This window comes from Lissotriton helveticus, chromosome 4_1 (assembly GCF_964261635.1).
Source record: "Lissotriton helveticus chromosome 4_1, aLisHel1.1, whole genome shotgun sequence".
NCBI lineage: Eukaryota > Metazoa > Chordata > Amphibia > Caudata > Salamandridae > Lissotriton > Lissotriton helveticus.
This window is the reverse complement of record NC_136063.1, coordinates 1,920,749,467-1,920,819,875: the sequence shown is the minus strand read 5'-3', so window position 1 is coordinate 1,920,819,875 and position 70,409 is coordinate 1,920,749,467.

Genomic DNA, 70,409 nt, shown 5'->3' with positions numbered 1-70,409 from the left:
TGCAGTAGAAGACAAAAGGACTTTGGCCAGAACATTGATCCTAGTTTCTGTGGTGTGCAATTGGAGATCTAAGACCTCAGGGGCTTTTAGTATCAATTTATGTAGAGCTACTACTTTAAGGGTTGGTGGATCAGTGGGGAAGTCCATAGCTATCTCTGGGAAATTTGTGGAAAAGTAAATTTTGCCATGTTCTGTGTCCCTACGTGTTCCCCATCTTATGTTATATGTGCATGATTAATATGCATATGTATTCCCTTATGATCGATTAAAGACGCAATTTTAGTTGTGTCCATCTCTAGTATGCCAGTTTTCAGTTCTCGTTAAAGCTACGAGTATTAGGCCTATGTAAAGTTATGTTGCCACGTTTTACAGTGTGCACGTTAATTCATTGAAAAGTCTCTGTTTCTAGGCCTCAAAAGGGCCCGGACACCAGATTCAGCTCCTGTCTCCTGAACCCTCGCTGAGGAGCGATACAGCCCCCACCTGTATCCCTGACCCTTCACTTACTTCCTGCCTCACAGTGCCCGGCTCGGCCTGGCTCTGCCTGCCAGTCTGCCAAGAGTATGTTATGATTCTAGTTATCAGTCCAGCCCTCCTTCTCTGCATTCCTAAAGCTACTGAATCGCATCAATAGTTTCAGTCATCGTCTAGCCTTTACGTCTCCATGTAAGAGAAATACTGTATTAATGGTCATTTAATATTCCTCAACACGCACTACATATAGAATGATGCATGCACCAGTCTTAGAGTCTGTTAGCCTTTACCCTGATAACTTTTGGATTCTATCAAGATGTTCTCTAAACATCAGATACTAGATAGTGTTTAGGTACATGTCGCTCTGACACTCCAGACTTTCGTCTCCTCTTCTAGCGCAGAAGTCATAGCCCCCAGTTCCTCCTAGTAACACGTCATTGCCAGCTTGCGCGCACCACTAGGTCAGAGGTCCCGGCTCCTTAGGTAGCCCCCTCCATGTTTCCGCCCCGTTTATGACATATTCTGTTACGTTTACATCACATGTCTATGTATACGCCTCTTGTTCCACCCACTTTATGCCTTATCTTTCGCGACTGCTATGAACTCCACCCACTGCTACGCCTACTATACTGAATGTAATGCAATTGTTTAACTATAAATATTGTGCACTGTTATTAAAAGTTACCCTTATGCTCCCAGATCCTGCCCCCCGGCAGCTGCCATCCCATTCCCATGCAGGTTGTCCTGTTCCTGTCCTTTATGCCTGATTAAAACCTGCAAACTCCAGCTACCTCGAATCTTGACTCTTATTTATTGAGCTATCTGTTATTGTATATCTAGTCAAAAATAGAACAGGTATTTAATTATTTATTTACCACATAATGGCGCCCGAATAGGGACTTGCCCTTTCCCCACGCGCCGGAGAAGCCACGCCAGCCCCCTGACCCTCTGCAGCCGTGACGGAACCATACCGTGCACGTGCAGATATTTCTGCTTCAAGTATCCCTCAGGCCCACGGAGGAGACGGAGGTTGCGGTCCAGCATCCAGACGAGGCGGTGGAGGAACGCGGCGAGTCCCGACCAGAGCCCAAGCCGAGAGTCCAAGGTCCGAGGTATCCGGAGGCCCACCCGTAACTGAAGTCCGAAGTTCGTAGTCCGTCGTCGTAGCAGTCCAGTCCAGTCCGAGGCCTTCCGTTCTTGCTGCCCGGTGAGTACCGTTGCTGGGGTAGTATCTAGACAGGGTCAATTAATTTGTCTCTGGTCCGTGGGTTTGGGTACGCAAATCCAACACGAAGTATCCACCTAGGTGGATGCGGGTCCTGACGTGTCTCTTTATGAGACCGGTATGTTTCGTACTGTTTCAGCAGTGCATCTAGTAACTCTAGTAAGTTCTAGTCTCGAGAAATTCATGTGTTTCTGTTCTCAAGTATTCCAGGTAATGTTTCTGTTCGAACTGTTATTTTAAATGTCATTTCAATGTGTTTTTAATGTCGTGGTATGAGTGATCAGTCTCAAGTCATTATTGTGTTCATTGTGTATTGTATTGTGTCCAGATCCCAGTTCACGTCATGCCTCTGTTCTCAAAATTACGTCAGTTAAGAACTAGAAAAGGTCTGCTCGAGGAAGCAGTTCCTGTCCCACCTAGGGACAGTCCAGGTCATTTTATGTATCATAAGCATGGCATAAGTGCCATATTATATCTAGACTTATGGGTCGAGTACACTAAGGAATTAGAAGAGAAATATAGATGGCCTGTATCAGGCACATGGGATGCCGAGTGCATCATGCGAGTAGAAGAAGTATTATGGAAAAAGAAAGCCAGACAGTCACAGAAAGATGCCATCGAGTTATGGCGCAAAGAATCTCATAAAAGAACCGAAAAAGAAATCAGAAAGTCAGAATTAAGTAGAGAATCCTCAGAAAGAGCCCAAGAAAGGGAATTAATCGAAATAGGTGAACGAGTTAAAACCGAACAGTCAGACAGACAGAGGAATGCCCTTATTAAGGGTATGTACCCTCTTCTTGCCGAGGGCTTACCAAAAGCAACCCCGGAGGCATCCAGTAATTTTCCGCCACCCTTAGTTCCGACCAAGCTACGTCACAAACCGACCGCAGCTGATATTTTTCTCTCGTCCGATTTGGACGACACAGTCCCAAAATATGCAAATCCTGTTCCGCCAGCTCCTGTAAATAATGTAAATCCTGCTCCTCCAGTCACCGGGGCACCTGTTACAGCACCTGTTACGGTACCCCCGGTCCAGCCTACATTACAAGTACCCGCTACACTGGTCACTCTGCCAGCACGAAGAGTATCAGTCGACGATTCCAGTTTAGGGGCCGCGGGAGGAGGTCCTCCGGGAACCCCGCCGCCACACAAACGTGTAACGTCAGTCGAGTTACATGAACGTGCGTTACAGCGCACGCCCAAACATCAGTCTGTTGCAGATATCAGACGAGCTCTTACCGAATGCCGTTATGATCCGGTCCCAGGTGATGATAGTATGGTTATATATTCATTACGTGTAAGACGGGTGACCGAGTATTTGGACACCCTACCAAATATGAAAGAAGATCTAGACAGAATATATCGTTTAATTCGTACAGGAACAGACCCAGAAAGTATTGGCGAAGTCATGTTTCTAAGAAAAGCTGAGATTCAGCTCATGCTATTAAAGTTTCTAATTAATTGTTTAATAAGGGAACAAGATTATCCGACTAAAGATCCGACCGAAATGAAAGTCCTGACAAGGTGGAGTGATAATATAGCCGAGGGAAGACACAGGACGCTCAGTTGTATAGAGAGTATGTACAAGAAAATTCGTAAGGAAATAATAAGGTTACACGAGAAACGCAAAGCAGCACAAGTAAGCGAGAAGGAAAACGACTCTTCTACTGAAGAGGTAGACGACGAGAATACCGCCAGAATAGCGTATGTAGGTAAAGCTAGACTTCCCGACCGACATTCACGTCTAGAACACAAGAAAACTGTTCCTCTTCCAGCACCAGAACAAGGTTCTCTAGAGCAAGTATTTCAAGCTACCGATCACATTCTGAAATCACGAATCGGTTATAGTGAACTTAGTACCATGCATGAACAAGAACTAGCCCGATCAGCAGTCCGATGGGCTACTGATTCTACCACTTTTTCAGACGAAATAGTGGCACAAATGTTTCTGAAACTGCCCCCAGCCGAGCAGCAACTGGTGGGTATGTATATGATCCAGCACCTCATTACATTGTATGAGGGTCAGCATTCCGATCCAGGTCCGTTACATGATGTTCTGAACGAGTTACTCCAGTATAAATGGAGAGGTCTAGGTACCGACTTAATTAGTATCATTCTAGAACAGCGCCACAAATATAGAACGTTTCTGAACCCGCATTTTGTTCACGTCTCACCCCCAGAAAGTAAACCCTTTTACATAGACAGACAGCATCCGTTACGAGAAGTACACCCAGTTAGGACAGCGGGTGGTGAAATGCAACGAGTATTTGTTTACACCCCAATTACAAAGATGGAACTCTTAGAGATGAAAAAGTTAATTCCCTGTCACGATAAAGATCCAGCAGGGTTCCACCGTGAATTAAAAGACATGCTCCGTATGGGAGAATACACGTATCCAGATATAATTAAAATGTTAAAGGTCCTGTTGCCCGCGGGCATATATGAAAAACTCAAGGAGAAAGAATGGGAGGTGGGAGAGAAAAAGATAGATTGGGCAGCTCTAGAAGCTGAAGAAAATACACGTGTACCAGGTACCGGTCAAGGAGATAAATGTAAAGAATTACCTGAACTGTTAATACAAGTTTTGCCAAGATTACTAGCCACGAAAAAGGAAGACTGGGATGCAATCTCAGCCTGTAAACAGAAACCAGACGAAGATACTAGTGATTTTTATTCTAGATTTGAGAAATGTTTTAGCATCAACAGTGGTTTGAAGACGAGTAGTGAGTCATACCCTCATCTTTTTGTTACTAAACTAGTCGAGAATTCAAGTCCACAAGTTAAAAATAGAGTTTTGAAAGTCGAGAGTACCTGGCAAGCTAATACTCCGTCCCAAATGCTCCAGATGCTCCAGTATCACCAGAATAGAATCAGGGAAGAGCAAGAACACGAAAATGAAAGTATTAGTTGCACAATCTGTTCCACAGGACAGTCAGAAGATGGGTCCAAATCAAGCCAGTCATCCTGCAGTTCCTGTTAAAGGGACCTGCAATTATTGTAAACAGCCAGGTCATTTTATAAACGAGTGTGCAGTTCTGAAACACAACATAGCCACTGGTAAGACTAAAGAAAGACCACGTCCGCCTAGACAAGAACAAGTTTCACAGACTTCCCAGTTACCACAGAATACACCACAGACAGTTACAGCACCGCAGCCTATAGCTGCAACACAGCATGTTACACAGCAGATGTACCAGTATGCACAGTCCGAGTATCCAGAGTACCAGCCGTATTCATGAAACAGCCTAGAGAGGGAGGTAGGCTTGCCTCTCATCGAGATTCCTGTAGATCAAGAGGGTCCCTATGTTCACAGTCAAGTATTAGGGAAAGACAGAAAGTTTCTGATTGATACAGGGGCAAGTAGGACTACTATCAGTCATGACGAGGTTCCAGGGGCTCCGCTCTCAGGCTCTAGAAATGTTTCCCTTGGATTTTCAGGAAAGCCAATTGTTAACGAGATTTCCAAACCAGTTACTCTAGAAGTAGGTCCATTGTCCCGAACTACTGACCTGCTACTCACGAAATCATGTCCAGAAAATTTGTTAGGCATTAAGACATTAAAAGAATTAGGTGCAGTTATTTGCTGCTCCCCAGAAGGAATACGTTTGTTTTTACGTGACTTTAAGGGTCACTATGTATTACGTGATTTTGATCCAAGATTATTGAATGTTCCGCAGCATCTATGGGCACAAGGTCCAACTGATGTTGGTTTTATGCAAATCACACCCCATCGTGTGACTCTCAAACCAGGTGTAGTGTTACCACGAATCAGACAGTACAGATTGCCACCTGAGGCTGTAGCAGCCTTATCCAAAATTATTGACGAGCTCATTGCTCAAGGAGTAGTTGTAGAAACTGACTCCAATGTATGTAATTCTCCTATCATTCCAGTCATGAAACGTACTGATCCAAATGCACCTCCAGTATATCGATTAGTGATTGACCTTCGAGAACTTAATAAATGTATCATTCCCCAGTACCCAGTTGTCCCAGATATTTCTTCCCTATTGACAGCCATTGATTCTGAGGCTACATTTTTCACAGTCATAGACCTCAAAAACGCATTTTTCAGTGTCCCCATTCATCCAGACAGTCAGTTTCTTTTCGGATTCTGTTTAAATGGAAGGAGCTATAAATTCACACGAGCTCCTCAAGGTTTCACAGAAAGTCCTAGTATTTACAGTCAAGCACTTAAGAGACAACTAGACAATATTCACATGCCAACTGACACTGCCCTGCTCCAGTATGTCGATGATCTACTGATCACAGCCCGTTCTGAACGTGCCTGCGAGCGTGCGTCACTTACAGTCCTGTATTTCCTAGCCGAGATGGGGCACAAGGTGTCCCCTTCGAAGCTTCAATTCTGTGTCCAGCAAGTGATCTACTTAGGCCACTTACTGTCCAAGAGGGGTAGGCAGTTGACACCTGACCGTATCCAGTTAATAGCGAGTCTTCCTCAGCCCAAGACCCAGAGGAGGTACGAGCTTTTATCGGCCTCACTTCTTATTGCCGACAATGGATTCCTCAGTATGCATTTCTAGCCAAGCCACTGATACAGTTAACGACACAGGAGGCAGCCGTATCGACTGTCCTCCCTTGGACCCAGGAACATACACTTGCTTTTAATGAGTTAAAGAAAGCTTTATGTCAAGCTCCTGTTCTAGCTACTCCGAACTACAGTAAGCCTTTTACACTTTTTGTCACAGAACGTAATGGTACAGCATTATCTGTTCTCACACAAGATCAAGCAGGACAATACAAGCCCTGTGCTTATTTTTCGAGCACATTAGATCCAGTAGCCCAGGCTCTGCCTGCGTGCCTCAAGTCAGTTGCAGCCACAGCACTAGCTATCAGACAAAGTGATTCCATAGTGTTAGGACATTCCCTGACAGTACAGGTTCCACACTCCGTGGAAGTTCTTTTAAACCGAACCCAGACTCAGCACTTGACCATTGCACGTTTAACAGGTTATGAATTGACACTGTTCCAGCCACACATAGAAATCAGACGCTGCAACGTTCTAAATCCTGCTACACTGTTACCGTCAGTTACTTCAAATCCTGCCACACATGACTGTGTGGAAGTAGTTAACACCATGACAAAGCCAAGACAAGACCTGACAGATATTCCATTACCAGATCCCGACCTGACACTTTATGTGGATGGTTCATGTATGAGAACAAGTACAGGAGAACTAGTAGCCGCGTATGCAGTGACTACTGAGACTGAAGTTATAGAGACACACCGTATTGACACTCTGTCCGCTCAAGCAGCAGAACTAGTTGCTCTGACCCAAGCCTGCATACGTGCCAAAAACCTGAAAGTTAACATTTACACAGATTCACGTTATGCATTCGGAGTCGTACACGACTTTGGAGTGCTCTGGCAAGAAAGAGGTTTTATGACTTCTCATGGAACCAAGATTCAGCATGGTCTCCTTATCCAAGCTCTGTTAGATGCAATACATTTACCAACAGCTATCGCTATCATGAAGTGCAAAGCACATACGAAAGTCACTGACATTATTTCCCAAGGTAACGATCTAGCAGATCGAACAGCCAAGTTTACAGCCCAGACTCCAGACATTCCAGTTAACGCAACACTGACACACACTCCAGATCCGACTACATGTATGACAGTTAAGGACCCCACTCAAGATGTCATAGATATCCAGTCACATGCTACTCCCGAGGAAATCAAGAAATGGTCCGAACAAGGAGGGGTCCAGACAGATCAGGGATGGTTGACGAAGGGAAAAGCCACATGGTTTCTCCCCGACTCAATGGTTCAAGTCATTATTAATACCGCACATAGTCCTGCACATTTAGGAGAAAAAGCCATGTTAGACAGTATCCAGAACATTTGGTTCAACAAGCATTTACGAGCTGCAGCCAAGCAGAAAGTCCGTACCTGTATGATATGTTGTCAGTTCAATCCAGGTAAAAGTGTCCCGGTGGAACAAGGGGGATTCCAGCCTCCTGACCACCCTTTTGAGGTCCTCCAAATGGATTACATTCAGATGGAGCGATGTCGAGGTTTTAAGTATGTCCTTGTAGTTGTATGCGCTTTGTCCAGGTGGACAGAGGCATATCCAGTCCCAGATTACACAGCCGCGACCACTGCCAAGCAGCTGGTTCGTGAATTCTTCCCCCGTTATGGACTCCCTAGGGTCGTGTACTCAGATAACGGCCAGCCATTCTCATCAGAGTTGATGAAGTATGTTTCCCTTCTGTTAGGGTACCAGTGGAAGTTTCATTGTGTACGCCATCCTGAAGCAGCAGGTCTCGTAGAGAGACATAACCAGACATTAAAAATCCGTCTTGCCATAGTCTGTAAAGAGAAAGGTGTAGACTGGCTAGTAGCTCTGCCAGTCGCCCTATTTTATATGCGCATGGTCGCACATTCCAGATCAGGTCTGTCCCCTTATGAGGTCGTATTCGGCCGCCCCCCGAACATGTGGGGTACACCTAGACCCCGAAGTATTACAGATGTTTCCAGTAATATGCTGACAGATTACCTAGCTTCCTTGATGTCTGCCCTACACTCTTGTCGTTCACAGGTTGCCGCCGCATTTCCAGACAATACCGAGGTGAAACCACATGAGGTCATTCCAGGCGACCTAGTCCTTGTGAGGAATTTTGATCGTTCAAGTCCGCTGGAGCCCCGCTGGAAACTGCCTCAACTTGTCCTTCTGACCACCCGCACGGCCGTGAAGCTGGAAGGCCGCAAGGGGTGGGTCCACCTGTCTCACGTCAAGAAGTTTCATGGACTCCGAGAAAAAACTTTTTCCAAGAACATTTTTAAGGACTGCCAGAATTCTAAAAACTGCCCTATTCTCAAGGACTGTCCCGCTACAAACTTTGATTCCAAGCCTCCCCTGTTAGAGGAAACTCCGCAGCAGGAGTATAAACAGAAGCTCCGGTCTAGTAAAATAAGTCAGCCAGTTTAATTGTCTAAGTCCCCCTCGGGTGAAACGGTTAGACAGGTTTCTGACATTTATGAGATAGACCCCCATAGTGAGAGAGTTAGTCAAAACTCCATCAGATGTATTGTTATTTTATGTTTTCTTCTATTTTTGAGTTTGATGGTTACCTGCACAAGTTATGCATTGCATTTATGTTTTTTAATTTCTCATGTAAATAAGTTTTCTAATGCTACAGTAGAGCACACATTTAGTGATCTGCCTCCTCACGAGCTATCCTATCGTCTTGCTATGCGCAATAACACATTTATCCGTATGTTACACTATTCACACCAGACCAGCAATGCCACTAATTGTTGGGTGTGTGGTCGACTCCCCCCTTTCCAGACACCGAAGGGAGTTCTGCCACTCTTTCCTTATCCGTTTTCACATAATGGTTCGTGTGGAGCGTGGTCCACGTTAACGTCATCCTCAACTGATATGTCCCTTCTGAATAGTACATGTTTTCCAGACAAGCAAGGTCTCACCCATAGAACCGGGTTAGACCTAGAAAATGAAGTTTATAATTTAGGTAATTATTCTTCGAATTTTATGGTCCTGAATGTTCAGTCTGATACTACTCCAGATTTACCTGCTATTTCAGTACTACCAGTCAAAGGCGAATTATGTGTCCGAAAAAATGGTTCCGCACATGTAGGACATAGTGATTGTACTACTATTGTCAAGTATAGTGACAGTGGGAAATCTATTTTCAAAGCCTCACGTCATTCTTATTTTGTTTGTGGTCAGACCGCATATGTTCGTCTGTCCCTCGATTGGGATGGAACATGTTACATTGCCTTCCTACTGCCACCAGTTTTCCTAGCCCCATCCGATTATCATAGAAACACACATCTAGTACACATTAGACATAGAAGGGAGATTGAGTCCCCGATTGTCGATCAAACTGAAACTGCTCTAGAACAGTATACAGACTTCAATAGAGGTTTCTTCTTCTTTATAGGACCTATCCAGAATAGTAAGTTAATCCGTAGGTTAACCAGAACCCTTGAAGCAGTAGTGAATGAGACTACTTCTGCTCTAGGTAACTTAACCGAAGAGCAATCTGCTATGAGATTTGTCGTGCTCCAAAATCGTCTCGTTCTTGACGTCATACTGGCCGATAGAGGAGGAGCATGTAGAGTCATCGGATCTAGTTGCTGCATTTTCATTCCTAATAACGCGCCGTCTGTTTATTCAGCTATAACCAGACTTCATAAAATTGCCCATCAGTTACACCAGAATCCAGGCACCTGGACATGGTCCGGTTGGCTCTGGAGTATAATCTCTGCCTGGGGATGGAAAGTATTGTCATTCCTAGGTATAGCAGTAATGATCATTTTCAGTTGCTGCCTCTGTTTACAATGTGGCCCTGCGATTTGCGGCATTTGTGCTACATCCTGTATTCCAAGTCCTAGTCCTAAGTCCCGTTCCAAGACAATTCGAGACGAGCAAATGATACTGTATGAAATGATAGATGGTATCATGAATATTGATGTTTCCTGATGGAAACGTAGTGACAAGGAGGGAATGTGGAAAAGTAAATTTTGCCATGTTCTGTGTCCCTACGTGTTCCCCATCTTATGTTATATGTGCATGATTAATATGCATATGTATTCCCTTATGATCGATTAAAGACGCAATTTTAGTTGTGTCCATCTCTAGTATGCCAGTTTTCAGTTCTCGTTAAAGCTACGAGTATTAGGCCTATGTAAAGTTATGTTGCCACGTTTTACAGTGTGCACGTTAATTCATTGAAAAGTCTCCGTTTCTAGGCCTCAAAAGGGCCCGGACACCAGATTCAGCTCCTGTCTCCTGAACCCTCGCTGAGGAGCGATACAGCCCCCACCTGTATCCCTGACCCTTCACTTACTTCCTGCCTCACAGTGCCCGGCTCGGCCTGGCTCTGCCTGCCAGTCTGCCAAGAGTATGTTATGATTCTAGTTATCAGTCCAGCCCTCCTTCTCTGCATTCCTAAAGCTACTGAATCGCATCAATAGTTTCAGTCATCGTCTAGCCTTTACGTCTCCATGTAAGAGAAATACTGTATTAATGGTCATTTAATATTCCTCAACACGCACTACATATAGAATGATGCATGCACCAGTCTTAGAGTCTGTTAGCCTTTACCCTGATAACTTTTGGATTCTATCAAGATGTTCTCTAAACATCAGATACTAGATAGTGTTTAGGTACATGTCGCTCTGACACTCCAGACTTTCGTCTCCTCTTCTAGCGCAGAAGTCATAGCCCCCAGTTCCTCCTAGTAACACGTCATTGCCAGCTTGCGCGCACCACTAGGTCAGAGGTCCCGGCTCCTTAGGTAGCCCCCTCCATGTTTCCGCCCCGTTTATGACATATTCTGTTACGTTTACATCACATGTCTATGTATACGCCTCTTGTTCCACCCACTTAATGCCTTATCTTTCGCGACTGCTATGAACTCCACCCACTGCTACGCCTACTATACTGAATGTAATGCAATTGTTTAACTATAAATATTGTGCACTGTTATTAAAAGTTACCCTTATGCTCCCAGATCCTGCCCCCCGGCAGCTGCCATCCCATTCCCATGCAGGTTGTCCTGTTCCTGTCCTTTATGCCTGATTAAAACCTGCAAACTCCAGCTACCTCGAATCTTGACTCTTATTTATTGAGCTATCTGTTATTGTATATCTAGTCAAAAATAGAACAGGTATTTAATTATTTATTTACCACAAAGTGAAGGGGGAGTAAGAGCACACTGCTTTCACGTCTTACCGCCATTACTCCTTTGCATCCTGGTCAGTGTAGCACATTATTTCAAGCTCAGTTCAAAGTTCATCCAAAATATTAATCAGACATTGCTGTATCTTAAGGGGCACGTGTTTCTGGATTATTTAATCATCAGGAGAGAATTATTCTGGGGTTGTTGAACATGTTGCCAAACATTTTCCTCAGGTGCCAATGCCACTTTGGGCTGCAGGGGCTCCAAAGCTCATAAGCTTGTAGGCTCACACAAGCCTTTTTTAAACAGTGAAGGGGGGGCAGGAGGACACTGCTTTTATGTCTCAACACTATGTTTCCCTTTGCACCCTGGTCAGTGTAGTATAATATTTCACACTCAGTTCAAAGTCCGTCAAAAATATTAATCAGCCATTGCTGTATCTCTAGACACGTGTGTTTCTGGAATATTCTATCATCAGTACAGATTTATTCTGGGGTTGATGGACATGTTGCCACAAAATTTGCTCAGGTGCTAATACCAATCTGGGAACACAGGGGCTCCAAAGCTCATCATCTTGAAGGCTCACTGGAGCATTTTTTTAAACAGTGAGGTGGAGGGGGTAGGGGCACACTGCTTTCACGTGTCAGCATCCTTACCCCTTTGCATCCTGGTCAGTGTAGTACATAATTTCATGCTCAGTTCAGAGATTGTTAGAAATATTAATCAGCCATTGCTGTATCTCTAGACACATGTGTTTCTGGATTATTCCTGTGCCCTCTATCGGCGACTTGAGAGGTTTGAAGTTTCCGGATCCAGTATGAAGCCTGGGATGTTTTACAGGTGAAGAATTTGCAGCTAGACATACCCATCAGAAATATGTGCATATAGATATGTGCAGACTCCTGCCATGCACAGTGTTGTCATCAATGATGTCATTTCAGATGCCATCAGTGATGTTATTAATGTTACGAGTGATTAAACATGTGAGATCGTAGGCAGTGCATGGCAAGGGCACGAGCTAGTTACTTCAGTTAACTGTAACAGGTGTATTCCAGTGTGTTTTTAGTTTAAAATGTTAAGTTTCAACTGCCATTTTCATCTTACTATACCATAATTGTAACCTTTGACTTTTACAGTTTATTTTTAAGCTTTTTTTAATAATGTTAAGTAAAATATTATTATCATGCCTAACTATAATGGCACTTTAGGGTTATTAATGTAAAATAATATTTTATTGACAATTGCTAGTCCCTCGCTGCGCATGGCCTTTGACCGGACACAGCATGCTGTTAGCTGCGGTGGCCACCTCCGCCGCACCTGGTGTGGGCTAACCAAAGATTCAACCATTTGTAGTCAACCAACCCACCACAGACACTCACCCCCCTTTTCTTCTCTTCCTTAAAATGGCTTTCCGATCCTGCAGGACCCAGAGTGGGCCTTTGTTAGAGTCTTGCAGGAGTAAGTGTGTGATGCCGGCTCCTGCTGGACATCCTTGGGCTCGGGGCAACCCAAAAAAAACCTCCCAACAAGATCCAGTAGGTCAGAGTACCCAAATCTGGACCCTTATAACATATTTGTTTCATTTTCAGTATATGGGTTCCGAGTCCCGAGGTCTCTGCATGTTGCAGCCAGCCATTCACAGTGCAAGCTTCTATGGATCTTGCGAGATGTCAGATGGGGGGAAAAAGTATGCCATGTAATTTTACGCTATACATAACATGATAGTGAAAAACTCTTAAAGTCATTTTCCACTATTGCAAGGGATACCTCTCCCATGGGATATTGGAGTTATCTAATTACATTTAAAAAGCCTTAAGCTCCAAATAGGAACAGGTAATTAGTTCATGTTTGGTGGCTGTGCAATTGTAATTAGAAATCCTCTTTCATGGTAAAGTCAGATTTCAAATTTCAATTTTGACAATGCCACTTTTAGAAAATTGGCATTTTCCTGCCTTAGACATTTATTGCCTGCAGCCTGTCTCTGGGTCACATGACTAGGTGTAGTTGGAAGTTGGTCTTTGTGTAATCCTCCCAGATGCTCACACAAAAGAGAGCTGAGGTGTACGTGGAAGGGCTATCACTGGGGTGAAGCTGGGCACATCCTCAAGTATAGTTGAATAGGCTGTGTCCTGCTTTCACACAAAGAACTGGCTATCCCCTGTACTTAGTCTGGCGCCAAAGTACTGGGGAAGCAGCAAACCGGTGTACCTCAAAAGGAATCCTCTAGAAGCTTCTCAGACTTCAAAGAAGGCACCAGGTATAAGGGCCTCAGACACGAACTCTTTAGTACACTTCTGGACCGGTGGAAGACTGCCAGCAAGAAGGGTGGCTGTGCTGTTGAAAGGTATACCACTCTGTTGGACTGCTCACCTGAAGGACAGCTGGCCAGCGTTGCTAACCAGCTTCCCTCTTGCCTGGGCAGAAGGACTGGGCCTGCAACCTGTACACAGGACCACCAGAGTGACTCCAAGGTCTAGTCTCTTGTAACCAACACCTGATCTCTGAAATTGTCAGTCCTTTGGTGAGTGGATGGATGTCTCAGTGGTATATGTGTAAGTAACTACATATGTGAAAGGCAGTATATGTGAGTGAGGGAGTCTATAAGGGACAATATGTGAGAGTGAGTGATTGTGAGAGTGGCTGTATGCATGAGTGTGTGTTTGTGTCAGTGACTGTATAAGAGCGTAAGTATGTGTTTGTATCTGTATGAAAAGGTGAGGTGGTATGTGTATAACTGTAAAGGTGAGTAAATGGCAGTGTGATTCATTCTTTGGGTGACTGACTAGGTGTGTGAGTAACTCTATAGGTGAATTGTGGTATGTGAGTGTCTGCATTGGTATATGAGTGCATATACCAGTGGCTGCATTGAAGAGTGACTGCATGTATGAGTGACTGTATGGGTGAGTGAGTGAATGTGGGTAGACCAATGAATCAGTGAATGGGTATGTTCTAACTGGTAGTGGTGTGTCTATGGTTTTGAGAATGGTAGTCTGTATTTTAGAGTGGGTGTATAAAAGGTTATATTAGGGTGTGAGGAGGTGCATCAGATATTAAGTGGATGATGTCATCAGTGATGTCAATTGAGATGTCATCAGTGATGTCACTGACCATGTCATGAGTGATGTAATATGTGACATCATCAGCAGTCCATTGCAGGGTTGCGAATTATAGTTACCTCAGCTGAATTTCTCTGGTTTTATACAAGTAAAATGTCAGCCTAACTATAACGTCCCGGAAACCTGTGGTTTTTTCAGTCAATATCTAAGTGTTTTTAAATGCTATTTTCTAACTATGCCTACATAGGTAGGACATGTGCATAAAGAGGTAGAAATGGGTAGAAATAAGCAAGAGAAGTACAGTAAGAGGCAAGAGAGGTTCAGAAAGAAGCAGAACTGAGAAGATTTGACCACCTATAGGAGAAGCTACCAGTGTTTTAAGCTACCATCTTCAGATGTATAATGCATGTGAGAATACATGTGCAAGTTGACATATACCTCAGTCACGAGAGCACGCAGACCTTTCAACTTGACAGCTTACACTTCCCATTTGAGTGCAGAAAGAAGCAACAGAAGTGCAGAACAAGGCAACAGAAGTGCAGAAAGAGGCAAGAGACGTGCAGAAAGAAATAACAGAGGCACAGAAAGAGGCAAGGGACGTGCAGTAAGAGACAAAAGAAGTGCACAAAGAGGCAAGAAAAGTACAAAAAGAAGCACGAAAGGTACAGAAAGGAGCGACAGAGGTACAGAAAGAGGGAAAATGAGTGCAGAAAGAGGGAAAAGTAACAAAGGAAGAGGCAAGAGGGGTACACAAAGAAGCAAGAGAAGTGCAGAAAGAAGCAAGAGAAGTGCAGAAAGAAGCAACAGAGGTGATGAAAGGGCCAAGAGAGGTGCAGAAAGAGGCAAGAGAAGTACAGAAAGAAGCAACAGAAATGCCTAAAGAGGCAAGAGAAGTGCAGAAAGAGGCAAGAGAAGTACAGGAACAGGCAACAGAGGTGCAGAAAGAGGCAAGAGAAATACAGAAAGAGGCAAGAAGGGTAAAGAAAGAAGCCAGAGAGGTGCTGAAAAAAGCAAGAGAAGTGCAGAAAAAAGCAACAGAGTAGTAGAAAAATTCAAGAGAAGTACATAAAGAAGGAAGAGAGGTGCAGAAAGAGGTGAGGACCTATCCAGGGCGTCCAAGATGGCAGAGTGAGGGCGCTGTAGAGTGGTAGCCAAGTTGGAGGCTCCCTATTTTCCTTACTGACGGCAAGATTGAGTGTAAAGAAAACGAACGCTTGAGCAGAAGAAAAGAAAATAAGAAAAGAAACCCACTTGTGGCTGCGAGTGGCTGTTTTTCATCAAGGTTCTGTTGTGTTGGCTCAGCAGATGCTGTGGCTGCTCCGGGAACTCTCTACGGATCGCTCGGTACGCGATCCCACGGCTGGTCAGCGGGTCGGTGCTCGGCTGGTCTGGGCTTCGGCGGTGTTTGACTGCACAGGTGCTTCAGAGCTGGAGCTCCGAGGGATGGCACCGAAAAACGTACCAAGGTCCACCCACGCTAATAAGAATGCAGCGGGGGCTGCGGCGGCTTCTCCTCCCACGCTTGCAGCGGCTTCAGAGATTTCTGAGGTTACTTTGGCTGGGACCGCGATTGATTTTGCCGCTGCCGCTGACTTCCCGGCGGTTTCACCTGGAGGGACCCACTCACTGCCTACGGGTAAGCTGGTGCTCCGACCTCCAATGCTATTAATCCCAGGCGGTTCCATCAATAAGGGCACTACAAAGAGCGGGCTCCCAGGTGGTTACATTAATAAGGGCACTACAAAGAGCGGGCTCTCAGGTTCCTCCAAAGGAGACGTGGGGAGCAACATAACTGATACAGTGGCAGCTTTAGGAAGTAACAAAGTTGCTGTTCCCGCTGAACCACCGGAGCCCCTGGTATCTGACATTGTTGATACTGCTGATACTTTATCTCTTGAGAGAAAGGAGAGGTTGGATAAAAGCAATGGTATAGTTTTTGGAGAGGGGGGGTCAGGGTCAGTGGTGGCCTTGGAACCAACTCTTTTGCAGCCCATAAACTCTATTAATTTGGAGTCAGCCAGCCCCTCAATGTCGGAAAAAATAATATCACCTATTTCGGGTGGTAATGATGTACCTGCTGCCAGCTTGTTTGTTGAGGGGGACGAGGAGGAGATAGGGGATGACGGTACTAATGAGGACTATGAGGAAGACGTTGATGAAGTGCTCGTCAATTCCACTGCAGGCACTGTTAAATTTCTGACGGACAGAAGGAATAAGGCTAAATCTAAGTCCAAATCTAAAAATAAGAGGGGGAAAGCACTTATCACTGCTAACAAGCCGTCAATAATCAACGTCTCTGCCCCCAGGAAAGTTTTTATCGAAAAGATCCCTCTCAGGAAATGGATACAGGTAAAGGGACTTGTGAAAAACATGACTGTACGATTGGCAGGCACCAGACCTACGGATCTTGATCCTATGAGAGATTGCCCTGTTCCATTGGCGGGTTCTTCTTTTAACGATCAAGTTAACACTTTCCCGATGCCTACCATCAACACTATTTCGCAAGTACCACTACCCGAGCTACTTTTAACATCCATTGGCTCAGATCTGATCCCCCCTACCGTGTTGGTATCTTCAAGCGAAGCAATATCCAGCAACACCAACATCACTTCTACTTCTACTTCCCCTACTCTAATTTCATCTGTACCTGCGATATCTGACACACCAAACGTAGCTCCAGCTAGGATGGGTGAACAAGAGGTTATTATTTCTCCTTTTGATATCATCTTGCAAACTTTAACCAGTCATCGCCTAGAGGCGCAAGAACATTTTTTGCAGCTGCGGGAAGACAACAGTAAGCTGCAGAACTCCCTGCAAGAGATGACTCTTAAACTTGGGGGGTATCACAAGAAATAGAGGATTTACAACACAGGGTGGTAAATATAGAGGAAGGGTCAGCTCGCACTGAATCTGCTGTGAACCAACATGATACTCAGATCATATCCCTACAATTGAAGGTTGAGGACTTAGAAAATCGGCAAAGAAGATCAAACCTGAAACATTTTGGAATACCGGAAGGTTCAGAAGGATCAGATCCCAGGGCTTTATCTTGTAAAGCTATTTCAAAAGGCATTCCCAGATTTGTCTGACTGGGATTGGGATTCCCAACTCCAGAGAGCCCACCATTTACCATTAGTTCAGAGGAATAAGGAGAGTAAATTTCCCCGTCCCTTTCTTATTTGTTTTGGCAATTTCTTACTAAGGCAAGCAGTCGCGTTGAAAGCAAGCCCCAACTCTCCTGTTATAATAGAGAATCTCTCTCTTTTTGTTCGCTCTGATCTCAGCAAAGCTACTATGGATAGGCGGTGGAAGCTACGTAAACTTATTGACCCATTTAAATCTATGGGAGGGCAAGTGTTCCTGCAAGAACCTGTCCGCCTTAAGGTTATTAAAGGCGGTCATACATATTTCTTCACTGATGAAAAAGAAGCTGAAATGGCGCTTTCCAAATTTGCTTAATTTGTTCAATCACAGGGGGAGAGTAGTTTAGATATGTAGCTCAAGTGGTTAGATCCGCTATTTTCCTCTTTTTCTGCTGTGATCTGTCTCTATTTTTCAAATATTTTCTTTTTTATTTTTTTAAAATGTATTTATTCAATTATTATTGTTTTTTCCGTCAGTAGGGTCGTAGGGCTAGCCCTGGCTGCCTCTCTTTGTAGCTGGCCATTCAGTGGCACCAGAGGTCAGAGGGGTGTCTCCTCCCATGGTGGGAGAGGGAGTGGGGGGAAGAGGGCGAGTGTTTTAGGCTCTCCGGAGGGTGGTTTCGTCTGGGGGGTAAAAAAATGTAGGAAAAAAGCAACCTGAGAAGTAGATTTGTTGGAAATGATAAAAGGGAGACATATCCATTTTTTTTAGCAGAAGGATAATAACCGTCTAAATTGTTTTTTTCGAATGTATAAGTTAAGATGTTTAGCATGGAATGTTGCAGGTCTAAATAGCAAGAATAAAAGACGACTTGTATCAGAAGAGCGAAGATTGTATGATTCACACCTGTTTTTTTTATCAGACACTCATATTGCCAACAAAGATAAGAAGCTATTGGGCCAACTCGGCTATGATATTATAATTTGTTCTGCTTTGCACGCTTCAATTAGGGGGGGTGCTATTCTTAAAGACAGACGACTTAGAGCAGAAACTCTCAAAACTGCTGATGATAAAGATGGGAGATGGGCTATTGTGCAATTATCCATTGAAAAATGTAAATATGTATTTTGTGTGGACCAAATTCGGATGAGTCTGTGATTTTTGACCGCTTAAATATGAAATTTTTGGATTGGGAAGGGGAACTCATTATAATGGGAGATTTTAACTGCATTATGGATTACCGACGAGACACCACAAGACAAGGGGCTTTTCAACGCATGCGTAAATCACGGGCTTCAATACTAGAAATTGGCCGTATTCATAACATTAGGGACATTTGGCGCAATATTCATCCCAGTATTGCAGGTTATACTTATTATTCTGCGCCCCATAAATTATGTTCTCGTATTGATATGGCCTGGGCTACAGATAATGTATTGAATACCAGCTCCATGGAGGTATGCCCTCGAGTCACCTCAGACCATAACCCCATCCTGCTCACGTTTTCCATTCAACATATTCATTTTCTTTCACTAGATATCTATTATTAGATAGCAGGTATATTATGCAGCCCAAAACCCATCTTATAGAATTTATCAGATTTAATCTTAATTCTACTGCATGTACTATAGTTTGGGATGCTTGTAAGGCCAGCATTAGGGGGTTTACTCAAGGATTTGTTTTCAGACAGAATTCCGAGTGCCGCACAACGAATAAATTGTTGACCTCTAATATCATGTTACAAGAACTACTTTTCGCTGACGCTCTGCGTTTAGACTCTTCTAATGCGGTTGAACTAGGGTTAAAATTAGGACATTTAAAATCAACCTTAAAAACAATACTTTTTGAAAAAACCAGTGCTAAATTACATAAATTCAAAATAGCTCAATATGAAAGTGGAGATAAGATAGGGAAAATTTTGGCGTATAAAGTTGCGGACGATAGGGCTAATACTCTTATTAAAAAACTCAGAGGCTCCGATAACATCTTATATCACCAACTGGCAGAGATATTAGAACAATTTGCGGATTTTTATAGTACTTTATATGCTCCTGATATCTATTCCAGCACAGCGATAATACAGGATTATCTAGATAGGAATATAGATAACTGAGGGATTCCGGAGCTAGATCAACTGTCTACTAATATTACTTTGCTTGAGATCAGGCAAGCTGTCTTCTCCCTACCCTCGGGAAAAGCAGCAGGGTAAGATACCCTTCCAGTAGAGGTATACAAAATCTGTATTGAGAAACTGTCACCTTTATTTCTTCAGGTCATCCAATCTATTGGTGTATATGGGAAAGCCCCTAACTCCTGGAATATGACTAAAATAATTTTCTTTCTGAAAAAGGGTAAACCTACTGAAGGTCATATAGACCCATTTCACTCATAAATACCGACGCTAAAATATTTGCAACAATTTTAGCCATACGATTGGCTCTGCTTATGCCTAAAATAGTCAACCCACAACAACATGGGTTTGTAATGGGGAGGGACACTACATCCCATGTTAGTTAACATGGCCATAACTGCATTTGATATAGCCGAGACAGAATCCACCCCACTCGGTATGATTTTATTGGATGCTGAGAAGGCTTTTGACCGAGTGGGGTGGGAATGTCTCTTGTCCGTAATGACAACTATTGGGTTTAAGGGCCAATTTGTTAGATGGATACGAGCTCTATATGATAATCCAATAGCCAGTATTAGCTATGCTGGGTTGACCTCTTCTACTTTTGCTATTTCTCGGGGCACCCAGCAGGGGTGCCCTTTATCACCCCTACTGTTTGCTCTCTCAATGGAGCCTTCTCTTCACGCTTTACAGTTACAATCCCGAATCATTCCTTTTAGATCTGGCCCTCATTCCCTGAAAATCACTGCTTATGCAGATGACATCGCTATTTATTCTTCCGATGTCATAGAGGCATTACAGGGGGTAATGGCTGAGGCTAGTAGATTCGGAGTCGTATCTGGATACAAATTAAATATAAACAAAACACAAATCGTTGTCAACTATGAACCGTTGGTTGCTGTTTTTGGGATTTGTAAAATTGCTACTTATTATGGGGGGTAAAAATTTCATCCAAAATCCACTAATTTATTTCAATTAATTACGATGCTTTATTAAAATCAACTGCTCTGTCTTTAAAAAAATGGCATAAACTTCCCCTAAATATTATTGGTAGAATCAATCTGATTAAAATGAAAGTGCTCCCCAAATTTCTTTATTTATTCCGGTCTATCCCTTTAGCACTTGGTAATCTTTTTTTTAAGAAACTTGATGGGATATTTAGTAGCTTTATTTGGGGATACAGGAAAGCCCGTAGGTCAATGGTGATACTTAAAAACTCTCTAGATAATGGGGGGCTTAACTTTCCCGATTTTAAACTATATTTTTGGGCCATTTTTCTCAGTCGTCTACGTTCTTTGCTTAATTCGGACTATCCACTTTATTTTCATACCATTATGTTAAATTTGGATTCTAAAAAGATTTTGTTAAGAATTAATGACCCTAATTACTTTAAAAGGGTGAAATTTAAGACCGCTAGAGATACTGCTAAGATCTGGTTTGATATCCTGGCATTTTGTAAAACTTCTTTTTTTCATCCCAAATTGCGGTTATGGGGAAATCCGGGTCTTCCAGGGATTTTTAATGATGGTATGGCAAACATATGGTCTGCTGAAGGCATTAAAACATTAGGGGATCTATATGGCATCCATGGTTTGTTGGACTTTGAGGCACTTAAAATCTTATATAACTTGACAGAATCAATGAGATTTAAGTACATTCAAATACATGATTTTTTATACGCAAGATGAAAATATGCGAAATTTTGGATTCAGATATTTGGAACTGTTTATATTCATTTAAGAATAAATCTTTAATCAGTGAAGGTTATGGGTGCCTCAGTGCCTATAAAACCAATGAGTGCTCTAAATTAGCGGAGAAATGGAGTACTAAGATGAGGCTTAATATAACCCCTAATCAGATTGCTTCCTCTCTTTCTAACATTTATAACCTTGTTCAATCTTCAAGCCTAAGATTACAACAATTTAAAACCACATGCATGCTATACCATACACCTCAAAAGATCTCCAAGTGGTCTATAAATATTTCTTTTAGTGACCGTACTAAATGCCCCAAATGTGATTTAGCAGCGGCAGACTTAGTGCATATGCTGTTTTCTTGTCCGGCTTTGAGTGAGTTTTGGTCAGCTTTGGACAAGGTTTTGAAACTCAAACCGATAAATCTGCCCTCTCTCACGGCTTCAACAGTACTGTTGGACATACATTCTGTTATTTACCCCAGCAAGCTTTGGTCACTATATTACTGTTGTGTGCTAAATTAACTGTTGCCAGAGCTTGGATCTCCCCAAAACCCCCCTACATTATGGAATGGTGGTCATTGGTCAATGGTTATGGAACTAGCTCTTGCAAAACTTAGAGGTGTTCGCTCATTAATGAAATGTGAAAGAATATGGGGCAGTTTCATTTAAATATTCCTTGGTTTTTATTTTATTTTTGAGAAGTATTGGGTTAAATATCCTGCAACATTTCGTATTTATTGTGTCTATTTCTGTTTTGTTATTTGCTATTATTTACTTTAATCTAAATTGTATAGTAATTGTTTGTATTCCTATTCTGCTATATTGCTCAAATTTAATTGCATTTCTTTGTTCTTTCTTCTCGAGTTGTCAATAAAAAAATAAAAAAACTAGAGAGGTGCAGAAAGAGGCAAGAGAGGTGCTGGAAGAGGGAAGAGAGGTTCAGAAAGAGGCAAGAGGGGTACAGAAAGAAGCAAAAGGGGTACAGAAAGAAGCAAGAGAGGTGCAGAAAGAGGCAAGAGAGGTACAGAAAAAGGCAAGAAAGGTACAGAAAGAGGGATAAGGAGTGCAGAAAGAGGTAAAACGGAACACATGAAGAGGCAAGAAGCGTGCAGAAAGAAGCCAGAGAAGTGCAGAAAGAAGGAACAGAGTTGCCGAAATAGGGCTAGAGAAGTGCGGAAAGAGGCAAGTGAGGTGTAGAAAGAGGCAAGAGAAGTGCAGAAAGAGGCAAGAGAGGTGCGGGAAGAGGCAAGAGGGGTACAGAAATAGGCAAGAGGTATGCAGAAATAAGCAAGAGAGGTGCAGAAAGAAGCAACAGAATTGCAGAAAGAGGCATGAGAAAGCAGAAAGAGGCAAGAGAGGTGCAGAAAGAAGCATGAGACGTACAGAAAGAAGAAATAGAAGTGCAGAAAGAAGCAATAGAGGTGACAAAAGAGGCAAGGGAAATGCAGAAAGAGGCAAGAGAGGTGCAGAAAGAAGAAAGAGGGGTGCAGAAAGAGGCAAGGGGGGGTAGAAAGAAGCAAGAGAGATGCAGAAAGAAGCAACAAAGTTTTAGAAAGTGGCAGGAGATGTGCAGAAAGAGGCAAGAGAGATGCAGAAAGAGGCAAGAGAGGTGCTGATAGAGGGAAGAGTGGTGCAGAGAGGCAAAAGGGATGCAGAAATAAGCAAGAGAAGTGCAGAAAGAAGCAACAGAGGTGATGAAAGGGCCTAGAGAGGTGCAGAAAGAGGCAAGAGAAGTGCAGAAAGAAGCAACAGAAATGCCTAAAGAGGCAAGAGAAATGCAGAAAGAGGCAAGAGAAGTACAGAAACAGGCAACAGAGGTGCAGAAAGAGGCAAGAGAAATACAGAAAGAGGCAAGAAGGGTGAAGAAAGAAGCCAGAGAGGTACAGAAAAAAGCAAGAGCTGTTCAGAAAAAAGCAACAGAGTAGTAGAAAGAGGCAGGAGAAGTACAGAAAGAAGGAAGAGAAGTGCAGAAAGAGGCAAGAGAGGTGCTGGAAGAGGGAAGAGGGGTGCAGAAAGAGGCAAGAGGGGTTCAGAAAGAAGCAAGAGGGATGCAGAAAGATGCCAGAGAGGTGCAGAAAGAAGCAAAAGAGGTACAGAAAGGGGAAAGAAAGGTACAGAAAGAGGGATAAGGAGAGCAGAAAGAGGTGAAAGGAACACATGAAGAGGCAAGAAGCGTGCACAAAGAAGCCAGAGAAGTGCAGAAAAAAGGAACAGAGTTGCAGAAAGAGGCAAGAGAAGTGCAGAAAGAGGCAAGAGAGGTGCGGATGGAGGCAAGAGGGGTGCAGAAATAGGCAAGAGGGGTGCAGAAATAAGCAAGAGAGGTGCAGAAAGAAGTGAGAAGTGCAGAAATAAGCAACAGAGGTGCAGAGAGAGGCAAGAGGGGTGCAGAAAGAGGCAAGAGAAGTGCAGAAAGAGGCAAGAGGGATACAGAAAGAGGCAAGAGAGATACAGAAAGAGGCAAGAGAGGTACAGAAACAGGCAACAAAGGTGCAGAAAGAGGCAAGAAGGGTGCATAAAAAACATGAGAAGTGCAGAAAGAAGCAACAAAGTTTTAGAAAGTGGAAGGAGAAGTGCAGAAAGAGACAAGAGAGATGCAGAAAGAGGCAAGAGAAGTGCTGATAGAGGGAAGAGTGGTGCAGAGAGAGGCAAGAGGGATGCAGAAATAAGCAAGAGAGGTGCAGAAAGAAGCAAGAGAAGTGCAGAAATAAGCAACGGATGTGCAGAAAGAGTCAATAGGTGTGCAGAAAAAGGCAAGAGATGTACAAAAAAAGCAAGAGAAGTGCAGAAAAAAGCAAGGGACGTGCCAAAAGATGCAAGCGAGGTGCAGAAGGAAGCAAGCAAGGTGCAGAAAGAGACAAGAGAAGTGCAGAAAGAGGCTAGAGATGTGCAGAAACAGGCAACAAAGGTGCCAAAAGAGGGAATAGGGATACAGAAAGAGGCAAGAGAAGTGAAGAAAGAAGCAACAGAAATGCAGAAAGAAGCACCAGAAATGCAGAAAGAGGCAAGAGTAGTGTAGAAAGAGGCAAGAGAGGTGCAGAAACAGGCAACAAAGGTGCCAAAAGAAGGAATAGGGGTGTAGAAAGAGGCAAAAGCGGTACAGAAAGAAGCAAGAGAAGTGCAGAAAGAAGCAACAGAGGTGCAGAAAGAGGCAGGAGAAGTGCAGAAAAAGGCAAGAGAGGTGCGGAAAGAAGGAAGAGGGGTGCAGAAAGAGGCAAGAGGGGTGTAGAAAGAAGCAAGAGAGAAGCAGAAAGAAGCAAGAGAAGTACAGAAAAAAGCAACAGGTGTAGAAAGAGATAAGAGGCGGACAGAAAGAGACATGAGAAGTGCAACAAGAAGCACCAGAAATGCAGAAAGAGGTAAGAGATGTACAGAAAGAGGTAGGAGAGTTGCAGAAACACCCAACAAAGATGCAGAAAGAGGCAAGAAAGGTGCAGAAAAAACAAGAGAAGTGCAGAAAGCAACAACGTTTTAGAAAGTGGCAGGAGAAGTGCAGAAAGAGGCAAGAGAGATGCAGAAAGAGGCAAGAGAGGTGCTGAAAGAGGGAAGAGTGGTGCAGTGAGAGGCAAGAGGGATGCAGAAATAAGCAAGAGATGTACAAAAACAGGCAACAAAGGTGCCATAAGAGGGAATAGGGGTACAGAAAAAGTCAAGAGAAGTGCAGAAAGAAGCAACAGAAATGCAGAAAGTAGCACCAGAAATGCAGAAAGAGGCAAGAGCAGTATAGAAAGAGGCAAGAGAGGTGCAGAAACAGGCAACAAAGGTGTCAAAGGAGGGAGTAGGGGTGTAGAAAGAGGCAAAATGGGTACAGAAAGGAGCAAGAGAAGTGCAGAAAGAAGCAACAGAGTACAGAAAGAGGCAAGAGTAGTATAGAAAGAGGCAAGAGAGGTACAGAAACAGGCAACAAAGGTGCCAAAAAAGGGAATAGGGGTGTAGAAAGAGGCAAGAGAAGTACAGAAAGAAGAAAGAGAAGTGCAGAAAGAAGCAACAGGTGTAGAAAGAGAAAAGAGGCGGACAGAAAGAGACATGAGAAGTGCAATAAGAAGCAGCAGAAATGCAGAAAGAGGTAAGAGAGGTACAGAAAGAGGCAAGAGAAGTACAGAAAGAGGCAACAAAGGTGCAGAAAGAGACAAGAAGGGTGCAGAAGAAAACAAGAGAAGTGCAGAAAGAAGTAACAAAGTTTTAGAAAGTGGCAGGAGAAGTGCAGAAAGAGGCAAGAGAGATGCAGAAAGAGGCAAGAGAGGTGCTGAAAGAGGGAAGAGTCGTGCAGAGAGAGGCAAGAGGGATGCAGAAATAAGCAAGAGAGGTGCAGAAAGAAGCAAGATAAGTGCCGAAAGAAGCAACGGAGGTGCAGAAAGAGCCAAGAGGGGTGCAGAAAGAGGAAAGAGATGTACAAAAAAAGCAAGAGAGGTGCAGAAAGAAGCATGAGAAGTGCAGAAATAAGCATCGGAAGGGCAGAAAGAGCCAAGAGGGGTGCAGAAAGAGGCAAGAGATGTACATAGAAAAGCAAGAGAGGTGCAGAAAATAGCAAGGGATGTGCCGAAAGATGTAATCAAGGTGCAGAAGGAAGCAAGCATGGTGCAGAAAGAGACAAGAGAAGTGCAGAAACAGGCAACAAAGGTGCCAAAAGAGAGAATAGGGGTATAGAAAGAGGCAAGAGAAGTGCAGAAAGAGGAAAGAGAGGTGCAGAAAGAAGCAAGAGATGGACAGAAAGAAGAAAGAGAAATGCATAAAGAAGCAAGAGAGGTGCAGATAGAGGCAAGGGAGGTGCAGAAAGAAGCAAGAAAATTGCAGAAAGAGGAAGAAAGATACAGAAAGAGGCAAGAAAGGTGCAGAAAGAAACAAGAGAGGCAAAGAACGAAGATGGAAGGTGCAGAAAGAAGGCAGAGAAGTGCAAAAAGAGGCAAGAGAGGTACAGAAAGAGGCAAGAGGGGTGCAGAAAGAGGCAAGAGAGGTACAGAAAGAGGCAAGAGAGGTGCAGAAAGAGGCAACAAAGGTGCAGAAAGAGGCAAGAAAGGTACAGAAAAAACAAGAGAAGTGCAGAAAGAAGCAACAAAGTTTTAGAAAGTGGAAGGAGAAGTGCAGATAGAGACAAGAGAGATGCAGAAAGAGGCAAGAGAGGTGCTGAAAGAGGGAAGCGTGGTGCAGAGAGAGGCAAGAGGGATGCAGAAATAAGCAAGAGAGGTGCAGAAAGAAGCAAGAGAAGTGCAGAAATAAGCAACGGAGGTGCAGAAAGAGTCAAGAGGGGTGCAGAAAAAGGCAAGAGATGTATAAAAAAAGCAAGAGAAGTGCAGAAAAAAGCAAGGGACGTGCCAAAAGATGCAAGCGAGGTGCAGAAGGAAGCAAGCAAGGTGCAGAAAGAGACAAGAGAAGTGCAGAAAGAGGCTAGAGAGGTGCAGAAACAGGCAACAAAGGTGCCAAAAGAGGGAATAGGGATACAGAAAGAGGCAAGAGAAGTGAAGAAAGAAGCAACAGAAATGCAGAAAGAAGCACCAGAAATGTAGAAAGAGGCAAGAGTAGTGTAGAAAGAGGCAAGAGAGGTGCAGAAACAGGCAACAAAGGTGCAAAAAGAGGGAATAGGGGTGTAGAAAGAGGCAAAAGCGGTAGAGAAAGAAGCAAGAGAAGTGCAGAAAGAAGCAACAGAGGTGCAGAAAGAGGCAAGAAAGGTGCTGAAAGAGGGAAGAGTGGTGCAGAGAGAGGCAAGAGGGATGCAGAAATAAGCAAGAGAGGTGCAGAAAGAAGCTAGATAAGTGCCAAAAGAAGCAACGGAGGTGCAGAAAGAGCCAAGAGGGGTGCAGAAAGAGGAAAGAGATGTACAAAAAAAGCAAGAGAAGTGCAGAAAGAAGCTAGAGAAGTGCAGAAATAAGCATCGGAGGTGCAGAAAGAGCCAAGAGGGGTGCAGAAAGAGGCAAGAGATGCACATAGAAAAGCAAGAGAGGTGCAGAAAAAAGCAAGGGATGTGCCGAAAGATGTAATCAAGGTGCAGAAGGAAGCAAGCATGGTGCAGAAAGAGACAAGAGAAGTGCAGAAACAGGCAACAAAGGTGCCAAAAGAGAGAATAGGGGTATAGAAAGAGGCAAGAGAAGTGCAGAAAGAGGCAAGAGAGGTGCAGAAAGAAGCAAGAGATGGACAGAAAGAAGAAAGAGAAATGCAGAAAGAAGCAAGAGAGGTGCAGATAGAGGCAAGGGAGGTGCAGAAAGAAGCAAGAAAATTGCAGAAAGAGGAAGAAAGATGCAGAAAGAGGCAAGAAAGGTACAGAAAGAAACAAGAGAGGCAAAGAAAGAAGATGGAAGGTGCAGAAAGAAGCCAGAGAAGTGCAAAAAGAGGCAAGAGAGGTACAGAAAGAGGCAAGAGGGGTGCAGAAAGAGGCAAGAGAGGTACAGAAAGAGGCAAGAGAGGTGCAGAAACAGGCAACAAAGGTGCAGAAAGAGGCAAGAAGGGTGCAGAAAAAACAATAGAAGTGCAGAAAGAAGCAACAAAGTTTTAGAAAGTGGAAGGAAAAGTGCAGAAAGAGACAAGAGAGATGCAGAAAGAGGCAAGAGAGGTGCTGAAAGAGGGAAGCGTGGTGCAGAGAGAGGCAAGAGGGATGCAGAAATAAGCAAGAGAGGTGCAGAAAGAAGCAAGAGAAGTGCAGAAATAAGCAACGGAGGTGCAGAAAGAGTCAAGAGGGGTGCAGTAAAAGGCAAGAGATATACAAAAAAAGCAAGAGAAGTGCAGAAAAAAGCAAGGGACGTGCCAAAAGATGCAAGCGAGGTGCAGAAGGAAACAAGCAAGGTGCAGAAAGAGACAAGAGAAGTGCAGAAAGAGGCTAGAGAGGTGCAGAAACAGGCAACAAATGTGCCAAAAGAGGGAATAGGGATACAGAAAGAGGCAAGAGAAGTGCAGAAAGAAGCAACAGAAATGCAGAAAGTAGCACCAGAAATGCAGAAAGAGGCAAGAGCAGTATAGAAAGAGGCAAGAGAGGTGCAGAAACAGGCAACAAAGGTGTCAAAGGAGGGAATAGGGGTGTAGAAAGAGGCAAAATGGGTACAGAAAGGAGCAAGAGAAGTGCAGAAAGAAGCAACAGAGTACAGAAAGAGGCAAGAGTAGTATAGAAAGAGGCAAGAGAGGTACAGAAACAGGCAACAAAGGTGCCAAAAAAGGGAATAGGGGTGTAGAAAGAGGCAAGAGAAGTACAGAAAGAAGAAAGAGAAGTGCAGAAAGAAGCAACAGGTGTAGAAAGAGAAAAGAGGCGGACAGAAAGAGACATGAGAAGTGCAATAAGAAGCAGCAGAAATGCAGAAAGAGGTAAGAGAGGTACAGAAAGAGGCAAGAGAAGTACAGAAAGAGGCAACAAAGGTGCAGAAAGAGACAAGAAGGGTGCAGAAGAAAACAAGAGAAGTGCAGAAAGAAGTAACAAAGTTTTAGAAAGTGGCAGGAGAAGTGCAGAAAGAGGCAAGAGAGATGCAGAAAGAGGCAAGAGAGGTGCTGAAAGAGGGAAGAGTCGTGCAGAGAGAGGCAAGAGGGATGCAGAAATAAGCAAGAGAGGTGCAGAAAGAAGCAAGATAAGTGCCGAAAGAAGCAACGGAGGTGCAGAAAGAGCCAAGAGGGGTGCAGAAAGAGGAAAGAGATGTACAAAAAAAGCAAGAGAGGTGCAGAAAGAAGCATGAGAAGTGCAGAAATAAGCATCGGAAGGGCAGAAAGAGCCAAGAGGGGTGCAGAAAGAGGCAAGAGATGTACATAGAAAAGCAAGAGAGGTGCAGAAAATAGCAAGGGATGTGCCGAAAGATGTAATCAAGGTGCAGAAGGAAGCAAGCATGGTGCAGAAAGAGACAAGAGAAGTGCAGAAACAGGCAACAAAGGTGCCAAAAGAGAGAATAGGGGTATAGAAAGAGGCAAGAGAAGTGCAGAAAGAGGAAAGAGAGGTGCAGAAAGAAGCAAGAGATGGACAGAAAGAAGAAAGAGAAATGCATAAAGAAGCAAGAGAGGTGCAGATAGAGGCAAGGGAGGTGCAGAAAGAAGCAAGAAAATTGCAGAAAGAGGAAGAAAGATACAGAAAGAGGCAAGAAAGGTGCAGAAAGAAACAAGAGAGGCAAAGAACGAAGATGGAAGGTGCAGAAAGAAGGCAGAGAAGTGCAAAAAGAGGCAAGAGAGGTACAGAAAGAGGCAAGAGGGGTGCAGAAAGAGGCAAGAGAGGTACAGAAAGAGGCAAGAGAGGTGCAGAAAGAGGCAACAAAGGTGCAGAAAGAGGCAAGAAAGGTACAGAAAAAACAAGAGAAGTGCAGAAAGAAGCAACAAAGTTTTAGAAAGTGGAAGGAGAAGTGCAGATAGAGACAAGAGAGATGCAGAAAGAGGCAAGAGAGGTGCTGAAAGAGGGAAGCGTGGTGCAGAGAGAGGCAAGAGGGATGCAGAAATAAGCAAGAGAGGTGCAGAAAGAAGCAAGAGAAGTGCAGAAATAAGCAACGGAGGTGCAGAAAGAGTCAAGAGGGGTGCAGAAAAAGGCAAGAGATGTATAAAAAAAGCAAGAAAAGTGCAGAAAAAAGCAAGGGACGTGCCAAAAGATGCAAGCGAGGTGCAGAAGGAAGCAAGCAAGGTGCAGAAAGAGACAAGAGAAGTGCAGAAAGAGGCTAGAGAGGTGCAGAAACAGGCAACAAAGGTGCCAAAAGAGGGAATAGGGATACAGAAAGAGGCAAGAGAAGTGAAGAAAGAAGCAACAGAAATGCAGAAAGAAGCACCAGAAATGTAGAAAGAGGCAAGAGTAGTGTAGAAAGAGGCAAGAGAGGTGCAGAAACAGGCAACAAAGGTGCAAAAAGAGGGAATAGGGGTGTAGAAAGAGGCAAAAGCGGTAGAGAAAGAAGCAAGAGAAGTGCAGAAAGAAGCAACAGAGGTGCAGAAAGAGGCAAGAGAAGTGCAGAAAGAGGCAAGAGAGGTGCGGAAAGAAGGAAGAGGGGTGCTGAAAGAGGCAAGAGGGGTGTAGAAAGAAGCAAGAGAGATGCAGAAAGAAGCAAGAGAAGTACAGAAAAACGCAACAGGTGTAGAAAGAGATAAGAGGCGGACAGAAAGAGACATGAGAAGTGCAACAAGAAGTACCAGAAATGTAGAAAGAGGTAAGAGATGTACAGAAAGAGGCAGGAGAGGTACAGAAACACGCAACAAAGGTGCAGAAAGAGGCAAGAAAGGTATAGAAAAAAACAAGAGAAGTGCAGAAAGCAACAAAGTTTTAGAAACTGGCAGGAGAAGTGCAGAAAGAGGCAAGAGAGATGCAGAAAGAGGCAAGAGAGGTGCTGAAAGAGGGAAGAGTGGTGCAGTGAGAGGCAAGAGGGATGCAGAAATAAGCAAGAGAGGTGCAGAAATAAGCAACGGAGGTGCAGAAAGAGCCAAGAGGGGTTCAGAAAGAGGCAAGAGATGTACAAAAACAGGCAACAAAGGTGCCATAAGAGGGAATAGGGGTACATAAAAAGTCAAGAGAAGTGCAGAAAGAAGCAACAGAAATGCAGAAAGAAGCACCAGAAATGCAGAAAGAGGCAAGAGCAGTATAGAAAGAGGCAAGAGAGGTGCAGAAACAGGCAACAAAGGTGCCAAAGGAGGGAATAGGGGTGTAGAAAGAGGCAAAATGGGTACAGAAAGAAGCAAGAGAAGTGCAGAAAGAAGCAACAGAGTACAGAAAGAGGCAAGAGTAGTATAGAAAGAGGCAAGAGAGGTACAGAAACAGGCAACAAAGGTGCCAAAAAAGGGAATAGGGGTGTAGAAAGAGGCAAGAGAAGTACAGAAAGAAGAAAGAGAAGTGCAGAAAGAAACAATAGAGGTGAAGAAAGAGTCAACAGAGGTGCGGAAAGAGGGGTGCAGAAAGAGGCAAGAGGGGTGTTGAAAGAAGCAAGAGAGATGCAGAAAGAAATAAGAGATGTGCAGAAAGAAGCAACAGGTGTAGAAAGAGAAAAGAGGCGGACAGAAAGAGACATGAGAAGTGCAATAAGAAGCAGCAGAAATGCAGAAAGAGGTAAGAGAGGTACAGAAAGAGGCAAGAGAAGTGCAGAAAGAGGCAACAAATGTGCAGAAAGAGACAAGAAGGGTGCAGAAGAAAACAAGAGAAGTGCAGAAAGAAGTAACAAAGTTTTAGAAAGTGGCAGGAGAAGTGCAGAAAGAGGCAAGAGAGATGCAGAAAGAGGCAAGAGAGGTGCTGAAAGAGGGAAGAGTGGTGCAGAGAGAGGCAAGAGGGATGCAGAAATAAGCAAGAGAGGTGCAGAAAGAAGCTAGATAAGTGCCAAAAGAAGCAACGGAGGTGCAGAAAGAGCCAAGAGGGGTGCAGAAAGAGGAAAGAGATGTACAAAAAAAGCAAGAGAGGTGCAGAAAGAAGCTAGAGAAGTGCAGAAATAAGCATCGGAGGTGCAGAAAGAGCCAAGAGGGGTGCAGAAAGAGGCAAGAGATGTACATAGAAAAGCAAGAGAGGTGCAGAAAAAAGCAAGGGATGTGCCGAAAGATGTAATCAAGGTGCAGAAGGAAGCAAGCATGGTGCAGAAAGAGACAAGAGAAGTGCAGAAACAGGCAACAAAGGTGCCAAAAGAGAGAATAGGGGTATAGAAAGAGGCAAGAGAAGTGCAGAAAGAGGCAAGAGAGGTGCATAAAGAAGCAAGAGATGGGCAGAAAGAAGAAAGAGAAATGCAGAAAGGAGCAAGAGAGGTGCAGATAGAGGCAAGGGAGGTGCAGAAAGAAGCAAGAAAATTGCAGAAAGAGGAAGAAAGATGCAGAAAGAGGCAAGAAAGGTGCAGAAAGAAACAAGAGAGGCAAAGAAAGAAGATGGAAGGTGCAGAAAGAAGCCAGAGAAGAGCAAAAAGAGGCAAGAGAGGTACAGAAAGAGGCAAGAGAGGTGCAGAAACAGGCAACAAAGGTGCAGAAAGAGGCAAGAAGGGTGCAGAAAAAACAAGAGAAGTGCAGAAAGAAGCAACAAAGTTTTAGAAAGTGGAAGGAGAAGTGCAGAAAGAGACAAGAGAGATGCAGAAAGAGGCAAGAGAGGTGCTGAAAGAGGGAAGCGTGGTGCAGAGAGAGGCAAGAGGGATGCAGAAATAAGCAAGAGAGGTACAGAAAGAAGCAAGAGAAGTGCAGAAATAAGCAACGGAGGTGCAGAAAGAGTCAAGAGGGGTGCAGAAAAAGGCAAGAGATGTACAAAAAAAGCAAGAGAAGTGCAGAAAAAAGCAAGGGACGTGCCAAAAGATGCAAGCGAGGTGCAGAAGGAAGCAAGCAAGGTGCAGAAAGAGACAAGAGTAGTGCAGAAAGAGGCTAGGGAGGTGCAGAAACAGGCAACAAAGGTGCCAGAAGAGGCAATAGGGATACAGAAAGAGGCAAGAGAAGTGAAGAAAGAAGCAACAGAAATACAAAAAGAAGCACCAGAAATGCAGAAAGAGGCAAGAGTAGTGTAGAAAGAGGCAAGAGAGGTGCAGAAACAGGCAACAAAGGTGCCAAAAGAGGGAATAGGGGTGTAGAAAGAGGCAAAAGCGGTACAGAAAGAAGCAAGAGAAGTGCAGAAAGAAGCAACAGAGGTGCAGAAAGAGGCAAGAGAAGTGCAGAAAGAGGCAAGAGAGGTGCGGAAAGAAGGAAGAGGGGTGCAGAAAGAGGCAAGAGGGGTGTAGAAAGAAGCAAGAGAGAAGCAGAAAGAAGCAAGAGAAGTACAGAAAAAAGCAACAGGTGTAGAAAGAGATAAGAGACGGACAGAAAGAGACATGAGAAGTGCAACAAGAAGTACCAGAAATGCAGAAAGAGGTAAGAGATGTACAGAAAGAGGCAGGAGAGGTACAGAAACACGCAACAAAGGTGCAGAAAGAGGCAAGAAAGGTACAGAAAAAAACAAGAGAAGTGCAGAAAGCAACAAAGTTTTAGAAAGTGGCAGGAGAAGTGCAGAAAGAGGCAAGAGAGATGCAGAAAGAGGCAAGAGAGGTGCTGAAAGAGGAAAGAGTGGTGCAGTGAGAGGCAAGAGGGATGCAGAAATAAGCAAGAGAGGTGCAGAAATAAGCAATGGAGGTGCAGAAAGAGCCAAAAGGGGTGCAGAAAGAGGCAAGAGATGTACAAAAACAGGCAACAAAGGTGCCATAAGAGGGAATAGGGGTACAGGAAAAGTCAAGAGAAGTGCAGAAAGAAGCAACAGAAATGCAGAAAGAAGCACCAGAAATGCAGAAAGAGGCAAGAGCAGTATAGAAAGAGGCAAGAGAGGTACAGAAACAGGCAACAAAGGTGCCAAAGGAGGGAATAGGGGTGTAGAAAGAGGCAAAATGGGTACAGAAAGAAGCAAGAGAAGTGCAGAAAGAAGCAACAGAGAACTGAAAGAGGCAAGAGTAGTATAGAAAGAGGCAAGAGAGGTACAGAAACAGGCAACAAAGGTGCCAAAAAAGGGAATAGGGGTGTAGAAAGAGGCAAGAGAAGTACAGAAAGAAGAAAGAGAAGTGCAGAAAGAAACAATAGAGGTGAAGAAAGAGTCAAGAGAGGTGCGGAAAGAGGGGTGTTGAAAGAAGCAAGAGAGATGCAGAAAGAAACAAGAGAAGTGCAGAAAGAAGCAACAGGAGTAGAAAGAGAAAAGAGGCGGACAGAAAGAGACATGAGAAGTGCAATAAGAAGCAGCAGAAATGCAGGAAGAGGTAAGAGAGGTACAGAAAGAGGCAAGAGAAGTGCAGAAAGAAGCAACAAATGTGCAGAAAGAGACAAGAAGGGTGCAGAAGAAAACAAGAGAAGTGCAGAAAGAAGTAACAAAGTTTTAGAAAGTGGCAGGAGAAGTGCAGAAAGAGGCAAGAGAGATGCAGAAAGAGGCAAGAGGGGTGCTGAAAGAGGGAAGAGTGGTGCAGAGAGAGGCAAGAGGGATGCAGAAATAAGCAAGAGAGGTGCAGAAAGAAGCTAGATAAGTGCCGAAAGAAGCAACGGAGGTGCAGAAAGAGCCAAGAGGGGTGCAGAAAGAGGAAAGAGATGTACAAAAAAAGCAAGAGAGGTGCAGAAAGAAGCAAGAGAAGTGCAGAAATAAGCATTGGAGGTGCAGAAAGAGCCAAGAGGGGTGCAGAAAGAGGCAAGAGATGTACATAGAAAAGCAAGAGAGGTGCAGAAAAAAGCAAGGGATGTGCCGAAAGATGTAATCAAGGTGCAGAAGGAAGCAAGCATGGTGCAGAAAGAGACAAGAGAAATGCAGAAACAGGCAACAAAGGTGCCAAAAGAGAGAATAGGGGTATTGGAAGAGGCAAGAGAAGTGCAGAAAGAGGCAAGAGAGGTGCATAAAGAAGCAAGAGATGGGCAGAAAGAAGAAAGGGAAATGCAGAAAGAAGCAAGAGAGGTGCAGATAGAGGCAAGGGAGGTGCAGAAAGAAGCAAGAAAATTGCAGAAAGAGGAAGAAAGATACAGAAAGAGGCAAGAAAGGTGCAGAAAGAAACAAGAGAGGCAAAGAACGAAGATGGAAGGTGCAGAAAGAAGCCAGAGAAGTGCAAAAAGAGGCAAGAGAGGTACAGAAAGAGGCAAGAGGGGTGCAGAAAGAGGCAAGAGAGGTACAGAAAGAGGCAAGAGAGGTGCAGAAATAGGCAACAAAGGTGCAGAAAGAGGCAAGAAGGAAGCAGAAAAAACAAGAGAAGTGCAGAAAGAAGCAACAAAGTTTTAGAAAGTGGAAGGAGAAGTGCAGAAAGAGACAAGAGAGATGCAGAAAGAGGCAAGAGAGGTGCTGAAAGAGGGAAGCGTGGTGCAGAGAGAGGCAAGAGGGATGCAGAAATAAGCAAGAGAGGTGCAGAAAGAAGCAAGAGAAGTGCAGAAATAAGCAACGGAGGTGCAGAAAGAGTCAAGAGGGATGCAGAAAAAGGCAAGAGATGTACAAAAAAAGCAAGAGAAGTGCAAAAAAAAGCAAGGGACGTGCCAAAAGATGCAAGCGAGGTGCAGAAGGAAGCAAGCAAGGTGCAGAAAGAGACAAGAGAAGTGCAGAAAGAGGCTAGAGAGGTGCAGAAACAGGCAACAAAGGTGCCAAAAGAGGGAATAGGGATACAGAAAGAGGCAAGAGAAGTGAAGAAAGAAGCAACAGAAATGCAGAAAGAAGCACCAGAAATGCAGAAAGAGGCAAGAGTAGTGTAGAAAGAGGCAAGAGAGGTGCAGAAACAGGCAACAAAGGTGCCAAATGAGGGAATAGGGGTGTAGAAAGAGGCAAAAGTGGTACAGAAAGAAGCAAGAGAAGTGCAGAAAGAAGCAACAGAGGTGCAGAAAGAGGCAAGAGAAGTGCAGAAAGAGGCAAGAGAGGTGCGGAAAGAAGGAAGAGGGGTGCTGAAAGAGGCAAGAGGGGTGTAGAAAGAAGCAAGAGAGATGCAGAAAGAAGCAAGAGAAGTACAGAAAAAAGCAACAGGTGTAGAAAGAGATAAGAGGCGGACAGAAAGAGACATGAGAAGTGCAACAAGAAGTACCAGAAATGCAGAAAGAGGTAAGAGATGTACAGAAAGAGGCAGGAGAGGTACAGAAACACGCAACAAAGGTGCAGAAAGAGGCAAGAAAGGTACAGAAAAAAACAAGAGAAGTGCAGAAAGCAACAAAGTTTTAGAAAGTGGCAGGAGAAGTGCAGAAAGAGGCAAGAGAGATGCAGAAAGAGGCAAGAGAGGTGCTGAAAGAGGGAAGAGTGGTGCAGTGAGAGGCAAGAGGGATGCAGAAATAAGCAAGAGAGGTGCAGAAATAAGCAATGGAGGTGCAGAAAGAGCCAAAAGGGGTGCAGAAAGAGGCAAGAGATGTACAAAAACAGGCAACAAAGGTGCCATAAGAGGGAATAGGGGTACAGGAAAAGTCAAGAGAAGTGCAGAAAGAAGCAACAGAAATGCAGAAAGAAGCACCAGAAATGCAGAAAGAGGCAAGAGCAGTATAGAAAGAGGCAAGAGAGGTGCAGAAACAGGCAACAAAGGTGCCAAAGGAGGGAATAGGGGTGTAGAAAGAGGCAAAATGGGTACAGAAAGAAGCAAGAGAAGTGCAGAAAGAAGCAACAGAGTACAGAAAGAGGCAAGAGTAGTATAGAAAGAGGCAAGAGAGGTACAGAAACAGGCAACAAAGGCGCCAAAAAAGGGAATAGGGGTGTAGAAAGAGGCAAGAGAAGTACAGAAAGAAGAAAGAGAAGTGCAGAAAGAAACAATAGAGGTGAAGAAAGAGTCAAGAGAGGTGCGGAAAGAGGGGTGCAGAAAGAGGCAAGAGGGGTGTTGAAAGAAGCAAGAGAGATGCAGAAAGAAACAAGAGATGTGCAGAAAGAAGCAACAGGTGTAGAAAGAGAAAAGAGGCGGACAGAAAGAGACATGAGAAGTGCAATAAGAAGCAGCAGAAATGCAGAAAGAGGTAAGAGAGGTACAGAAAGAGGCAAGAGAAGTGCAGAAAGAGGCAACAAATGTGCAGAAAGAGACAAGAAGGGTGCAGAAGAAAACAAGAGAAGTGCAGAAAGAAGTAACAAAGTTTTAGAAAGTGGCAGGAGAAGTGCAGAAAGAGGCAAGAGAGATGCAGAAAGAGGCAAGAGAGGTGCTGAAAGAGGGAAGAGTGGTACAGAGAGAGGCAAGAGGGATGCAGAAATAAGCAAGAGAGGTGCAGAAAGAAGCTAGATAAGTGCCAACAGAAGCAACTGAGGTGCAGAAAGAGCCAAGAGGGGTGCAGAAAGAGGAAATAGATGTACAAAAAAAGCAAGAGAGGTGCAGAAAGAAGCTAGAGAAGTGCAGAAATAAGCATCGGAGGTGCAGAAAGAGCCAAGAGGGGTGCAGAAAGAGGCAAGAGATGTACATAGAAAAGCAAGAGAGGTGCCGAAAAAAGCAAGGGATATGCCGAAAGATGTAATCAAGGTGCAGAAGGAAGCAAGCATGGTGCAGAAAGAGACAAGAGAAGTGCAGAAACAGGCAACAAAGGTGCCAAAAGAGAGAATAGGGGTATATAAAGAGGCAAGAGAAGTGCAGAAAGAGGCAAGAGAGGTGCATAAAGAAGCAAGAGATGGGCAGAAAGAAGAAAGAGAAATGCAGAAAGGAGCAAGAGAGGTGCAGATAGAGGCAAGGGAGGTGCAGAAAGAAGCAAGAAAATTGCAGAAAGAGGAAGAAAGATGCAGAAAGAGGCAAGAAAGGTGCAGAAAGAAACAAGAGAGGCAAAGAAAGAAGATGGAAGGTGCAGAAAGAAGCCAGAGAAGTGCAAAAAGAGGCAAGAGAGGTACAGAAAGAGGCAAGAGGGGTGCAGAAAGAGGCAAGAGAGGTACAGAAAGAGGCAAGAGAGGTGCAGAAACAGGCAACAAAGGTGCAGAAAGAGGCAAGAAGGGTGCAGAAAAAACAAGAGAAGTGCAGAAAGAAGCAACAAAGTTTTAGAAAGTGGAAGGAGAAGTGCAGAAAGAGACAAGAGAGATGCAGAAAGAGGCAAGAGAGGTGCTGAAAGAGGGAAGCGTGGTGCAGAAAGAGGCAAGAGGGATGCAGAAATAAGCAAGAGAGGTGCAGAAAGAAGCAAGAGAAGTGCAGAAATAAGCAACAGAGGTGCAGAAAGAGTCAAAAGGGGTGCAGAAAAAGGCAAGAGATGTACAAAAAAAGCAAGAGAAGTGCAGAAAAAAGCAAGGGACGTGCCAAAAGATGCAAGCGAGGTGCACAAGGAAGCAAGCAAGGTGCAGAAAGAGACAAGAGTAGTGCAGAAAGAGGCTAGGGAGGTACAGAAACAGGCAACAAAGGTGCCAGAAGAGGCAATAGGGATACAGAAAGAGGCAAGAGAAGTGAAGAAAGAAGCAACAGAAATACAAAAAGAAGCACCAGAAATGCAGAAAGAGGCAAGAGTAGTGTAGAAAGAGGCAAGAGAGGTGCAGAAACAGGCAACAAAGGTGCCAAAAGAGGGAATAGGGGTGTAGAAAGAGGCAAAAGCGGTACAGAAAGAAGCAAGAGAAGTGCAGAAAGAAGCAACAGAGGTGCAGAAAGAGGCAAGAGAAGTGCAGAAAGAGGCAAGAGAGGTGCGGAAAGAAGGAAGAGGGGTGCAGAAAGAGGCAAGAGGAGTGTAGAAAGAAGCAAGAGAGAAGCAGAAAGAAGGAAGAGAAGTACAGAAAAAAGCAACAGGTGTAGAAAGAGATAAGAGGCGGACAGAAAGAGACATGAGAAGTGCAACAAGAAGTACCAGAAATGCAGAAAGAGGTAAGAGATGTACAGAAAGAGGCAGGAGAGGTACAGAAACACGCAACAAAGGTGCAGAAAGAGGCAAGAAAGGTACACAAAAAAACAAGAGAAGTGCAGAAAGCAACAAAGTTTTAGAAAGTGGCAGGAGAAGTGCAGAAAGAGGCAAGAGAGATGCAGAAAGAGGCAAGAGAGGTGCTGAAAGAGGCAAGAGTGGTGCAGTGAGAGGCAAGAGGGATGCAGAAATAAGCAAGAGAGGTGCAGAAATAAGCAACGGAGGTGCAGAAAGAGCCAAAAGGGGTGCAGAAAGAGGCAAGAGATGTACAAAAACAGGCAACAAAGGTGCCATAAGAGGGAATAGGGGTACAGAAAAAGTCAACAGAAGTGCAGAAAGAAGCAACGGAAATGCAGAAAGAAGCACCAGAAATGAAGAAAGAGGCAAGAGCAGTATAGAAAGAGGCAAGAGAGGTACAGAAACAGGCAACAAAGGTGCCAAAGGAGGGAATAGGGGTGTAGAAAGAGGCAAAATGGGTACAGAAAGAAGCAAGAGAAGTGCAGAACGAAGCAACAGAGAACTGAAAGAGGCAAGAGTAGTATAGAAAGAGGCAAGAGAGGTACAGAAACAGGCAACAAAGGTGCCAAAAAAGGGAATAGGGGTGTAGAAAGAGGCAAGAGAAGTACAGAAAGAAGAAAGAGAAGTGCAGAAAGAAACAATAGAGGTGAAGAAAGAGTCAAGAGAGGTGCGGAAAGAGGGGTGCAGAAAGAGGCAAGAGGGGTGTTAAAAGAAGCAAGAGAGATGCAGAAAGAAACAAGAGAAGTGCAGAAAGAAGCAACAGGTGTAGAAAGAGAAAAGAGGCGGACAGAAAGACACATGAGAAGTGCAATAAGAAGCAGCAGAAATGCAGAAAGAGGTAAGAGAGGTAGAGAAAGAGGCAAGAGAAGTACAGAAAGAGGCAAGGGAAGTGCAGAAAGAAGCAACAAATGTGCAGAAAGGACAAGAAGGGTGCAGAAGAAAACAAGAGAAGTGCAGAAAGAAGTAACAAAGTTTTAGAAAGTGGCAGGAGAAGTGCAGAAAGAGGCAAGAGAGATGCAGAAAGAGGCAAGAGGGGTGCTGAAAGAGGGAAGAGTGGTGCAGAGAGAGGCAAGAGGGATGCAGAAATAAGCAAGAGAGGTGCAGAAAGAAGCTAGATAAGTGCCGAAAAAAGCAACGGAGGTGCAGAAAGAGCCAAGAGGGGTGCAGAAAGAGGAAATAGATGTACAAAAAAAGCAAGAGAGGTGCAGAAAGAAGCTAGAGAAGTGCAGAAATAAGCATCGGAGGTGCAGAAAGAGCCAAGAGGGGTGCAGAAAGAGGCAAGAGATGTACATAGAAAAGCAAGAGAGGTGCCGAAAAAAGCAAGGGATATGCCGAAAGATGTAATCAAGGTGCAGAAGGAAGCAAGCATGGTGCAGAAAGAGACAAGAGAAGTGCAGAAACAGGCAACAAAGGTGCCAAAAGAGAGAATAGGGGTATATAAAGAGGCAAGAGAAGTGCAGAAAGAGGCAAGAGAGGTGCATAAAGAAGCAAGAGATGGGCAGAAAGAAGAAAGAGAAATGCAGAAAGGAGCAAGAGAGGTGCAGATAGAGGCAAGGGAGGTGCAGAAAGAAGCAAGAAAATTGCAGAAAGAGGAAGAAAGATGCAGAAAGAGGCAAGAAAGGTGCAGAAAGAAACAAGAGAGGCAAAGAAAGAAGATGGAAGGTGCAGAAAGAAGCCAGAGAAGTGCAAAAAGAGGCAAGAGAGGTACAGAAAGAGGCAAGAGGGGTGCAGAAAGAGGCAAGAGAGGTACAGAAAGAGGCAAGAGAGGTGCAGAAACAGGCAACAAAGGTGCAGAAAGAGGCAAGAAGGGTGCAGAAAAAACAAGAGAAGTGCAGAAAGAAGCAACAAAGTTTTAGAAAGTGGAAGGAGAAGTGCAGAAAGAGACAAGAGAGATGCAGAAAGAGGCAAGAGAGGTGCTGAAAGAGGGAAGCGTGGTGCAGAAAGAGGCAAGAGGGATGCAGAAATAAGCAAGAGAGGTGCAGAAAGAAGCAAGAGAAGTGCAGAAATAAGCAACAGAGGTGCAGAAAGAGTCAAAAGGGGTGCAGAAAAAGGCAAGAGATGTACAAAAAAAGCAAGAGAAGTGCAGAAAAAAGCAAGGGACGTGCCAAAAGATGCAAGCGAGGTGCACAAGGAAGCAAGCAAGGTGCAGAAAGAGACAAGAGTAGTGCAGAAAGAGGCTAGGGAGGTACAGAAACAGGCAACAAAGGTGCCAGAAGAGGCAATAGGGATACAGAAAGAGGCAAGAGAAGTGAAGAAAGAAGCAACAGAAATACAAAAAGAAGCACCAGAAATGCAGAAAGAGGCAAGAGTAGTGTAGAAAGAGGCAAGAGAGGTGCAGAAACAGGCAACAAAGGTGCCAAAAGAGGGAATAGGGGTGTAGAAAGAGGCAAAAGCGGTACAGAAAGAAGCAAGAGAAGTGCAGAAAGAAGCAACAGAGGTGCAGAAAGAGGCAAGAGAAGTGCAGAAAGAGGCAAGAGAGGTGCGGAAAGAAGGAAGAGGGGTGCAGAAAGAGGCAAGAGGAGTGTAGAAAGAAGCAAGAGAGAAGCAGAAAGAAGCAAGAGAAGTACAGAAAAAAGCAACAGGTGTAGAAAGAGATAAGAGGCGGACAGAAAGAGACATGAGAAGTGCAACAAGAAGTACCAGAAATGCAGAAAGAGGTAAGAGATGTACAGAAAGAGGCAGGAGAGGTACAGAAACACGCAACAAAGGTGCAGAAAGAGGCAAGAAAGGTACACAAAAAAACAAGAGAAGTGCAGAAAGCAACAAAGTTTTAGAAAGTGGCAGGAGAAGTGCAGAAAGAGGCAAGAGAGATGCAGAAAGAGGCAAGAGAGGTGCTGAAAGAGGGAAGAGTGGTGCAGTGAGAGGCAAGAGGGATGCAGAAATAAGCAAGAGAGGTGCAGAAATAAGCAACGGAGGTGCAGAAAGAGCCAAAAGGGGTGCAGAAAGAGGCAAGAGATGTACAAAAACAGGCAACAAAGGTGCCATAAGAGGGAATAGGGGTACAGAAAAAGTCAACAGAAGTGCAGAAAGAAGCAACGGAAATGCAGAAAGAAGCACCAGAAATGAAGAAAGAGGCAAGAGCAGTATAGAAAGAGGCAAGAGAGGTACAGAAACAGGCAACAAAGGTGCCAAAGGAGGGAATAGGGGTGTAGAAAGAGGCAAAATGGGTACAGAAAGAAGCAAGAGAAGTGCAGAACGAAGCAACAGAGAACTGAAAGAGGCAAGAGTAGTATAGAAAGAGGCAAGAGAGGTACAGAAACAGGCAACAAAGGTGCCAAAAAAGGGAATAGGGGTGTAGAAAGAGGCAAGAGAAGTACAGAAAGAAGAAAGAGAAGTGCAGAAAGAAACAATAGAGGTGAAGAAAGAGTCAAGAGAGGTGCGGAAAGAGGGGTGCAGAAAGAGGCAAGAGGGGTGTTAAAAGAAGCAAGAGAGATGCAGAAAGAAACAAGAGAAGTGCAGAAAGAAGCAACAGGTGTAGAAAGAGAAAAGAGGCGGACAGAAAGACACATGAGAAGTGCAATAAGAAGCAGCAGAAATGCAGAAAGAGGTAAGAGAGGTAGAGAAAGAGGCAAGAGAAGTACAGAAAGAGGCAAGGGAAGTGCAGAAAGAAGCAACAAATGTGCAGAAAGGACAAGAAGGGTGCAGAAGAAAACAAGAGAAGTGCAGAAAGAAGTAACAAAGTTTTAGAAAGTGGCAGGAGAAGTGCAGAAAGAGGCAAGAGAGATGCAGAAAGAGGCAAGAGGGGTGCTGAAAGAGGGAAGAGTGGTGCAGAGAGAGGCAAGAGGGATGCAGAAATAAGCAAGAGAGGTGCAGAAAGAAGCTAGATAAGTGCCGAAAAAAGCAACGGAGGTGCAGAAAGAGCCAAGAGGGGTGCAGAAAGAGGAAAGAGACGTACAAAAAAAGCAAGAGAGGTGCAGAAAGAAGCAAGAGAAGTGCAGAAATAAGCATTGGAGGTGCAGAAAGAGCCAAGAGGGGTGCAGAAAGAGGCAAGAGATATACATAGAAAAGCAAGAGAGGTGCAGAAAAAAGCAAGGGATGTGCCGAAAGATGTAATCAAGGTGCAGAAGGAAGCAAGCATGGTGCAGAAAGAGACAAGAGAAGTGCAGAAACAGGCAACAAAGGTGCCAAAAGAGAGAATAGGGGTATAGAAAGAGGCAAGAGAAGTGCAGAAAGAGGCAAGAGAGGTGCAGAAAGAAGCAAGAGATGGACAGAAAGAAGAAAGAGAAATGCAGAAAGAAGCAAGAGAGGTGCAGATAGAGGCAAGGGAGGTGCAGAAAGAAGCAAGAAAATTGCAGAAAGAGGAAGAAAGATGCAGAAAGAGGCAAGAAAGGTGCAGAAAGAAACAAGAGAGGCAAAGAAAGAAGATGGAAGGTGCAGAAAGAAGCCAGAGAAGTGCAAAAAGAGGCAAGAGAGGTACAGAAAGAGGCAAGAGGGGTGCAGAAAGAGGCAAGAGAGGTACAGAAAGAGGCAAGAGAGGTGCAGAAACAGACAACAAAGGTGCAGAAAGAGGCAAGAAGGGTGCAGAAAAAACAATAGAAGTGCAGAAAGAAGCAACAAAGTTTTAGAAAGTGGAAGGAAAAGTGCAGAAAGAGACAAGAGAGATGCAGAAAGAGGCAAGAGAGGTGCTGAAAGAGGGAAGCGTGGTGCAGAGAGAGGCAAGAGGGATGCAGAAATAAGCAAGAGAGGTGCAGAAAGAAGCAAGAGAAGTGCAGAAATAAGCAACGGAGGTGCAGAAAGAGTCAAGAGGGGTGCAGTAAAAGGCAAGAGATGTACAAAAAAAGCAAGAGAAGTGCAGAAAAAAGCAAGGGACGTGCCAAAAGATGCATGCGAGGTGCAGAAGGAAGCAAGCAAGGTGCAGAAAGAGACAAGAGAAGTGCAGAAAGAGGCTAGAGAGGTGCAGAAACAGGCAACAAATGTGCCAAAAGAGGGAATAGGGATACAGAAAGAGGCAAGAGAAGTGAAGAAAGAAGCAACAGAAATGCAGAAAGAAGCACCAGAAATGCAGAAAGAGGCAAGAGTAGTGTAGAAAGAGGCAAGAGAGGTGCAGAAACAGGCAACAAAGGTGCCAAAAGAGGGAATAGGGGTGTAGAAAGAGGCAAAAGCGGTACAGAAAGAAGCAAGAGAAGTGCAGAAAGAAGCAACAGAGGTGCAGAAAGAGGCAAGAGAAGTGCAGAAAGAGGCAAGAGAGGTGCGGAAAGAAGGAAGAGGGGTGCTGAAAGAGGCAAGAGGGGTGTAGAAAGAAGCAAGAGAGATGCAGAAAGAAGCAAGAGAAGTACAGAAAAAAGCAACAGGTGTAGAAAGAGATAAGAGGCGGACAGAAAGAGACATGAGAAGTGCAACAAGAAGTACCAGAAATGCAGAAAGAGGTAAGAGATGTACAGAAAGAGGCAGGAGAGGTACAGAAACACGCAACAAAGGTGCAGAAAGAGGCAAGAAAGGTACAGAAAAAAACAAGAGAAGTGCAGAAAGCAACAAAGTTTTAGAAAGTGGCAGGAGAAGTGCAGAAAGAGGCAAGAGAGATGCAGAAAGAGGCAAGAGAGGTGCTGAAAGAGGGAAGAGTGGTGCAGTGAGAGGCAAGAGGGATACAGAAATAAGCAAGAGAGGTGCAGAAATAAGCAACGGAGGTGCAGAAAGAGCCAAGAGGGGTGCAGAAAGAGGCAAGAGATGTACAAAAACAGGCAACAAAGATGCCATAAGAGGGAATAGGGGTACATAAAAAGTCAAGAGAAGTGCAGAAAGAAGCAACAGAAATGCAGAAAGAAGCATCAGAAATGCAGAAAGAGGCAAGAGCAGTATAGAAAGAGGCAAGAGAGGTGCAGAAACAGGCAACAAAGGTGCCAAAGGAGGGAATAGGGGTGTAGAAAGAGGCAAATTGGGTACAGAAAGAAGCAAGAGAAGTGCAGAAAGAAGCAACAGAGTACAGAAAGAGGCAAGAGTAGTATAGAAAGAGGCAAGAGAGGTACAGAAACAGGCAACAAAGGTGCCAAAAAAGGGAATAGGGGTGTAGAAAGAGGCAAGAGAAGTACAGAAAGAAGAAAGAGAAGTGCAGAAAGACACAATAGAGGTGAAGAGAGAGTCAAGAGAGGTGCAGAAAGAGGGGTGCAGAAAGAGGCAAGAGGGGTGTTGAAAGAAGCAAGAGAGATGCAGAAAGAAACAAGAGATGTGCAGAAAGAAGCAACAGGTGTAGAAAGAGAAAAGAGGCGGACAGAAAGAGACATGAGAAGTGCAATAAGAAGCAGCAGAAATGCAGAAAGAGGTAAGAGAGGTACAGAAAGAGGCAAGAGAAGTGCAGAAAGAGGCAACAAATGTGCAGAAAGAGACAAGAAGGGTGCAGAAGAAAACAAGAGAAGTGCAGAAAGAAGTAACAAAGTTTTAGAAAGTGGCAGGAGAAGTGCAGAAAGAGGCAAGAGAGATGCAGAAAGAAGCAAGAAAGGTGCTGAAAGAGGGAAGAGTGGTGCAGAGAGAGGCAAGAGGGATGCAGAAATAAGCAAGAGAGGTGCAGAAAGAAGCTAGATAAGTGCCAAAAGAAGCAACGGAGGTGCAGAAAGAGCCAAGAGGGGTGCAGAAAGAGGAAAGAGATGTACAAAAAAAGCAAGAGAAGTGCAGAAAGAAGCTAGAGAAGTGCAGAAATAAGCATCGGAGGTGCAGAAAGAGCCAAGAGGGGTGCAGAAAGAGGCAAGAGATGCACATAGAAAAGCAAGAGAGGTGCAGAAAAAAGCAAGGGATGTGCCGAAAGATGTAATCAAGGTGCAGAAGGAAGCAAGCATGGTGCAGAAAGAGACAAGAGAAGTGCAGAAACAGGCAACAAAGGTGCCAAAAGAGAGAATAGGGGTATAGAAAGAGGCAAGAGAAGTGCAGAAAGAGGCAAGAGAGGTGCAGAAAGAAGCAAGAGATGGACAGAAAGAAGAAAGAGAAATGCAGAAAGAAGCAAGAGAGGTGCAGATAGAGGCAAGGGAGGTGCAGAAAGAAGCAAGAAAATTGCAGAAAGAGGAAGAAAGATGCAGAAAGAGGCAAGAAAGGTACAGAAAGAAACAAGAGAGGCAAAGAAAGAAGATGGAAGGTGCAGAAAGAAGCCAGAGAAGTGCAAAAAGAGGCAAGAGAGGTACAGAAAGAGGCAAGAGGGGTGCAGAAAGAGGCAAGAGAGGTACAGAAAGAGGCAAGAGAGGTGCAGAAACAGGCAACAAAGGTGCAGAAAGAGGCAAGAAGGGTGCAGAAAAAACAATAGAAGTGCAGAAAGAAGCAACAAAGTTTTAGAAAGTGGAAGGAAAAGTGCAGAAAGAGACAAGAGAGATGCAGAAAGAGGCAAGAGAGGTGCTGAAAGAGGGAAGCGTGGTGCAGAGAGAGGCAAGAGGGATGCAGAAATAAGCAAGAGAGGTGCAGAAAGAAGCAAGAGAAGTGCAGAAATAAGCAACGGAGGTGCAGAAAGAGTCAAGAGGGGTGCAGTAAAAGGCAAGAGATATACAAAAAAGCAAGAGAAGTGCAGAAAAAAGCAAGGGACGTGCCAAAAGATGCAAGCGAGGTGCAGAAGGAAACAAGCAAGGTGCAGAAAGAGACAAGAGAAGTGCAGAAAGAGGCTAGAGAGGTGCAGAAACAGGCAACAAATGTGCCAAAAGAGGGAATAGGGATACAGAAAGAGGCAAGAGAAGTGAAGAAAGAAGCAACAGAAATGCAGAAAGAAGCACCAGAAATGCAGAAAGAGGCAAGAGTAGTGTAGAAAGAGGCAAGAGAGGTGCAGAAACAGGCAACAAAGGTGCCAAAAGAGGGAATAGGGGTGTAGAAAGAGGCAAAAGCGGTACAGAAAGAAGCAAGAGAAGTGCAGAAAGAAGCAACAGAGGTGCAGAAAGAGGCAAGAGAAGTGCAGAAAGAGGCAAGAGAGGTGCGGAAAGAAGGAAGAGGGGTGCTGAAAGAGGCAAGAGGGGTGTAGAAAGAAGCAAGAGAGATGCAGAAAGAAGCAAGAGAAGTACAGAAAAAAGCAACAGGTGTAGAAAGAGATAAGAGGCGGACAGAAAGAGACATGAGAAGTGCAACAAGAAGTACCAGAAATGCAGAAAGAGGTAAGAGATGTACAGAAAGAGGCAGGAGAGGTACAGAAACACGCAACAAAGGTGCAGAAAGAGGCAAGAAAGGTACAGAAAAAAACAAGAGAAGTGCAGAAAGCAACAAAGTTTTAGAAAGTGGCAGGAGAAGTGCAGAAAGAGGCAAGAGAGATGCAGAAAGAGGCAAGAGAGGTGCTGAAAGAGGGAAGAGTGGTGCAGTGAGAGGCAAGAGGGATGCAGAAATAAGCAAGAGAGGTGCAGAAATAAGCAACGGAGGTGCAGAAAGAGCCAAGAGGGGTGCAGAAAGAGGCAAGAGATGTACAAAAACAGGCAACAAAGATGCCATAAGAGGGAATAGGGGTACATAAAAAGTCAAGAGAAGTGCAGAAAGAAGCAACAGAAATACAGAAAGAAGCATCAGAAATGCAGAAAGAGGCAAGAGCAGTATAGAAAGAGGCAAGAGAGGTGCAGAAACAGGCAACAAAGGTGCCAAAGGAGGGAATAGGGGTGTAGAAAGAGGCAAAATGGGTACAGAAAGAAGCAAGAGAAGTGCAGAAAGAAGCAACAGAGTACAGAAAGAGGCAAGAGTAGTATAGAAAGAGGCAAGAGAGGTACAGAAACAGGCAACAAAGGTGCCAAAAAAGGGAATAGGGGTGTAGAAAGAGGCAAGAGAAGTACAGAAAGAAGAAAGAGAAGTGCAGAAAGACACAATAGAGGTGAAGAGAGAGTCAAGAGAGGTGCAGAAAGAGGGGTGCAGAAAGAGGCAAGAGGGGTGTTGAAAGAAGCAAGAGAGATGCAGAAAGAAACAAGAGATGTGCAGAAAGAAGCAACAGGTGTAGAAAGAGAAAAGAGGCGGACAGAAAGAGACATGAGAAGTGCAATAAGAAGCAGCAGAAATGCAGAAAGAGGTAAGAGAGGTACAGAAAGAGGCAAGAGAAGTGCAGAAAGAGGCAACAAATGTGCAGAAAGAGACAAGAAGGGTGCAGAAGAAAACAAGAGAAGTGCAGAAAGAAGTAACAAAGTTTTAGAAAGTGGCAGGAGAAGTGCAGAAAGAGGCAAGAGAGATGCAGAAAGAAGCAAGAAAGGTGCTGAAAGAGGGAAGAGTGGTGCAGAGAGAGGCAAGAGGGATGCAGAAATAAGCAAGAGAGGTGCAGAAAGAAGCTAGATAAGTGCCAAAAGAAGCAACGGAGGTGCAGAAAGAGCCAAGAGGGGTGCAGAAAGAGGAAAGAGATGTACAAAAAAAGCAAGAGAAGTGCAGAAAGAAGCTAGAGAAGTGCAGAAATAAGCATCGGAGGTGCAGAAAGAGCCAAGAGGGGTGCAGAAAGAGGCAAGAGATGTACATAGAAAAGCAAGAGAGGTGCAGAAAAAAGCAAGGGATGTGCCGAAAGATGTAATCAAGGTGCAGAAGGAAGCAAGCATGGTGCAGAAAGAGACAAGAGAAGTGCAGAAACAGGCAACAAAGGTGCCAAAAGAGAGAATAGGGGTATAGAAAGAGGCAAGAGAAGTGCAGAAAGAGGCAAGAGAGGTGCAGAAAGAAGCAAGAGATGGACAGAAAGAAGAAAGAGAAATGCAGAAAGAAGCAAGAGAGGTGCAGATAGAGGCAAGGGAGGTGCAGAAAGAAGCAAGAAAATTGCAGAAAGAGGAAGAAAGATGCAGAAAGAGGCAAGAAAGGTACAGAAAGAAACAAGAGAGGCAAAGAAAGAAGATGGAAGGTGCAGAAAGAAGCCAGAGAAGTGCAAAAAGAGGCAAGAGAGGTACAGAAAGAGGCAAGAGGGGTGCAGAAAGAGGCAAGAGAGGTACAGAAAGAGGCAAGAGAGGTGCAGAAACAGGCAACAAAGGTGCAGAAAGAGGCAAGAAGGGTGCAGAAAAAACAATAGAAGTGCAGAAAGAAGCAACAAAGTTTTAGAAAGTGGAAGGAAAAGTGCAGAAAGAGACAAGAGAGATGCAGAAAGAGGCAAGAGAGGTGCTGAAAGAGGGAAGCGTGGTGCAGAGAGAGGCAAGAGGGATGCAGAAATAAGCAAGAGAGGTGCAGAAAGAAGCAAGAGAAGTGCAGAAATAAGCAACGGAGGTGCAGAAAGAGTCAAGAGGGGTGCAGTAAAAGGCAAGAGATGTACAAAAAAAGCAAGAGAAGTGCAGAAAAAAGCAAGGGACGTGCCAAAAGATGCAAGCGAGGTGCAGAAGGAAACAAGCAAGGTGCAGAAAGAGACAAGAGAAGTGCAGAAAGAGGCTAGAGAGGTGCAGAAACAGGCAACAAATGTGCCAAAAGAGGGAATAGGGATACAGAAAGAGGCAAGAGAAGTGAAGAAAGAAGCAACAGAAATGCAGAAAGAAGCACCAGAAATGCAGAAAGAGGCAAGAGTAGTGTAGAAAGAGGCAAGAGAGGTGCAGAAACAGGCAACAAAGGTGCCAAAAGAGGGAATAGGGGTGTAGAAAGAGGCAAAAGCGGTACAGAAAGAAGCAAGAGAAGTGCAGAAAGAAGCAACAGAGGTGCAGAAAGAGGCAAGAGAAGTGCAGAAAGAGGCAAGAGAGGTGCGGAAAGAAGGAAGAGGGGTGCTGAAAGAGGCAAGAGGGGTGTAGAAAGAAGCAAGAGAGATGCAGAAAGAAGCAAGAGAAGTACAGAAAAAAGCAACAGGTGTAGAAAGAGATAAGAGGCGGACAGAAAGAGACATGAGAAGTGCAACAAGAAGTACCAGAAATGCAGAAAGAGGTAAGAGATGTACAGAAAGAGGCAGGAGAGGTACAGAAACACGCAACAAAGGTGCAGAAAGAGGCAAGAAAGGTACAGAAAAAAACAAGAGAAGTGCAGAAAGCAACAAAGTTTTAGAAAGTGGCAGGAGAAGTGCAGAAAGAGGCAAGAGAGATGCAGAAAGAGGCAAGAGACGTGCTGAAAGAGGGAAGAGTGGTGTGGCAAGAGGGATGCAGAAATAAGCAAGAGAGGTGCAGAAAGAGCCAAGAGGGGTGCAGAAAGAGGCAAGAGATGTACAAAAAAAGAAAGAGAGGTACAGAAAAAAGCAAGGGACGTGCCGAAAGATGCAAGCGAGGTGCAGAAGGAAGCCAGCAAGGTGCAGAAAGAGACAAGAGAAGTGCAGAAAGAGGCTAGAGAGGTGCAAAAACAGGCAACAAAGGTGCCATAAGAGGGAATAGGGGTACAGAAAAAGTCAAGAGAAGTGCATAAAGAAGCAACAGAAATGCAGAAAGAAGCACCAGAAATGCAGAAAGAGGCAAGAGCAGTATAGAAAGAGGCAACAGATGTTAAAATCTGGATTGTGGCGTAAACATTATCGGCGCCATCTTGTCCTTTTTCAGATCCATACGTGCGCGTAAGCAGCAACCATTTTGATTGCCATGGCCTCTCTGCCCACTCCCAATAGCCAGCGTCTCTCTCTCCCCCTCACTCCCCAGCCTCGCAAGCATCCCCGACAGCCCCCGGTCCCTCCTACTTGGGTCATAAACGCACCTCCAGCGCGACCCTGTCTCCGAGCCACATCCTGTGCTGAACCCCCCCTCACTCTTTCATCTCATTCATAGAACAGGCCCTTTTGATAACCTCTTCCTCCCTGCCCGATTGTCCGGCCTGACCCCAGGCCATCAACTAGCTCAACAGATGCAGTTTATTGCCCCCTACAGTAGGACCTCGCCCCACATCAAAGGAGCGGGGATTAATCAATGCCTTCACACCCCTAGATCCGACCGATCGCCCACATTCCTGTTCCCAGCGGAATGTCCAGCTGCGCGATAGCCATCATGCTGAGATTTGGGTGGGGACCTCTACTGTAGATATGTGTGAGAACGGGCCTGAACCGGGGATTCCAAAGATGCCTTTGTGAACTTCAAAGCAATACCACGGATGTCATAAATGTAATAAAGCCATAAACCTGTGTATAAGAGGCCAGGCCTCAGAGATGCGGTTAGAGCACCTCGAGAAGATACTCTGTTGTCTGATTTGACGTGTTCTGCTCCGTCGGAATAAACTCCTGTTTTCTGCCTTCCAGTCTCCAGCGCCTGCCTCTTTATTTGGTAACCGTGAGTTGGGTGAGAGGCGGCTAACGCCGGGCAAACCTTGAAAAGGGGTAATCGACCTGATCTGCCTGACCCTTTTTCCTCAATTGGCGTCCCAAACGTGGGGCCCATCAGCGACACGTGGATCCAGTGGGAGAGGTCCTGACGACGGAGTGAACGACTGCAACGATCGGGAAGTGCACCTGCCCGATAGACCCTCGTCTGGCAGCCGATCATCCGAACTTCACTGGTTCCGAGCAGACCTCTCTCGAGTGATCTACGGTCCTGACTGGGAACCATCAGGAGTGCCACGACAGAAGATAGAGGACGATCGGGCGCTGGAATCGGAAGACAGGAAACTGTCCATGCGGTCCGGGTAAGGTCGTGTAACACGACAAACTGTGAAATATTTGATTGATTGATTGGAAAATACTAGTATTACTCTCCGAATTGTTGGTTCTCTTGGAGATTCTCTGTCTGCAAACGGAGGGGAATAGAAAGTATTCTCTCTTCCTTTGCAGGTAGTGAAGGGTAGGTAACGCAGGCTTTTGCCCCCGTTGTAATCCGTCGTGCCTATCTTTCTCCCCCACTGATTGATTGTTTGCCCGAACATTGTTTGTTCGAGGATTGTTTTCTCGAGAATTCTCTGTCTACAAACGGGGAAGGATAAAAGTATTCTGTCCTCCTTTGCAGATAGTGAAGAATAGGTAACGCCGGCCTTTGCCCCCGTTGTAACCCGTCGTGCCTATTTCTTTCTCGCCACTGATTGTTTGATTGAACGGACATTAATTGTTCGATATTGGTTCTTTGGAGGTATTCTCTGCTTACAAATAACGTGGAATAGAGATATTCTGTCTAGTCTTTGTAAGCAGTGAAAGGATAGGTAGTGCAGACTTTTGTCCCCATTTGTAACCCGTCATGCCTATCTTCTCCTCATTGTTCAGTAGTTGGTTCAGCCCGGACCGCTTATTGGAGGTGATCATCCGGCTCCTCTGGAGGGCACCCCTAATAAGGATATGTTTTTTAAGTATGGACTAGTCGCCGTAGCTTATAGTAAGTTATGGCATAAATATACTAAAAAGGATCAGGAAAGTCAGTGGCCACTGATAGGATCCTTCGATGACGCAAAAATAAGCGTGCTGGAAACAGCCCTTTGTAACAATAAAACAACGCCCACTATGCTTGATAGTTTCGGCATGTGGCGCAAGGAGACGGAACAACAAAAGAAAAGAAACGAAGTCAGACTAGAGAAAGAATTGCGAAAAGCAGCTCATTTAGCCGCGAGCAAGTCGAAAGAAGAGATAAAGGAAAGAGAGGGAGCTAGACTGAAGCAAGAATCCGAGACATCGAGCCAATGTCCCGTTAGAACACCCTCTACGCTTTACCCTGAGCTACCTTCGAAGCAGCGAGCGAACGATGATCTACTGCTAGGTCCCCCGATCATCTACATGCCCCCTCCATACGCCCCTTCCCAACATCTAGTGCAACGCACGCAACCCCCTAGCACAGATGAGAGCAGTGCCAGAGCCTCGGTCCTCACGGCCTCCGCGCCGGCCGAGCCCCTTGTACTCAGCGCAGCGCAAGCAGCAGCATTAGATGAGCCCGAAACTGAGAAGAAAGACTCTGCTAGGCTCCATCGATTGAGTAAGGATGAACGAGCAGGGATTGATAAGATCGCAAAGACGCTAGTAGAACGGAAAGAAAACGAAGATTACGTGACAGATATATGCAATACATATGCTGATAACCACAAACGACACTTTGTTGCACGTTTCTGTTACCACACCCTTAACGCCTATGAAGGCCGGTATCGTAACAAAGGTCCTGAAAGCCTAACGGCTCTGTATAGAAAAGTCGACATTGGAGAGCAGGTCGAGGGTGATGTGACGGACCTCTTCTCGCGCACGCTTGAAGTCTTCCGCCACCTCACTGAACAAAGAGTAGAGGCCGACACCACGACCCCTGTAGCGGCTGAACCTCAACCCGAGAGAACTGACACCATGATGCCAATAAGAGAAGCGGCACCTTATTGGGTCCCCTCACGAGGACAGGGAACACACGACGATATTAACCACCAAGATGCGAAAGGGAGGGTAGTGTACAACTGGGTCTACCAACCCTGGGATCGGCAAGACATCCTGACTTTCCGAAAGTCCTTGCCTGATCTTCAAAAGAACCCCACTGCCTTCTACACAGAATTAGGTACCGCCTTGGGTTCGACGATTATGACCCTAGCGGACATCGACTTGTTCTTCGGGCTATGTCTGCCAGCTGATGTGTGGAAGCAAATCCGGAAAGTCGACCACCTTGAGCTGTTCGGACATACCTGGTCACAACTCGATGGCATAGATAAACAGCGAGAGCCCGGACAGAAACCCTTGAAATCGATTCTAGACCTGCCAGACAAAATAGTACTAAAACTGAAAACCATAGTACCAGAAAAGAAGGTGGACTGGTCGATAGTAACGGCTTGCTGCCAGAAACCACAGGAAGACGCCTCAGACTATTTCTCCCGGTTCGAAACGGTGTTCTCCGATTACAGTGGCCAGGACATGACCTCTGCGACCGGACATCACTTGTTCGTCCAGAACTTTGTAAAAGGCCTGACACCAGAAGTCTCGCAAAAACTGCAGACTAGTGAAAGTAGTTGGGCTGCCTCCAAACCCGCGGCTATCCTTCAGATGGCTCAATACTACGAATGGCAAAAGAACGAGAACGATAGGGCGACTGAGAAAAAGAAAAAGGACTTGAAAGAACGAGTGATGATTGCTCAATTGCAAGGAGTGATGACAGGAAGGGAACAGTATAGAGGAAATTACCAGTCGAATGCTCCTAGAAATCCACCCCCTAGAGACCGCACACCCGCACCCGGCGCTCCACGAACAGACCTCGATGAGAACCAGTGTGCGTTTTGCAAAGGATATGGGCATTGGAAGTCCCAGTGCCCGGTCCTGCTAGAAATGTACAAAAATAGGGACGCAAAAGACGTAGCGGGTGGGCCGAAAAATAGAGGACAGGGACGAGGGCACGCAAACGACACCAGCAATAACAGATCAGGCAGACCGAACACTTTTGACCACCCCCGACAGAACCAATGCCAGCAGACTGACTGTGATGATGCCCGCGACTTCGCATAGGCTTGCCTAGGGCAAGGGAGGGATCCAGTCGAGCTCTATGTTGACCAGCAAGGTCCTTATGTCACCGCTAAGGTCCTAGGTACGAAGTCTCCATTTCTGGTAGACACTGGCGCGACACGTAGTGCGTTATCTAAACGACTGATTCCAAGGGCACCCTTGTCTGGCTCACGCATAACATCAATAGGCTTTGATGGAACGCCCTCCACTAACCCCTTATCCGCACCGGTTTCCTTCGACTTGGACAGTAACCCCGCTGACACGACGTTTCTGCTTTCCTCCAACACCCCCGATGCCATTATGGGACTTGACTTACTGAAACATTTCCGAGCTACTATCAGGTGTTCACAGGACGGAGTTCGAGTCATTCTGTACGATAACCCGACTTTGCTCAGACCTCATCCCGCTCGACACATGTTCTCCATCTCTGACGCTGACGCATCCTTACTTGACTCTCTACCTCTGTATCTGTGGGCTAAAACTGACGCTGACGTAGGACGAATGATGATCGACCCCGTGCACATAACTGTTCGCCAAGATGCGATACTCCCAAAACTCCCACAGTATCGGATATCGCCCGAAGGTGAGAAGGCGTTGGTAATGATAATCCAGTCCCTGGTAGAGGCAGGAGTGGTAGAGGAAGTAGTCAGCAATATTTGCAACAGCCCTATCCTACCCATTGTGAAGAAGCAGGGCGAGGGAGATGAGAAAGCGTACCGCTTCATCATCGACCTTCGAGAGGTCAACAATGTAGTTGTACCTCAGTACCCCGTAGTCTCAGATATCGCCACCATTCTGACCCTGATTCCATCCACAGCCACCACCTTCACTGTAATAGACCTCAAGAACGCTTTCTTCTCCATCCCCATCCACCCAGACAGCCGCTACCTTTTCGGCTTCACGTTAAAATCCCGCTCATATAGATTTTGTAGAGCTCCCCAAGGTTACACAGAAAGTCCCAGCATCTATAGCCAGGCCCTCAAGAGACAGCTGGACGCCGTTCAGCTACCGGAGGGAGTGTTGTTGATACAGTACGTCGATGACATCCTTTTGGCGGCCGACACCACTCCACTTGCAGTCACAGCCACCATCCAACTCTTGCACTTCCTTGCGGAAAATGGCCACAAGGTCTCCAAGAGAAAGTTGCAATTCTGCCAACCCCAGGTCACCTACCTAGGCCACCTCTTGTCCAAAGACGGGAGAAAGCTTACACCCGATCGAATTCAGGCCATTCTAGAAACCCCTGTCCCAAAGACCCAGAAACAAGTCCGCTCCCTGGTAGGCCTCACCTCCTTCTGCCGGCAGTGGTTGCCAAATTTCAGCCTCATTGTAAAGCCACTACTTTACCTGCTAGCCAAAGATGTCCCCTTCCCACTCCCTTGGACCCCCGAATGCCAATCTTCCTTCAAAGAACTTCGAGACGCCCTTTGTTCTGCACCAGTCCTAGGAACCCCCGATTACACCAAGCCCTTCTCTCTCTACACTCACGAAAGGGAGGGGTGCGCTTTGTCTGTCCTGACTCAAACTATTGGCCCCAAGCAACGACCCTGTGCCTATTTCTCTGCCACCCTTGACCCCGTAGCGAGAGCCTTGCCTGCCTGCCTTCGAGCCGTAGCTGCCGCTGCTGTCTCTATCCGACAAAGTGAGGGGATCGTACTATCGAATTCCCTCACGGTATTAGTGCCCCATGCTGTTGACACCCTCCTGAACCAGACTAAGACGCAACACCTGACTAGCGCACGACTGACTGGATACGAACTGACTCTGCTTGCACCCCACATCACGCTGAAAAGATGCATCACACTGAACCCAGCCACCTTGTTGCCTCTGCCCGAAAACGACCCAAATGTCCCCCCTATACATGACTGTGTGACCCTCACAGACGAACAGACTAGGAGTAGAGTTGACCTCCGAGACACCGCCTTCACAGACCCTGACGGAGAGCTATGGGTAGACGGCTCTTGCATCAAACTCTCCGACGGCACCACCTCAGCTGCCTATGCAGTAACGACAGCCCGAACAGTAATTGAGACAGCCCGCATCACACAACGATCCGCACAGGCGGCAGAACTGATTGCCCTCACACGAGCATGTATTATAGCAACAGGGACCACGGCAAACATTTACACGGACAGCCAGTATGCCTTCGGAGTGGTTCACCATTTTGGACTCTTGTGGAGAGAAAGGGGATTCCTGACGTCCCACGGCACGCCCATCCTCCACGGAGATCTAGTCTCCGCCCTGATTGAAGCAGTTCTCCTCCCCAAACGATTAGCCGTAATCAAATGCCAGGCACAAAGGAAGGTGACAGACTTAGTCGGACAGGGAAACGCACTGGCCGACATCACTGCCCGAACCACAGCTGAGAATAGGACGACGACACGCATGTATGTGACCAGGTCACAAGCAGAAAAATGGACTGACGCTAGGGAAACGATTAGGGACATCCAGTTGGCCAGCACACCTCACGAACTGACTGAGTGGGCACGGGTAGGCTTAAAAGACGATGAAGGCTGCTGGCGGACAAAAGACACAAACAAATGGTTGATGCCTGACTCGTACCTGATTCCCATACTGACTATGGCACACTCCCCCGCACACATAGGATCTGCCCCCATGATCGAACTCATCTCCAAGGTCTGGCACAACGATAAAATCCCCGACTCAGCCAGACGCCTAGTCCAGCAATGCCTTATCTGCCTGCAACACAACCCTGGGAAAGGAACTGTGGTACCCCGGGGAGGGTTTGGGGTCCCCGACCATCCCTTTGAGGTCCTCCAGATGGACTACATCCAACTAGAAAGATGCCAAAGCCTGAAGTATGTATTAGTCATTGTGTGTGCCTTCAGCAAATGGGTAGAAGCCTATCCAACCCGTGATAACACTGCCATGACCACTGCCAAGGTACTACTGAAAGAGTTTTTCCCTCGCTACGGTCTTTGTCGAATTCTATGGAGCGACAACGGCCCCCACTTCATAGCTGAAGTTATCCAACTAATCTTGAAAGGGTTGGGTGTAAAACAGAGGTTTCATGCAGTCTTTCACCCCCAATCTGCTGGCTTAGTTGAGCGACACAACGCCACACTGAAACTAAAACTGTCGAAGATAGTGGCCACCACAGGACTTAAGTGGCCAGATGCCCTCCCACTGGCATTGCTATCGATGCGCTCCACTCCCACTAAGCACCATTTGACCCCCTACGAGGTTGTATTTGGGCGACCGATGAACCTCTGGACCGCCCCTAAACCGACCTCCATTCACGACGTCCCGGATGTCCTACTGTCTGATTACTTGTGCAAATTGACTAAAACGTTGTCTGTCATTCATCAGCAGGTACAGCAGGCCATCCTCGATGCTTCCAGGGGTCCGGGTCACGATATCCAACCGGGGGATTATGTGCTGATCCGAAATTTCCAACGGGCAAAGAGTCTGGAACCCCGGTGGACGGGCCCCTGGCAAGTACTGATCACCACCCGGACGGCTCTTCGAGTGGAGGGGAAACGACACTGGCTGCACGCACACCACTGTAAGAAGGTCTCCTCGACCCTGGCCACAACAGAAAACGTCAGCACCCAAGAAGAGCTCCTGAAGAAAGACCGGCCATCACTGAACTGTTATCCTGATACCGAGGCACTCGAACTTGCAAAATTCTCTGATCCCACTGTGCCATCCAGGGAAGGGTATTTCCTGCGTCGAAAGGAGGGAGCTTCGGCTAAGTAGACCACGGACTAAGTTGAATCTCAGGACGGTAGCCTAAACACAACCAAGGGTTACCCGGAGAGAAGCTAAACGAAGTCTGCGGTTCTGCCCACTACCGAGCACCTCGAAGATGATGGAAGCGCCAGATAAGAAGATGATGGAAGCAACCGGAAATACCCACTACAGGAACCCAAAGACTGACAGTATGCACAAATCAAAGACAATTGCCCTTTTCATTGTCCTCCTCTTTTGCCTCCTCCTCATGACTTCCTTCTGGATCGTGGAAGAGAGCGCACCCGCTCATCAGATATTGCTGACCACTGCACAGCCAACCACTATAAAAGAGCATCACCTGATCTCCCTTTTACCTCAGCTACGAGAAAGGCGTAAGGAGTTCTGGAACAATTCCTTCGTGCAACTGTTGCACCAACACAACCTTGCCGCCAACGCCACAAACTGCTGGATCTGCGGGTTGCTCCCGCATGCCACCGGACACTCCATCCCTTTCATCCCTTCCCCTTTCTCAGTTCATGGCTCCTGCCTTGCCTGGTTGATCCTCTTGCAAGAGAGCTACAAGGACAACGCCACTTCTGGTCAAACAGTGTCACACTTTTACCATGGGTTCTGGCTGAACAAAACCGGGAGGACATCTGCTCCCTTTTGTTCTTTGACCTCTGGTTCCTCCTTCCATATGGACATCCCTGCCAAGGAACGAGTTGAAATGCAGGTGTTCCATAATCCAGCCAGACCCACCTTCTCCTACCTACGGAAACGAACTGCTGCCACTCTGACTGTGGCTCTGTCTGTTATCAATGTCACGGGCCTCGTATGCCTCGAAGGCCTGGGAACACAGCTAGTGGGTCACAGTTCCTGCCACATCACCAGAACATTGGACTCAATGGATCCCCCCTCCTTTGTTGCTTCTCCGAATATGTACTTTGTTTGTGGCACCAAAGCTTACACTTGGCTTCCAAAAAGTTGTGGGGGTACTTGCTACATCGCCTTCGTTCTCCCTCCAACGTACGTGGCCCCAGCAAACCATCACCGGCAGAAGCGCGCAAGAGACATTGAACAAGCCGACTCCACCGGACACAGTTCCTGGATGCAGTGAAGGGACTTTTTCCTCTGTGGGGCCCAATGGCAAACAGCCGCGCCATCCGACACCTGACCCAGGCAGTAGAAACGACCATGAACATCACGGCTGGCATCCTCACTAACAATACGGCCGAGCTTCAGGCAGTCCGCCTGGTGGCTCTTCAGAACCGCCTTGTTCTAGATGTGGTTCTAGCTGACCGTAGAGGAGCATGCCGCATCATCGGATCCAGCTGTTGCACCTACGTGCCAGATAACTCGCCCTCAGTCTACAAAGCAATCAAGCACCTCCACAGACTTTCCTCAGAGGTTCACCAGGAGCAAGAAGGATGGTCGCTTGGGAGCTGGTTTTGGGGTACTTTGAAGGACTGGGGATGGAGGTTGTTTACATTTATATTGATACCGGTCGTGGTACTGTGTGGGTGTTGCTTAGGTATTCAATGCTTGCCACCTTTGTGTTCACTCATTGCTAACTGCATGTGCCCTAAGACTCCGAATTTCGAAGCTGAACGTATGAAAGCTTTGTATGATATCGAAATACGTAATATAATGGTGATAGACATAAATTGACAAGCTGGCTAGATAGGTTGAAAAGGGAGGACTGTTAAAATCTGGATTGTGGCGTAAACATTATCGGCGCCTTCTTGTCCTTTTTCAGATCCATACGTGCGCGTAAGCAGCAACCATTTTGATTGCCATGCCCTCTCTGCCCACTCCCGATAGCCAGCGTCTCTCTCTCCCCCTCACTCCCCAGCCTCGCAAGCATCCCCGACAGCCCCCGGTCCCTCCTGCTTGGGTCATAAACGCACCTCCAGCGAGACCCTGTCTCCGAGCCACATCCCGTACTGAACCCCGCCTCACTCTTTCATCTCATTCATAGAACAGGCCCTTTTGATAACCTCTTCCTCCCTGCCCGATTGTCCGGCCTGACCCCAGGCCATCAACTAGCTCAACAGATGCAGTTTATTGCCCCCTACAGTAGGACCTCGCCCCACATCAAAGGAGCGGGGATTAATCAATGCCTTCACACCCCTAGATCCGACCGATCGCCCACATTCCTGTTCCCAGCGGAATGTCCAGCTGCGCGATAGCCATCATGCTGAGATTTGGGTGGGGACCTCTACTGTAGATATGTGTGAGAACGGGCCTGAACCGGGGATTCCAAAGATGCCTTTGTGAACTTTAAAGCAATACCATGGATGTCATAAATGTAATAAAGCCATAAACCTGTGTATAAGAGGCCAGGCCTCAGAGATGCGGTTAGAGCACCTCGAGAAGATACTCTGTTGTCTGATTTGACGTGTTCTGCTCCGTCGGAATAAACTCCTGTTTCCTGCCTTCCAGTCTCCAGCGCCTGCCTCTTTATTTGGTAACCGTGAGTTGGGTGAGAGGCGGCTAACGCCGGGCAAACCTTGAAAAGGGGTAATCGACCTGATCTGCCTGACCCTTTTTCCTCAGAGAGGTGCAGAAACAGGCAACAAAGGTGCCAAAGGGGGGAATAGGGGTGTATAAAGAGGCAAAATGGGTACAGAAAGAAGCAAGAGAAGTGCAGAAAGAAGCAACAGAGTACTGAAAGAGGCAAGAGTAGTATAGAAAGAGGCAAGAGAGGTACAGAAACAGGCAACAAAGGTGCCAAAAAAGGGAATAGGGGTGTAGAAAGAGGCAAGAGAAGTACAGAAAGAAGAAAGAGAAGTGCAGAAAGAAGCAATAGAGGTGAGGAAAGAGTCAAGAGAGGGGCGGAAAGAGGGGTGCAGAAAGAGGCAAGAGGGGTGTTGAAAGAAGCAAGAGAGATGCAGAAAGAAGCAAGAAAAGTGCAGAAAGAAGCAACAGGTGTAGAAAGAGAAAAGAGGTGGTCAGAAAGAGACATGAGAAGTGCAATAAGAAGCAGCAGAAATGCAGAAAGAGGTAAGAGAGGTACAGAAAGAGGCAAGAGAAGTGCAGAAAGAGGCAACAAATGTGCAGAAAGAGACAAGAAGGGTGCAGAAGAAAATAAGAGAAGTGCAGAAAGAAGTAACAAAGTTTTAGAAAGTGGCAGGAGAAGTGCAGAAAGAGGCAAGAGAGATGCAGAAAGAGGCAAGAGAGGTGCTGAAAGAGGGAAGAGTGGTGCAGAGAGAGGCAAGAGGGATGCAGAAATAAGCAAGAGAGGTGCAGAAAGAAGCAAGATAAGTGCAGAAAGAAGCAACGGAGGTGCAGAAAGAGCCAAGAGGGGTGCAGAAAGAGGAAAGAGATGTACAAAAAAATCAAGAGAGGTGCAGAAAGAAGCAAGAGAAGTGCAGAAATAAGCATCGGAGGTGCAGAAAGAGCCAAGAGGGGTGCAGAAAGAGGCAAGAGATGTACATAGAAAAGCAAGAGAGGTGCAGAAAAAAGCAAGGGGTGTGCCGAAAGATGTAATCAAGGTGCAGAAGGAAGCAAGCATGGTGCAGAAAGAGACAAGAGAAGTGCAGAAACAGGCAACAAAGGTGCCAAAAGAGAGAATAGGGGTATAGAAAGAGGCAAGAGAAGTGCAGAAAGAGACAAGAGAGGTGCAGCAAGAAGCAAGAGATGGACAGAAAGAAGAAAGAGAAATGCAGAAAGAAGCAAGAGAGGTGCAGATAAGAGGCAAGAGAGGTGCAGAAAGAAGCAAGAAAATTGCAGAAAGAGGAAGAAAGATGCAGAAAGAGGCAAGAAAGGTGCAGAAAGAAACAAGAGAGGCAAAGAAAGAAGATGGAAGGTGCAGAAAGAAGCCAGAGATGTACAGAAAGAAGAAAGAGAAATGCAGACAGAAGCAAGAGAGGTGCAGATAGAGGCAAGAGAGGTGCAGAAAGAAGCAAGAAAACTGCAGAAAGAGGAAGAAAGATGCAGAAAGAGGCAAGAAAGGTGCAGAAAGAAACAAGAGAGTTGAAGAAAGAAGATGGAAGGTGCAGAAAGAAGCCAGAGAAGTGCAAAAAGAGGCAAGAGAGATGAAAAAAAAGAGGCAAGAGCTGTGCACAAAGAGGCAAGAAAGGTGCAGAAAGAGCCAAGAGAATTGCAGAACGAAGCAAGAGAGGTACAAAAAGAGGAAAGAGAAGTGCAGAAAGAAAAAAGAAAACCGTAGACAGAGGAAGAAAGGTACAGAAAGAGGGAAGAGGGATGCAGAAAGAGGCGACAGAAGTGCAGAAAGAGGAAAGAGAGGTGCACAAAGAGACAAGAAAGATGCAGAAAGAGGGAAGACGAGTGCAGGAAGAGGCAAGAGGGATGCAAAAAGAAGCAAGAGAGGTACAGAAAGAAGAAAGAGAAATGCAGAAAGAAGCCACAGAAGTGCAGAAAGAGGAAAGAAAAGTGTAGAAAGAGGCAAGAAAAGTGCAGAAAGAAACAACAGAGGTGCAGAAAGAGCAAGCGAAGTGCAGACAGAGGCAAGAGAGGTACAAAAAGAATCAAGAGATGTGCAGAAATCAAGAGAAGTGCTGAAAACTCAAACAGAGATGCAGAAAGAGGCAAAAGGGGTGCAGAAAGAGGGAAGAGAAGTGCAGAAAGAAGCAACAGAAATGCAGAAAGAAGCACCAGAAATGCAGAAAGAGGCAAGAGTAGTGTGGAAAGAGGCAGGAGAGATGCAGAAACAGGCAACAAAGGTGCCAAAAGAGGGAATAGGGGTGCAGAAAGAGGCAAGAGGGGTGCAGAAAGAAGCAAGAGAAGTGCAGAAAGAAGCAAGAGACGTACAGAAAGAAAAAAGAGACATGCAGAAAGAAGCAATAGAGGTGCAGAAAGAGGCAAGAGAAGTGCAGAAAGAGGCAAGAGAGGTGCGGAAAGAAGGAAGAGGGGTGCAGAAAGAGGCAAGAGGGGTGTAGAAAGAAACAAGAGAGATGCAGAAAGAAGCAAGAGAAGTGCAGAAAGAAGCAACAGGTGTAGAAAGAGACAAGAGGCGGACAGAAAGAGACATGAGAAGTGCAATAAGAAGCCGCAATAAGGAGCAGCAGAAATGCAGAAAGAGGTAAGAGAGGTAAAGAAAGAGGCAAGAGAGGTACGGAAAGAAGGGAGAGGGGTGCAGAAAGAGGTAAGAGGGGTGTAGAAAGAAGCAAGAGAGATGCAGAAAGAAGCAAGAGAAGTGCAGCAAGAAGCAAAAGGTGTAGAAATAGACAAGTGGCAGACAGAAAGAGACATGAGAAGTGCAAAAAGAAGAAGCAGAAATGCAGAAAGAGGTAAGAGAGGTACAGAAAGAGGTAAGAGAGGTGCAGAAACAGGCAACGAAGGTGCAGAAAGAGGCAAGAATGGTGCAGAAAAAACAAGAGAAGTGCAGAAAGAAGCAACAAAGTTTTAGAAAGTGGCAGGAGATGTGCAGAAAGAGGCAAGAGAGATGCAGAAAGAGGCAAGAGAGGTGCTGAAAGAGGGAAGAGTGGTGCAGAGAGAGGCAAGAGGGATGCAGAAAGAAGCAAGAGAGGTGCAGAAAGAAGCAAGAGAAGTTCAGAAATAAGCAACTGAGGTGCAGAAAGATCCAAGAGGGGTGCAGAAAGAGGCAAGAGATGTACAAAAAAAAGCAAGAGAAGTGCAGAAATAAGCATCGGAGGTACAGAAAGAGGCAAGAGGGGTGCAGAAAGAGGCAAGAGATGTACAAAGAAAAGCAAGAGAGGTGCAGAAAAAAGCAAGGGACGTGCCGAAAGATGCAAGCAAGGTGCAGAAGGAAGCAAGCAAGGCGCAGAAAGAGACAAGAGAAGTGCAGAAAGAGGCTAGAGAGGTGTAGAAACTGGCATTAGAGGTGCCAAAAGAGGGAATAGGGGTACAGAAAGAGGCAAGAGAAGTGCAGAAAGAGGCAACAGAAATGCAGAAAGAAGCACCAGAAATGCAGAAAGAGGCAAGAATAGTGTGTAAAGAGGCAAGAGAGGTGCAGAAACAGGCAACAAAGGTGCCAAAAGAGGGAATAGGTGTGTAGAAAGAGGCAAAAGGGGTGCAGAAAGAAGCAAGAGAAGTGCAGAAAGAAGCAACAAAGTTGTAGAAAGAGGCAAGAGTAGTGTAGAAAGAGGCAAGAGAGGTACAGAAACAGGCAACAAAGGTGCCAAAAGAGGGAATAGGGGTGTAGAAAGAGGCAAGAGAAGTACAGAAAGAGGCAAGAGAGGTGCAGAAAGAAGCAAGAGAGGTGCAGATAGAGCCAAGAGAGGTGCAGAAAGATACAAGCAAACTGCAGAAAGAGGAAGAAAGATGCAGAAAGAGGTAAGAAAGAAACAAGAGAGGTGCAGAAAGAAGATGAAAGGTGCAAAAAGAAGCCAGAGAAGTGCAAAAAGAGGCAAGAGAGGTGCAAAAAGAGGCAAGGGCTGTGCAGAAAGAGGCAGGAAAGGTGCAGAAAGAGAACAGAGAAGTGCTGAATGAAGCAAGAGAGGTACAGAAAGAGGCAAGAGAAGTGCAGAAAGAAAAAGGAGAACTGTAGAAAGAGGAAGAAAGGTACAGAAAGAGGGAAGAGGGATGCAGAAAGAGGCGACAAAAGTGCAGAAAGAGGAAAGAGAGGTGCACAAAGAGACAAGTAAGATGCAGAAAGAGGGTAGATGAGTGCAGGAAGAGGCAAGAGGGATGCAAAAAGAAGCTATAGAGGTACAGAAAGAAGAAAGAGAAATGCAGAAAGAAGCAACAGAGGTGCAGAAAGAGCAAGCGAAGTGCAGACAGAGGCAAGAGAGGTGCAAAAGAGGCAGGAGAGGTGCAGAAAGAGGGAGGAAGGGTGCAGAAAGAGGCAAGAGGGGTACAAAAAGAATCAAGAGAGGTGCAGAAAGAAGTAAGAGAAGTGCTGAAAGATCAAACAGAGGTACAGAAAGAGGCAAGAGGGGTAGGGAAAGAGGGAAGAAAAGTGCAGAAAGAAGGAAGAGAGGTGCAGAAAGAGGCAAGAGAGTTACATAAAGAAGCAAGAAAACTGCAGAAAGAGGGAGAAAGATGCAGAACGAGGAAAGAAAAGTGCAGAATGAACTACCGATGTGCAGAAAGGGGAAGAAAGGTGCAGAAAGATCAAGAAATGTGCAGAAAGAGGCAAGAGAGTTGCAGAAAGAGGACAGAGAGCTGCAGAAAGACAATAAAGGTACAGAAAGAGGCAAGATAAGTGCAGAAAAAAGCAGGAGAACTACAGAAAGAGGAAGAAAGTACAGAAAGAGGATGAAAGATGCAGAAAGAAGCAGGAAAGGTTGAGAAAGAAGCAAGAGAAGAGCTGAATGAATGAAGCCACAGGGGTGCAGAAAGAGGCAAGAGACGTGCAGAAAGAAGCAACAGAGGTACATAAAGAGGTAAGAGAAGTACAGAAAGAGACAAGAGAGGAGTAGACAGAAGCAAGAGAGGTACAGGAAAAGGAAGAAGGGTGCAGAAAGAAGCAATAGAAATGCAGAAAGAAGCAAGAGAAGTGCAGAAAGAGGCCAGTGAGGTATAGAAAGATGCAAGAGAGGTTCGAAAAGAGGAAGAAAGGCACAGAATGAGGAAGATAGGTGCAGAAAAAGAGGCAAGAGAAGTTCAGAAAGAAGCAACAGAGTTTCAGAAAGAGGCAAGAGAACTGCTGGCAGATACACGAGAAGTGCTGGATGAGGCAAGATAGGTGCAGAAAGAGGTAAGAGAGGTACAGAAAGAGGACAGAGAGCTGCAGAAAGACAATAAAGGTACAGAAAGAGGCAAGATAAGTGCAGAAAAAAGCAAGAGAACTACAGAAAGAGGAAGAAAAGTACAGAAAGAGGATGAAAGATGCAGAAAGAAGCAGGAAAGGTTGAGAAAGAAGCAAGAGAAGAGCTGAATGAATGAAGCCACAGGGGTGCAGAAAGAGGCAAGAGACGTGCAGAAAGAAGCAACAGAGGTACATAAAGAGGTAAGAGAAGTACAGAAAGAGACAAGAGAGGAGTAGACAGAAGCAAGAGAGGTACAGAAAAAGGAAGAAGGGTGCAGAAAGAAGCAATAGAAATGCAGAAAGAAGCAAGAGAAGTGCAGAAAGAGGCCAGTGAGGTACAGAAAGATGCAAGAGAGGTTCTAAAAGAGGAAGAAAGGCACAGAATGAGGAAGATAGGTGCAGAAAGAGGCAAGAGAAGTTCAGAAAGAAGCAACAGAGTTGCAGAAAGAGGCAAGAGAAGTGCTGGCAGAAGCAAGAGAAGTGCTGGATGAGGCAAGATAGGTGCAGAAAGAGGCAAGAGAGGTGCAGAAAGAAGAGGGGTGCAGAATCAGGGAAGAGGGTTTCAGAAAGAGGCAAGGGGTACAGAAAGAAGCTAGAGAGGTACAGAAAGAAGCAAGAAAGGTACAGACAGAGGCAAGAGAGGTACAGAAACAGGCAAAAGATGTGCTGAAAGAGGCAAGAGGGGACAGAAAGAGGCAGGAGGGGCACAGAAAGAAGCTAGAGAGGTGCAGAAAGAAGCAAAAGAAGTGCATAAGGAAGTAACAGAGGTGATGAAAGAGGGAAGAGGTGTGCAGAAAGAGGCAAGATGGGTACAGAAAGAAGCAAGAGAGCTGCAGAAAGAAGCAATAGATGGGCAGAAAGATGCAAGCGAGGTGTAGAAGGAAGCAAGCGAGGTGCAGAAAGAGACAAGAGAAGTGCAGAAAGAGGCTAGAGAGGTGCAGAAACAGGCAACAAAGGTGCCAAAAGAGGGAATAGGGGTATAGAAAGAGGCAAGAGAGGTGCAGATAGAGGCAAGAGAGGTGCAGAAAGTAGCAAGAAAACTGCAGAAAGAGGAAGAAAGGTACAGAAAGAGGCAAGAAAGGTGCAGAAAGAAACAAGAGAGGTGAAGAAAGAAGATGAAAGGTGCAGAAAGAAGACAGAGAAGTGCAAAAAGAGGCAAGAGAGGTGCAAAAAGAGGCAAGAGCTGTGCAGAAAGAGGCAAGAAAGGTGCAGAAAGAGCCAAGAGAAGTGCAGAACGAAGCAAGAGAGGTACAGAAAGAGGCAAGAGTGCAGAAAGAAAAAAGAGAACTGTAGAAAGAGGAAGAAAGGTACAGCAAGAGGGAAGAGGGATGCAGAATGAACCACAGATGTGCAGAAAGGGGAAGACAGGTGCAGAAAGAAGTGAGAAAAGTGCAGATAGAGGCAAGAGAGTTGCAGAAATAGGCTAGAGAGGTGCAGAAAGAAGCAAGAGAGGTGCAGAAAGACAATAAAGGTACAGAAAGAGGCAAGAAAAGTGCCGAAAAAAGCAAGAAGATGCTAAAGAGGCAAGAGAAGTATGGAAAGATCCAAGAGAACTGCAGAAAGAGAAAAAAAAGTACAGAAAGAGGAAGAAAGACGCAGAAAGAAGCAGGAAAAGTACAGAAAGAAGCAAGAGAAGAGCTGTTTGAAGCATCAGGGGTGCAGAAAGAGGCAGGAGATGTGCAGAAAGAAGCAACAGAGGTACAGAAAGAGGTAAGAGAAGTGCTGAAAGAGACAAGAGAGGAGTAGAAAGAAGCAAGAGAGGTACAGAAAAAGGAAGAAGGGTGCAGACAGAAGCAAGAGAAGTGCAGAAAGAGGCAAGAGAGGTGCAGAAAAAGACAAGAGAACTGCAAAAAGAGGAAGAAAGATGCAGAAAAAGGAAGACAGGGGCAGAAAGAAGTAACAGAAATGCAGAAAGAAGCAAGAGAAGTGCAGAAAGAGGCAAGTGAGATACAGAAAGAGGCAAGAGGTGTTCAAAAAGGAAGAAAGGCACAGAATAAGGAAGAAAGGTGCAGAAAGAGGCAAGAGAATTTCAGAAAGAAGCAACAGAGTTTCAGAAAGAGGCAAGAGAAGTGCTGGCAGACGCACGAGAAGTGCTGGATGAGGCAAGATAGGTGCAGAAAGAAACAAGAGAGGTGAAGAAAGAAGATGAAAGGTGCAGAAAGAAGACAGAGAAGTGCAAAAAGAGGCAAGAGAGGTGCAAAAAGAGGCAAGAGCTGTGCAGAAAGAGGCAAGAAAGGTGCAGAAAGAGCCAAGAGAAGTGCAGAACGAAGCAAGAGAGGTACAGAAAGAGGCAAGAGTGCAGAAAGAAAAAAGAGAACTGTAGAAAGAGGAAGAAAGGTACAGCAAGAGGGAAGAGGGATGCAGAATGAACCACAGATGTGCAGAAAGGGGAAGACAGGTGCAGAAAGAAGCGAGAAAAGTGCAGATAGAGGCAAGAGAGTTGCAGAAATAGGCTAGAGAGGTACAGAAAGAAGCAAGAGAGGTGCAGAAAGACAATAAAGGTACAGAAAGAGGCAAAAAAAGTGCCGAAAAAAGCAAGAAGATGCTAAAGAGGCAAGAGAAGTATAGAAAGATCCAAGAGAACTGCAGAAAGAGAAAGAAAAGTACAGAAAGAGGAAGAAAGACGCAGAAAGAAGCAGGAAAAGTACAGAAAGAAGCAAGAGAAGAGCTGTTTGAAGCATCAGGGGTGCAGAAAGAGGCAGGAGATGTGCAGAAAGAAGCAACAGAGGTACAGAAAGAGGTAAGAGAAGTGCTGAAAGAGACAAGAGAGGAGTAGAAAGAAGCAAGAGAGGTACAGAAAAAGGAAGAAGGGTGCAGACAGAAGCAAGAGAAGTGCAGAAAGAGGCAAGAGAGGTGCAGAAAAAGACAAGAGAACTGCAAAAAGAGGAAGAAAGGTGCAGAAAAAGGAAGACAGGGGCAGAAAGAAGTAACAGAAATGCAGAAAGAAGCAAGAGAAGTGCAGAAAGAGGCAAGTGAGGTACAGAAAGAGGCAAGAGATGTTCAAAAAGAGGAAGAAAGGCACAGAATAAGGACGAAAGGTGCAGAAAGAGGCAAGAGAATTTCAGAAAGAAGCAACAGAGTTTCAGAAAGAGGCAAGAGAAGTGCTGGCAGACGCACGAGAAGTGCTGGATGAGGCAAGATAGGTGCAGAAAGAGGTAAGAGAGGTACAGAAAGAAGAGGGGTGCAGATCAGGGAAGAGGGTTTCAAAAAGAGGCAAGGGGGTGCAGAAAGAAGCAAGAGAGGTACAGAAAAAGCAAGAAAGGTACAGAAAGAGGCAAGAGAGGTACAGAAACAGGCTAAAGATGTGCTGAAAGAGGCAAGAGGGTTCAGAAAGAGGCAAGAGGGGCACAGAAAGAAGCAAGAGAGGTGCAGAGAGAAACAAGAAAAGTGCAGAAGGAACCAACAGAGGAACTGAAAGAAGGAGGAGAGCTGCAGAAAGAAGCAAGGGAAGTGCAGAAAGATGCAAGCGAGGTGCAGAAGGAAGCAAGCAAGGTGCAGAAAGAGACAAGAGAAGTGCAGAAAGAGGCTAGAGAGGTGCAGAAAGAGGGAAGAGGGTACAGTAAGAGGCAAGAGAAGTGCAGAAAGAAGCAAAAGATGTACAAAAAGAGGCAAGAGAAGTGCAGAAGAAAGATGCAAGAGAGGTGCAGAAAGAGGGAAGAGGGGTGCAGAATCAGGGAAGGGGTGCAAAAGGAGGCAAGAGGGGCACAGAAAGAAGCAAGAGAGGTACAGAAAGAAGCAAGAAAGGTACAGAAAGAGGCAAGAGGGGTACTGAAAGAAGCAGGAGAGCTGCAGAAAGAAGCAAGGGAAGTGCAGAAAGATGCAAGTGAGGTGCAGAAGGAAGCAAGCAAGGTGCAGAAAGGGACAAGAGAAGTGCAGAAAGAGGCTAGAGAGGTGCAGAAAGAGGGAAGATGGTACAGTAAGAGGCAAGAAAGAAGCAAAAGATGTACAAAAAGAGGCAAGTGAGGTGCAGAAGAAAGATGCAAGAGAGGTGGAGAAAGAACCAACAGAGGTACAGAAAGAGGCAAGAGGGGTGCAGAAAGAAGAAAGAGAGGTACAGAAAGAAGCAAGAGAAGTGCAGAAAGAAGCAAAAGAGTTGCAGAAAGAGGCAAGAGAAGTGCAGAAAGAGACAAGAGGTGCCGAAAGAGGGAAGAGGGATGGAAAAAGAGGCAAGAGTTGTGAAGAAAGAAGCAAGAGAGGTACAAAAAGAAGCAAGAGCAGTGCAGAAAGAAGCAACAGAGGTGCAGAAAGAGGAAAGAGGGGTGCAGAAAGAGGCAAGAGAAGTGTTGAAAGAAGCAACAGAAATGCAGAAAGAGGCAAGAGAGGTATAGAAACAGGCAACAGAGGTGCTGAAAGAAGGAATAGGGTGTGGAAAGAGGCAAGAGTGATGCAGAAAGAAGCAAGAGAGCTGCAGAAAGAAGCAAGGGAAGTGCAGAAAGATGTAAGTGAGGTGCAGACAGAAGCAAGTGAGGCACAGAAAGAGACAAGAGAAGTGCAGAAAGAGGCTAGAGAGGTGCAGAAAGAGGGAAGATGGTACAGTAAGAGGCAAGAGAAGTGCAGAAAGAAGCAAAAGATGTACAAAAAGAGGCAAGTGAGGTGCAGAAGAAAGATGCAAGAGAGGTGGAGAAAGAACCAACAGAGGTACAGAAAGAGGCAAGAGGGGTGCAGAAAGAAGAAAGAGAGGTACAGAAAGAAGCAAGAGAAGTGCAGAAAGAAGCAAAAGAGTTGCAGAAAGAGGCAAGAGAAGTGCAGAAAGAGACAAGAGGTGCCGAAAGAGGGAAGAGGGATGGAAAAAGAGGCAAGAGTTGTGAAGAAAGAAGCAAGAGAGGTACAAAAAGAAGCAAGAGCAGTGCAGAAAGAAGCAACAGAGGTGCAGAAAGAGGAAAGAGGGGTGCAGAAAGAGACAAGAGAAGTGTTGAAAGAAGCAACAGAAATGCAGAAAGAGGCAAGAGAGGTATAGAAACAGGCAACAGAGGTGCTGAAAGAAGGAATAGGGTGTGGAAAGAGGCAAGAGTGATGCAGAAAGAAGCAAGAGAGCTGCAGAAAGAAGCAAGGGAAGTGCAGAAAGATGTAAGTGAGGTGCAGACAGAAGCAAGTGAGGCACAGAAAGAGACAAGAGAAGTTCAGAAAGAGGCAAGAAAGGTGCAGAAAGAGGGAGAGGGTACAGAAAGAGGCAAGAGAGGTATAGAAAGAGGCAAGAGAAATACAGAAAGAAACAAGAGAGGTGCTGAAAGAGGCAAGAGAGATGTAGAAAGAGGCAAGAGAGGTGTAGAAAGAAGGAAGAGGTGTGCAGAAAGACATAACAGGGGTGCATAAAGAAGCAAAAGAGGTGAAGAAAGAAGCAACAGAGGTGCATATAGAGGCAAGAGGGATATAGAAAGAAGTAAGAGAAGTGCAGAAAG